The sequence below is a fragment of the Hibiscus syriacus genome, unplaced genomic scaffold, assembly GCF_006381635.1.
Source record: "Hibiscus syriacus cultivar Baekdansim isolate YM2019G1 unplaced genomic scaffold, ASM638163v2 tig00014064_pilon, whole genome shotgun sequence".
Classification (NCBI taxonomy): Eukaryota; Viridiplantae; Streptophyta; class Magnoliopsida; order Malvales; family Malvaceae; genus Hibiscus; species Hibiscus syriacus.
In genome coordinates, this window is record NW_024062313.1 from 543,266 (window position 1) to 605,420 (window position 62,155).

A 62,155-nucleotide genomic window follows, 5' to 3' on the forward strand; every position below is an offset into this window, starting at 1 on the left:
ACACGCTCTCTACCAGAAGCTAAAAACTCCACCTCTTCCGCATCTTTGGCTCTGCCCACCAGCACATCAAATATCTCATCCTGATGGGTTACAACTTGCCTACGCAGCTCGTATCTGAGTCCAAGGGCAAATTTACGACATCGATCTCTCTCCGTCGGTACCATACTGAATCCATACTTCAGCAATTTCAGGAACTCGATCTCATATTCAGAAACAGTCATGTCTCCCTGAGCCAGGTCTTGAAACTGTTGTCGTCTCTGAGCTAAGTAGCGCTCTCCCAGAAAACGGCTCCGAAAGCGATCCTTAAAGAAATTCCAGGTCAAACGATCGGTAGGAACACTACTGGTCACTGACTCCCACCAAGTGTAGGCATTGCCATCTAACATCGCCACAGCACCCTGATATCTCTTAATTGAGTCCAAACCCAACTGATCCATGCGTCTCTCTGTATCCTGGAGCCAATCCTCAGCTTCAGTAGGAGCTCCACCTATCTGTCCCCCAAAAGTTCTAACTCCATTGGCAATCAAAGTCTGCGAAATAGGAACCTCAGATACAACACCAGCAGCTCTGACTGCTCCCTGTATCAACTGCAGAAATTGTCTACCAAAAGTCTCATCCAAAGCAACTCCGGTAGATTCTGACTCAATATCTGTCGCTCCTATGATCGGTGTAGTCATGCCAATACCATCGGTAGGAGGCAGATTCGTTGGGGTCGTAGGAGCAGGATCACCTATCGGAGGTGGGGGATCTACTCGTATCTCATCGATCGGATCTGCAAATCTAGCCACTCGACCTCGTCCACGGCTAGTTCGACGACCACGTCTAGCACTCATTTTGATGGATCTCAAGTTTACTACAGAAGATAAAACTTAGGGTTAGATAAGCACTTGGAGTCTCAAACATAGTTAACATCTTAATAACTTTGTGACATGGCCTTAGTAACTCGTTTTGTAAAATATTTCAAAACCGTATTTTCAATGTGGACTCATACACAGTCCGAGGGTTAAAAACCAAAAGCTCTGATACCAATAAATGTAACCCCCTAGACCCGGCCTATGCGTTTCGACTAAGTCTAGTGGATCACATTATAATTATTAAAGACATTTTTCGCAACCGTTATTCCATCAATATAAAATCACATTATAAAAACATGAAATTATAAACAATTTATACTATCAAAAACCAACTCGTAAATATAGTACAAATAAATAATAATTTAATTTAAAACATGTCTTCAAATTCAAAATCACAATAAACCGAGCAGTAGTAGCAAAAGTGTTATCATTATAAAATCCGATATTTTAAAATAAGGTCCATGTCACCAAAATAAAGTAAACTTGCCAGATAAAAACATTACAATCTGATTTACTTCAAGAGATATGTTGATCCTCCAAGTGCTCGAACCAAGGTATCTACCCAACAGTATCTGAAAGGGGAAAACATTTTCAAAAGGTGAGCTAGGCTCAGTGTGTCCCAACATTTCCATAAAATCACAATAGGTACAAATCATAGTCCAGAAATCTCACAAATTCGTAACAGAGTTTAACTTTTTGAAAATCATAGTTTAAACCCTTTTCTGGTACACCATCAGTAGTTCCCAAAATTATTTTCCATATAGCTTACTTTATGCACATAGCAAAAAGAAAGCCGACTTAAGGATAGGCTCTGAAGCTTGTATCCTTAAGCCCAAGTCAATAAGTCCATATAGCTTACCCTAAGCACACAGCAAAGGAAAGCCGACCTAATGAAACATCTTGGGGCCCTCAAGAGTCACATTAGGCCCAATTAGCTTGATCAGAGCTATTCCATCGTATTTCAATTCCAAAATTCAATTGCACCGTGACATAAATTCCATAAATCCAAAAACATGGTAATCATATACCATTTCAAAACAAAAATTAGATAGCAGCCATATTCCATAAATTGTCACATTAAATTGGTGCATCCATAAAACAATAGCCAATGAATTCGGTGTACCACATATTAAAACCAATAAAACAGTTCAATAATAAGTAGGGAACACACCTCGACAATAGATTCAAATAACAAATCTACTGATTGCTGGTTTCACCACGCTCTGCTACAGTTTTCGAACGGGTAAATACTGGCACACGTGGTTTAACTGATCTAGAAGAGCTGGGTCGAGCTGTCGAACGATCCGGAGAGTCTCTTGTACCTTCAAACAATAATATTTATCAGTCTCAAATCCTATTTAATTGTTCAAAGCTAAACTTCTTAAGTATATACGCATTTTTCGGGTTTGACTATCAATTTGAGGTATTTCGAGTCTGAATTTGGCCAAACGGATTACGGAATCGGAATCAGGACGTCGAAAAACATAAAGTATGACTTTTTGAAAATTCAAATTCTTGGTCAAAGTCAAAGTCAACCACTTTGACCGTAGATTTGGAGACCTTCGGATTCGAATTTGACAAAACAGACCACGGAAACGGATTCGGCACGTTGAAAACTATCAGGATAGGTATACTCGGAAAAGATTAACGGTCGTTTAATGCTCGGTCAAAGCCATTTTAAGTTTTGGTCAAAGAAAGTCAACGGTCAACGGTCAACGGTCAACGGTCGGGTCGGGTCGGGTCAACGGTCGGGTCGGGTCGGGTCAACGGTCGGGTCGGGTCAGACCGGTCAAACCGAGTCAGACCGGTCAAACCGGTTCGAACCGGTTGAAACCGGTCAAACCGGTCAGAACCGGTTGAAAACCGGTTAAACCGGTTTCCAGCAGCCACTCGCCCTGCGGCGGCGCGTGTGGCGCGTGAGGCGTCCTCCGGGGCCCTAAAAATCCCGGAAAAATTTCTAAAAATTATTTTGAGCGATTTCAAGATACTTACAACGATCGGTTCAAATTTTTGAACGGCGGAGAGCTCGATTTCAAATCGGCCGAATCTTTGACTGCACCACCTCCTCACGCGCCGCCGTCTACGGCGGACAAGGTTGACACCGGTGAACTCGGAACGGCACAAGGAACACGATGGTGTGGGAGGTGTCGTAAACGGAGCAACGATCAGCGGTGAATTTAAGATTTCCTCGGCGATAGAGCTAACAAAACCGTCGCTACTTTGACTGGAAATTCCCGACGTTTGGCCGCGTTTCGCTTCAATTAATTTGAAGGGTTTGTTCCTCGCTCGATGATGAACACAACGGTGGGTTTAAAACGATGATCGGAATTTGGACGGCGTCGGAATCGGAGTTGGAAACTGCGTATGGGAAAGGAAAATTGGAAGCCTTTTGGTTCTGAAAATCAGAACCATATGCACGCTTATAATCAAAGCTGCCGACAGTTTTAGGGTAAATTCAAGGCTTGGTCCTTGGATTTTCTTCACTTCTAAAATGGCCTATAAACTCTCATAAATTTTGATTTAGTCACCAACAATTTACCAATTTTCACAATTAACCTCTAAAATTTCAATTAAATATTATTTTGAAAATCGGGTTGTTACAGCATAATTAAAGAAACGTAATAAAGAAAGATTCCAAGAGTGATAATAAAATTAAAGTGATTAATAAAGTATGCCCCTTGTTTAAGCAAGAATATATGTCAAAGCTTTATTGCTTTAGTGATAATGTACTTAAATATAGAGGAGAAAGCAAATTATTAAAAATTGGGTTGAAAGCAGCAATGATACTCTAATTACAGTTTAAGCGGCAAAAGTGCCCATCTAACGTTACAGGGAGTGTTTAATTCTCAAACTAACGTGATCATTCGATTAATTCACGGGTGTTTTCTACAGTAGATTTGGGATCTCTCGGCGTATTCAGGGTTGAACAATATTTTTTTGACGTCTTGCTTGGGATCTCCCGGCGTCTTCAAACGTCTTGTTTGGAATCTTCCGGTGTCTTGAGAGTGTTGGATTGTTTATGGGGATCTCTAGGCGTCTTTAAGTTATCAAGGAAAAAAATTGGCCTTTTTACACAAATATCACCTTAACAAAAATTAATTACTTGTTAGGCACTGTTTAAGAATATTTTACGAATCTAACAAATTTTTAAATACTTTCTATAAAATTTTTATAAATTTTATATAAGTTTACGCAGTATACAATTCACCTAAAATATTAGTGGCACACCACTTAATGATGTTTTCATTGTAGCCCATTCTCTCTTCTTTTTACAATAATATTTTAACACCAAAAAGTATCGGTCAAAAATAAACCGAAACTTTAGTATAATGTATGATAAAATATATAAATTTTTAGTTTTGTACAATTTAATAGTAAATTTCAATTTAATTTAATATTTATAAGTCATTAAATCGTTATTGCCGTGTTATTATTTTATGGGTGTCTAGAAAAAAAGAAAAAATATCTCAAAATTATATACAACTTAAATTAAAATTAAATAAAAAATAGTTAACATATATTTACATATAATATATCGAGAAGTGTATTTTACACAAATTTAATGAAAATGAAAGTGTCTTTTATCATGAATCTCGTACATTGTAAGATCGAAGTTTATAAATCTATCTAAAAGATATGTATGTCTTGTGTTATTTTTAAAATATTTTATAATTAAATAAATTTATAAAATATCAAAACTTATCATATTATTTAAAATGATATTCTTAAAATTTTGCTAGATCTGTAAAATATTCTTAAACAGTACCTAACAAGTAATTACTTTATGTTAAGGTGATATTTGTGTAAAAAAGTCAAATTTTTTTCTTGATTTCACTCAAAGACGCCTAGAGTTCCCATAAACAATCTAATATCCTCAAGACACTAGAAATCCCAAATAAGATGTCGGGAGATTCCAAGCAAGACCCAAAAAAATCTGATTTAATCTTAAAGACGCCGAAAGATCCAAAATCTACTGTAAAAAATACCCCATTTAAAAAATTAATCGAATGAACACATTAATTTAAAAATTAAACACTAACTATAACGTTATCTATGCACTTTTGCCCAGTTTAAGCATCTTATTTTGGTTAAGTTAAAATGACATGTTATAAGACCAATAGTCCTTTTACTCATTATTTATATCCAATCAAAGGGGTCCCAGGTACATCATATCCTTTTATAAGATTTGTACTTATTAAAAGAATAAAATTGTGATTACATCGTTTTATTTATGTAGATAGTGCATACCAAGTTTTAAATAGATTAAGGATATTTAACCATTTATTTTATATAAAAAAAATATGCAACTATTAAATAACTATTAAGAAATGTACTATTTTAGATCAATATGATAGACACGTCATATTGATAGAAAATTTTATATGCATAGCAAGAATTTTTTCAAATACTCTGGAGTGATTACAAATGTAATATTTGTTCAGAATCTTTCTTAACCATTGACAACACACACACCTTACAAATACAACTACTCGAATTCAAATACTTCCAAGAGAAAACAATCCCTGAAACCAAAAAAAATTATATTGTTACATTATAAAAATATTAACTATAAAAACTTATAAAAATACATTTAATATTTTATAAATGTAAGTGGATCCATTTCCTATAACAAATGGAAGCTCCAATTACAGCATCTTACCTAACCTGCGCTCATGGTTTTCAGAACCGGATCGGTTAGCGAACCGGTCATGTTATCGGTTCATTGGTTCAATCGGTTCAATCGGTCCGATCGGTCGAAAGAATCGGACAATGTCATAATTATTTAAAAAATTAAATAAAAATACCAAAAATATTTAATAAAAAATAATTTTTTATATCACAAGTCATATTCAAAGCAAGTCATAACATATATAAGTTAAAAACCATAAAATCAAGTGAAACAAAATGATTCAAATTAACTACAACATAATATTTAAGGTAAAACATATTAAAAAATAAATATAATTACATAACTATAATTAAAAAATAAATTTGGGGTTAAAAAATCATAACAAAATGATATTGTTTGGTTTACTTTTTTTTAAAAAACAATCCCACATGGCTAAGAAACATAGAAGATCATCCCAAAAGTCTAAAGAGTAAAAATATGAGAACAAAACAATCTCACATTGCTAAGAAACATAGAAGATCATCACAACTAACTTCTATAAATAATAGAGGTAATTTGGCATTCAAAATCATGGAGCCTTTTGGTGAGCATTGAGTGAACTATTCTTTCACTTCAATCAAGCTCGAATTTTAGGCTTCAATCGAGCTTCTAAATTTTTTTTGAGTTCAAGCCTTTTTGAGTTCAAGTTTCAATATTATATTTCAAGTTTGAGTTGGACTTGATAATTTTTAGCTTGTGAGTTTGAGTTGAGTTGAGTTTACTTTTAAAGTTTTTAAGTTCGAGTCGAGCTCAGCAATACTCGAGTTCAACTTGGCTCGTTTAACAAACGACGTTGTTTGATTTAATTTTTAAAAAAAATAAAATAAAATTCCCGATTTTTTCCGATTTTCAGCCGGTACGGTTCGAACAGTTCAACGGTTCTGGCCGGTTCACTAATAGCGGTTCAACCGGTTTAGATTGAACCGGACTAAGCAACGGTTCCCGGTTGAATCGATTGAACCGGCCGATCCGATCCGGTTTTCAAAACAGAGCCTGCGCTCAAATTTCTTTTCCAAGTTCTATTGGAAAATTTGAAAGCAAAGGAGATGGGGTAGGTTCATTTAGCACTTGCAAGAAAAGTTTAAATGAATACTTTCGTTTAAGATTTAATCTCATTTGGATATTTTAGAATGTTAGTTTTAATATACTGAGCCAAAAAATTATAAAAGAAATAAATCTAAAAATTATTAAAAAAAATAGTATGAGTTCATAACTTTGGCACTTATATGCAATTATTTTACCCTTTTATTTTGTATTTACTTAATTAAATTTTGCTTAGATATATATATAATTTAAATGTTGTATACTTAATTAGTTTTAATATACTTGTCAAATTACAAGAAAATCCATGAATTAGAGGTAAGATTTCTAGAGCCTACTAGTTAAATTGTTGATCAATTCAAGAAATTATAGTCTTAAATTGGATTTGTGTGCAGGGGGAAGGGTAAGATAATCCATCACATTCAAGCACATTTATTCAAATTTCTATGATATTAAAGGTTGAAGTATGAAAAATATGCATTCATTGTTTTTATGTTGATATTTGAAGCTTCTAAAGAAGTTGGAATATCTAGGGGAAAGGCCAAAGTGCAAAGCTGAATTCTTTGGAGGCTCAATTTCATCTTTTGTATAGTTTTGGACTTTTGGTGAGTGTAATTACCATGTGTTGTATATGTATTTATGTGTTTTAATGCTTGGGATTAACTCTCTCCTATGTGGAGGTTGTTAAGAAGCATGCAATAGAATGAATGATTTATAAACATATAAGCAGGGATGGATCGGGTGAGTGGAGGTAGCCGACTCCTTAATAATTTAAAATTATCATACATCTTAATTTTTTTTATATATTTTCTATCAAAAATTTGTTTTCCTCAACCTAAAATTTTAAAAGTTTATCTCTTTAATATAAAGTTTTATGTCTGTCTCTGCATACTATATATGCGAATATACCATAATTTTTAAATTTTAGGTTTAAACATGTCTATGTTATGATTCATACAATAATTACAAATTTTCTGACATAAATTGCCTTAATGGATATGATGACATGCATGAATTGTAAGTTCAGTTAATTTTATGTGCATTATGTGCCTACGGGGTTATATGTAAATAATTTGATGATGAAATGGATTATACATGATGATCACTAAACATGCTACATGTAAATATTAATATTGAAAATGGTTGACCTCGTAAATTAGTATAACTCGTTAGATATAATTGACTAATCATAAAATCTTATGCATGATCCAATTATTTTACATCTTCAAATTTTATACAGAAGCTTTTACCTTACCTCAAGGCTATATCGTCAATTGGTCATCATATCGTCGGGTGTTATATATAGATTATCAGGGACCTAAGCGATATTTATAAAAAGTTGTAATTTAATTTATTTAGTTAATAAATTTAAATTCGATTTGAATTTTAAAATTTTAAAACTTGAATAATTAAATTCTAACAATTGAATAATTTAAATGACTGGAATATTAAAAATTGAAATTGAGCCAAATCATTTTTATTTTTACTCTAATATGTTTACCTTTTTATAAATTTCCAGAAAAGAATTAAGAATTAAATGTCAACAACCTCTATAACATGTGATTAAAAAGTTCTCAATTGATATCTTATTTATATCATCTCTCTTAGATTGTGGGTTCAATATAGGAGCAAAATTTCTTTCTTCTCTCCCGATAGAAATTGTTAAAAAAATAATAAAATAATATTTTTACTCAAGTAATTGATAATTTTATTTTTTTAATAGTATGAGATGATTATAAGATAGTATTTATTTATAATCTTTCTTGATTATTCGAAAATGTATATACATCCGACATAAACAACTACTTAAACTCAAGATTTCAAAGAAGAAAAATAGTCCATTCAACAACCGAAACTACTCAATGAATTTATATGGAATTGATACTCAAAATGAAATATCTATATGGTATTATATCATAACGATAATCACCGGTAAACAAATAAACACGATCGAAAAGGGAAAAACACCAAGATTTATGTGGAAATCTCAAAAAAGAAAAACCACGTATAGAGGAGAAGAATTTTACTAATATAAAAGAACAAAATACAAGAGAATTTTGGTGAAAAAAAAAGAACTTGATATCTAACCCTGACCCTTAGTATCTATTTATAGGGATAGATACTTGATTACAAAGGAAAACTAAATAAAGTAGAAATCTACTTTAATAAAATTTTCTACTTTTAATCAAACTGAGTTTCCTACTTTCCCAATATTTATATAATAATTAATTTGTGCCAATTTGAATTCGAGTCAAACTTTAACAAATCTCCATCTTGACACAAATTATGAAAGTGCAAAGGTTTCGAGACAAAACACTCAAATTCGATGTGAAACCCAAACTCAACAAAAACAATTATTCACTTCAACGAACAAGCTCTCCACCTCTTCCACAAAACCCCTTAAAAGGGGTAATCTTCAGTAGTGGACACCGACCAAGTGCAAGAAATGCTCAAACTTGGTTGTAGGGAGTAGTTTGGTCATCATGTCCGCATGATTGTCTTGAGTGTTGATTTTACTCACAACAATGTCACCTCGAGCAATTACGTCACACACAAAGTAATAGCGAATATCAATATGCTTCGTCTGCTCATGAAACTTTTGATCTTTCGTTAAGAATATAGTACTCTAACTATCACACAACACCGTATTAATATGAAGGTCTTCACTAAGTTCACCAAATAATCCTTTCAACCAGATCACTTCCTTACAAGCTTCAGTGATCGCCATGTATTCGACTTCAGTAGTTGACAAGGCGACATTTTTCTGTAGAGTAGCTTTCCAACTTATGGCGCATCCTTCAACCGTAAAAATGTACCTTGTAAGTGATATTCTCTTATCAAGATATACCACAAAATCAGAATCTACGAACCATACGACTTCATCTATAGTTTGTCCGAACTGTAAGCAAACATCACTAGTACCGCGAAGATACCTGAAAATCCATTGGATAATTTTCTAATGTTTTTTTACCGGGATTTTCCATGTATCTACTCACTGAACTTACTGCGTACTCTAGGTCCAGACGCGTACAAACCATAACATACATCAGAGATCCCACTACGCTAGAATATAGAACACATGACATGTACTCTACCTTCGTATCTGATTTTGGTGAACAATCTGATGAAAGGCTAAAGTGAGTTGCCAGCGGAGAACTTACAGGCTTCGCACTTTGCATATTGAACCTGTGAAGAACCTTTTCTATGTACCCTTTTTGACTTAGACACAAACTTGTTTTTCTGTCTCTTCTAATCTCCATTCCGAGTATCTTCTTCGCAACCCATATCTTTCATCTTAAACTCCTTATTAAGTTGAGTTTTCACATGTCTAATATTTTTTTTATTGTTCGCAGCTATCAACATATCATTAACATAAAGAAACATGTATATAGGCGAACCATTGCGATTCTTTTTTAAATAAACACAACTGTCAAAATTGCTTCGATTAAAACAAAGAGAAATCATAAAAGTGTCAAACCTCTTATACAATTGTCTAGGTGACTGCTTAAGTCCATAAAGAGATTTCTTCAACAAACAAACATGGTCCTCATTTCCTGAGACCATGAAACCCTTCGGTTGTTGCATGTAAATGTCCTCTTCAATTTCACCGTGCAAGAATGTCGTTTTCACATCTAACTACTCAAGCTCAAGGTATCTCATAGTTACTACCCCAAGAAAAGCTCTAATCAAACTATGCTTTACCACCGGAGAAAACACATCATTGATGTAACACCCAACCCGTACCCGACCTGGATACGAGTCTAAGGTGTCACATTGACTTTTCAAACTTTGACTCTTGACGAAAAACCAAGGAAAATTTTAATCTTTCATTAAAATAAAAGTTGTTAATTTACACAAGTTGACCAAAATAATACAAAATCGATCAGAGCATTCATAACTAACACCTTTCTTACATGCCAACACATTATACACAACAAAATACATACTTTATCAGTTACTTCTGATCTGATCTTCTAGCAATGATGATGTCCTTGCCACTTCTATTTCTGCTCTTCTTATTTCTTGGTACTTACGTGTAAATCACTTACACGCTAAGTCACAGACTTAGTGAGGCATAACATGTATATATAGATATAACAATGAATTCATGAACATACATTCTTACAATTGAACATTGATCATGACATTTCAACTTGCATTCATATATTACTATATAACATATATGATTATTACATGCATATATGAAACTTATATTCTTATACCAGTTTCACTTTAATTTATCTTTAGATTGCCCATATACATTATTGAGAACATGAGGTACATGAGTACACTGAGGTTGTGCACAATATTGTCACCACAGCTCGAATAATTCCCACTAAGGGTGCTGAATATTTGTCCTGAATGACCACTATGTCCCGAAGGACCACTGATAATCCCTCGACTCTTGGCATGCCAATTATACATACAATTCTCATATTAAATAACATGGGCTTAAATATAAATATATTTCTCATATTTATATTTCTTTTATCACTGTCTATGTAAACACATAAGTCACTTTATATGCATATATATACGATCACTTCCATTATTTCACATACCTGGGTTAATTCTCTTATAATTGCATTCATTCATATAGTATCATGTTAAAGCAAAAATGAATTATACATGGAATCACTTCAACATTAATACATATATATGTATACATGTGCATGAATATGAAATCATAAGTTCAACTATAAGAGATAGACTCATCGCAAGTCTTATCTCGATACAATTCCATATAGGATATACACTCACCTTAGCCTGGCTTGCTTTGACTTGATCCTAAGTCTTTGATTGTTCCGGGACCGGATTACGCTCTAAATCTACAAAATAATGCATTGATACATATCAGTATTCTAATAACATATCCTAATCTTTCATTTCTTAAACTAAAGGAAAAGTAATTTCATTATTTATTTAAAGTATGTATCGGTACCCTCTATAGGGTATCGATACATCCCTCAACTGAGGTATCGGTACCCCCTAGGTATCGATACCCTAATTGTATTATATAAAATTTTACTTTGGAGGTATCGGTACCTATTGAATGGGTACTAATACTCCTACCCCATAAATCATATTTTCAGCACAAAAATTACTTCATTTCAACTCAATTACTTCATATACATTCCCCTTTCATTTTCTTAACTAACATACACATGCTTAGCTTCATTAATATTCATTTATCCCATCTTAAACCTCAATATCCGCTCCTCTTTATGAAATTCAAGAATCATACTCAAATTTCAACATGTTCTAAATTCAATTCTAGCACTTCTTATGTCTTAACTAGATTGATGACAAGTCAAATTTAACTTTCAATTCGAATTATGAACTCTATTCCAAAATTCCATTTATGAACTCCTAATCTTTAATCATTTCTACACCCTTAATCTTGTTATTGTAAAACAACTTAAGCTTTCCTTAAGCTTAATTCTCATCTAATGATCATAAGCCAACCTTAATTTCAACAAGGAATTGACTAACAAGAAATCTTACCTTTGGCTTTGTCTCTCATTCACGAAGAAGAAAGGAGAGGAAGAGAACTCAGGAACAACTTTTGCTTTCCTTTCCTCTTCCACGTGGGTTAATATTATCCCGGAGAATATGAGTCCATTGTCCGAGAGCATTTTGATGAAGCGATCACTGTTGATCACCTACGCTCAGCCATGGACATGGAATATAGAGAACTATAAATTTGGGAAACCCATCCAAATTTTTAATTATTTCCCTTGCAAATGACCATTTTATCCTTCTATTCCTTATTCTTTTCAATTTGATCCTACACCACATTTTTCATATAAGTCATTGAACTATTCAATTATTCTACTTTAATAACCAAATTCCATAACTTTACAGTTTAATCACTAACCCGATATTGAGGATGTTACAAATGAAATAAATACCAGGGATTTGGTTGAATCCCTTCACAACCAGCCTTGCCTTGTATTTGGGTGCTTCAACTCCCAGAATTCCTTCCTTATTTTTGTACAACCATTTACACTGAATGGCTCGCTTTTCGCTGGGATGTTTTACTAAATTCCAAGTGTTATTCTTGTGAAGTGACTCTATTTATTCTTGCATTGCGATCATCCATTTGTCTGATTCTTTACATTTAATAGCCTATGAATAAGATGAACGCTCTTGGTTCGTATCAATATCTTCCGAAACACTTAGGACATACGCAACTAGATTAACCTATGCGTACCTTTGCGGTCGCTTGATTTCTCTTCTAGGTCTATTATGACCAATAAACGATGATGAATCAAATTTGTGGAGGAGTTTTATTCTTTAATAGTGTGTTAGATACGAACCCTACTTCAAACTGAATCTCCACCTTCTTCTGTGTGATATCTGATTCCTGTGAATTCTTGGTAGTTTCATTAAGGGTTGATCCTCGCAACATAACAGATTCATCAAATATCACATCTCTGCTAATAACTATCTTTCTAAGTTCAGGAAACCATAACTATAACCTTTTACTCCCGATTTACATCCTAAAAATATGCATTTTATGGATCTAGGCTCCAATTTACCATTGTTTACAAGAGCATATGCAGGACAACAAAATATCTTCAAATCAGAATAATCTGCAGGGTTACCAGACCATACCTCTTGCGCAGTCTTTTTGTCAATGGCCATAGATGGAGACATATTAATCAGAAAACATGCTAGCAAAGCCGCTTCAACCCAAAATGAATTCGATAGACCATCATTAGAGAGCATGCAACGAACCCTTTCCATTATCATTCTATTCATCCGTTCAGCAACACCGTTTTGTTATGGTGTTTGACGGACTGTCAAGTATCTCACAATCCCTTATTTCCTGCATAACTCATTAAATTCTCCATAACAAAATTCTAAATCATTATCAGTACGAAGAAGTTTAACTTGCCTTCTGATCTGTTTCTCAATCATTGTCTTCCAATTATTGAATGTGGCCATCGCATCATTTTTCTGCTTCAAGAAGAACGACCAAACTTTTCTGCAATCTTACAAGATGCATTATTACCCATCAATACAATACCTACTGACACAGCTTCATAGGTTACAAACCAATCGCGGTTAGGACACATGTGATAGGTACACCCAGAATCAAGGATCCACTCCTCACTCGTCTTCGTATTGTCATCAGAAACCACTAGGGGTTCACATTCAACATCTTCTGCAACATCTACAACACCAGATTTCTTTGCGGACTGTTCTTCAACCTCTCTCTTTATCTTATTTTGTAACTTGTAACACTCTGTTTTAATATAACCTTTCTTTTTACAAAAGTGACAAGTTTTACCTCGGTTGGAAGATTTTGATTTGTCCCTTCCTTTACTACCAGAAGAATACTCGCTTTTTCTTCCACGGTCAGAGCTAGTCGGTCCATGCACCATAAGACCCTCTGCTTAGGGCTCAGAACTAGATACAAGATGCTTCATCTTGTCGAACTAGTGTAGGTTATGGTACACCTCTTCAATGAGAGTTTCGCTACTGTACATATCGTGTCTCTAAAATACGAGTAGGAAGAAGGCAACGAACATAGGAGGATCAATCCTATGTCTTATTGTTCATTCTTCACTTCTAAGGTCTGTAGATCAGATACATTTTCCTTGAATGCGGTCAGGTGTTCTTCAAGAGATGAATCTTCCACTAACGTAAGTGAATAAAGACGCTGATTTAGGTGCAACTTGATGGTCAATGATTTCTGCATGCAAAGTTGCTTCAATTTCGCTTACAAAGATGCAACTGTTTTTTTCTTTAAACACATCCTGTAAAATTTGATTTGATAAGTGTAAACGAATATGAGAAAGAGCTTTACGATCCTTACACTTTTCCTCATTCATCCATTGTGTTTCCGGCTTCTCATCAAATCCTTCTATTGCATTGTCGAGATCTAACTGTGCAAGAACATCCCGAATTTTTACATGCCATAGCGAGAACCTGTTATTTCAATCCAATAGAAGAATATCATACTTCATTGTTTCCATAATCTTGAACCCGAAACTATGATATCACTAGTTATTATATCGGAACGATGATTATCGGTAAATAAATAAACTCGGTTGAAAATAAAAAAAACAAATAACACCTAGATTTACGTGAAAATCTCAAAAGAGAAAAACCACGGGCAGAGGAGAAGAATTTTACTAATATGAAAGAAGAAAACACAATAGGATTTTGGTGAAAGAAAAAAAAACTTGATATCTAACCCCGACTCTTAGTATCTATTTATTAGGATAAATACTTGATTACAAAGAAAAAACTAAATAAAGTAGAAATATATTTTAATATAGTTTTCTACTTTTAATCAAACTGAGTTTACTATTTTTCAAATATTTATATATTAATTAATTTGTGTCAATTTGAATTCGAGTTAAACTCTAACAATGTATAATCAATTTTGGAGAAACAGAGGAAAGAAAAGACAGAGAAAGACAAAGGTGGTGTTTGTTTTTACTGTGTAAGGTCTTCAAAGCTCTTATGTATGCGCCGCGCAGACCACGCGCAGACATTGGGCTTCGCAGACCGTTTGTTTTTTAGAAGACAGAAGCTCTTCTAACGTCTGCACGAGGTCTTCTTGGTGCAGACATGATTTTATATATTCAAAGGTCTTCAAATATGTTCAAAGAAATTAAAATTATTTAAATCTATTTTAAAATTTATTTTAAAATATGGATTTATTTATTTTAAAATATATATTGATTTATTTTAAAAAAATTATTATTGCAGTTGTATGGATTATTTAAATTTCATTATTATAAAACTAAAATTATTTAAATTTCAGTATTGCAAAACTCTTTTAAGTTTAAAAAATCAGTTTATTTATATTTCAATTTATTTTAACAGTCTGCAGACGTTAAAAAATAAACAGTCTTCTTCTTGCAGACTGTAGACTTTTGGTCCACCTCTTCTACTGCAGATGTCTACAGATGTGATCCGCAAACTACATACATTTTACCTCTACAAAAACAAACACCACCAAAGGATTCGCCCTGACGCAACGTATGATGAAAGTAAAAAACCAATAAGCAGGATGTCCCTCCCCCTAAACCCCAATTCTTCCTTTCATTTTCTCTTCTCCTTAATTTCAGTTTTCCCACATTTTACTTTTCTTGTTTACCAAACACAATCCGCTTTTTCTTTCCTTTATGTTAAGTTTTATCTCATCATCATCTTCTTTGTTCCACTTACACCCTACATTTCCATTTTAATTCACATTTCCCCATTTTCCTCTGCATTCAGGTCTCTGCTTTTACATGGTCGGATTTTCTTCTTTGTTTCTTACTTTGATGGTCCATGCACTGTTAGAAACGACTATTTCACTCATTATCAGAAGTAAAAGAATATTGACGGCACTCTTAATATTTTTCAGTCCGTTCACAATATGGAAGTATCTAGCATGAACAGTATGAAACTATGCATGCAAATTCGATGGATGAATGTTTTACTCAAATGTTACATTTTTGAATTTATGCTTTGTTTTTACCTGTAATGTAAAGCAGATGTTTTGTCCAGTGACTGATGCATGGGAAAGAGAAAAATATTGAAAAAAATTGGTTTTTAATCAACAAAGTAATTTAAATGCAGGTGTTTTGAATTGAAAGCCTTGAATTATTAACACCAGAGGCTGGTGAAATAATGGACCAGAAAACATGGCTCTGGAGGAAAAAAGCTTCCGAGAAAATCATTCTTTCAACTGACAAAATAAACCTGTCAGTGGAAGACAATAAAGACGAGGTGAATTATTTTCAATAAACTTCCTAAATTTAATAATGTTCAGGATTTACAAAACTGGATAGACATGATATTAGGATGCCTGTTTTCTAGGGAAATTTTTACTTTGGAATAGTTTTATTATACTGAAGTTTTCCTGGTGATTTGTGGTTTATACGTTTTTTCCCCAGATACAGACACTTGTTGAGGATAGAAGAGCATTGGAGAATGAGCTGAAAATTTTAAATAACAAGCTTTCTTCTGCACTTTCTGAAAGTAGTTCCAAAGATGAACTTGTGAAGAAACATGAAAAGGTGGCAATGGAAGCTGTTGTTGGTATATTTTGTTATCCTTTTAAAATTTTTCTGTTTTAGCGGTCTGCATTTACTTAGCCACTGTTTAACCAACAAATTATATTAAGGCAAGGGAAAGGTAGAAGTGGAAGCAGTTCTTCTAAAGCAAGAACGCAATGAAGCTTTGCAGATGACGGTTGCTTGCGAAGAAAGGCTAACTCGTCTCGATGCAGCCCTCAAGGAATGCATGCAGCAACTACGGTTTGTTCAAGAAGAGCAGGAGCGGAGGATCCATGATGCTGTAACGAAGGCCTTAAATGAGTTCGAGAAGTCGCAGACGATTTTAGAGGCGCAATTGGCGGAGTCTAGTAAAAGGGTTACCAAATTGGTAGCTGAGCATGCTAATCTAAGTAAGGCTTTCTTGGCAAAGGAAAAACTGATTGATGATTTAAACAAGCAAAGGGCTCAAATGGAGACAGATCTTAATGTACTAATGACAAGAGTAGAGTCCACAGAGAAAGATAATTAATGCTTCTCTGAAATATGAGGTTCGAGTGCTTAAGAAGGAACTCGAGATCAGGAATGAAGAGAGAGAATTCAATCGTCAAACAGCTGAGGCATCACACAAGCAACAATTAGGAAGTGTGAAGAAAATTGCCAAGCTAGAATCGGAATGTCAAAGGCTGCGGCTCCTAGTCCGGAAACGACTGCCAGGTCCTGCAGCCTTGGCCAAGATGAAAAATGAAGTTGAAATGCTGGGAAAAGACTCTATTGAAATGAGTAAGAGAAAGTTAGATACTAGTCCCGGACCAGACTTCATAATCGACAGTTATTCAGACAGTCCGAGGAAGAGGATTAATATCCTAAATGAGCAGTTATGGGCTATGGAAGAAGAAAATAAAACTCTCAAAGAAGCCCTAAATAAGAAAACGAGTGAACTTCAATTGTCGAAAGTCATGTATGGACGCACAGCTTCAAAATTATCGGAGGTTGAGACACAGATTGAAGAATCATCCAAAAGTGAGACAAACAATGAAGCAACAAGGAATAATGCAATGCCACATGAGGTTTCTCTGGCATCAATGTCTGATGTTGGTAGCGATCCTAAAGCCAGCTCTGCAGAATCCTGGGCTTCAGCTCTAATTTCAGAACTGGAGCAATTCAGGAAGAGACAGTTAAGAGAGTCATTATTACGCAAAACTGTTGGATCTTCAGAAATAAATCTGATGGATGACTTTGTTGAAATGGAAAAACTAGCTTTAGTTTCTGTTGATCAACCCTCTGTAAATTCTCATATTTCTTCGACTGAAGCTAATAGGACCCTTGGACCTTTGCAAACTGGTTCAAGTGTAAATAAGTGTAAATTCATTGGAGGTAATGTGTATGGAGATAGCCCCGGTTACTGACAGTCAGTCCGACCATAGCTTGTCAAACAATGAAACAAAGTCCCAAAGCCCCTCACTTAGCAACAGTACTGATTGGGTTCGGGATATACTTAAGGTGATCTTGGAGAAAAGCCATGCAACACAAAGAAACCCTGACGATATACTTGAGGATATTAGAAAAGCTTTGTTCTGCATGAACTATCCAAACACTGGTGAAATTTTTTATGAAAGGGATGGTTTAGACCATCCGAGTGTCTCAGGTCCCTCTTCTATTAGTGGCTACATCTCATGGAAACCTTCAAATGGTTCTTTACAGATGAATTTGTCTAATCGGGATGCTGTTGTTAACATCTGCTCGGAAGATAAGAGCAACCAGCAGTTTCATCCTGATTTGAGTAAATCAATTTGCAGGATAATCGAGCTTATTGAAGGGATCATCATATCATCGGCAGACAATAATATCCCGGAGTTTTTATTCAAGGAGAAGAATTCATCACACAAGCACTCAGAAACACCATGGGGCTACACAGTTCATGTTTACCAGTGGAAAACTTCTGAATTTGGTGCTGTTTTACAACAATTTCTGCGTGCTTGTCATGAGCTGTTGAATGAGAAGACAGGCCTAAAAATATTTATTCAAGAATTAACTTCTTCCCTGGACTGGATCATTAGTAATTGCTTTTCCCTTCAACATGTTTCAAGCATAAGAGATGCGATTTAGAAGCATTTCGACTGGGATGCACCGCGAGGTGAAACGGAAGCAGAAGTTGGAATAGTCAGTCAGTTTCCAGAGGAAGATAAATTACACTTCACCGTTCTGAATGGCAACAATGACTTCTTTCAAAAGGAGCATAACGTGAAAGAAGAAAATAAAAAACAAAGAGACGAGTTGACTAACATGGAAGCTGAAACGAAACACCTGGAAGATAAGCTCCAATCAACCACAAATAGGAGTGACTCCCTGTCGAATCAACTTGAGGAATCTGAAAAATCCATTGCAAACATGCAGGCAGAGTTGGATACTTTGAGGGGAATGGATGAAATGGTTGAAAGTCGAGTTCAAAAGCTACAGTTCATAAACAAAAACCTCAATAATCAGCTTTCATTTACCAAAGTTATACAAAATGAGGCTTGTGAGAAGTTTCATTCTCAAGACCTGGATTCTGAGGGGGGAAATTACCGCCATGAAGAACTAGAGGTCACATGTCTTGACAGGTAATATCAACTTTTGTCTTCTAAACCTAATATCATGATCGATTTTGATTAAAGCGTCGAGAGTTTTATGCAGCTGATGTTTTGTTTTCTTCAGTGTGACAGAAAAGGAAATCCCAAACTCTGAAATCAAGAAGCTAGAGAATCAGTTTCGAACTGTAAGTCCATGTCATGCATATGAGCATAACATAATTTTGTTCGACATTATTACTAGGGCGGTTTTGATATGTAACATGCAAACTTTTCTGGACTCTTGATCAACCTACCAGGACTTGGAGATTGCAGCTGCTTCATAAAAGTTGGCTGAGTTCCAAGAGACTATTTTAAACTTGGGAAAGCAGTTGAAGGCGTTGGCATCTCCAAAGGAAGCAGTCCCTTTTGACAAGGTTGTCCCCGCTCCAACTGAGACCATCACTCCAACTTCAACCGCAATCTCAACTTCATCAAGGAAGACGTTGACGAGCCAAAGATCATCTCTACTAGATCAAATGATAGCTGAAGATAATGACAAACCAAATGATCTTGTGTCTCCTAAGACCAAAGAAAAAATCGATCCCGATTCATTATTCCTTTATAACAGGACGATACCATATCTAGACAGCATCGTTGTTTCAAATGGAGATAAACACCAGGATGACAATGCTGAAGTGAAATCTTTACCAATTGTTCCTAGCAAAAAACAAGGTGGGAGTTTATGGAAAAAGCTCGTGGAGAAAAACAAAAAGTAAGAGCAAGAAAACATCTCTGCCATTTGCTGCATAGACGTAAATACAAAAGTGGTGATCAGGAAGATCTAAGGCTTTTGTCACGGTTTTTTTTATTTTTTATTTCTCTCTTGTGTGGTAATGAATAAAATTCTGGCTTTTCTACGGTTGCTTGAATGAATACCTTGTTTGTAGTCTTTATAAGTATAATATATGCTTGACACTTTCAACAAAGCCAAGAATTTCGGGAAGAGAGTATAATATTCTGGATTTGTTAACAGTTTGGAATCTTCATTTTTGTTTATTGACTAACAAGGACGGTATAAATTCTCAGTTGTAGATTAAGATCAACCGTTGCAAAACATGCTCACAGTCATGAGGTCAATCAAACCCTGATTCCATCAATGATTTTTATGAAATAAAAAATACCAAGAAAATCGAAGATCCAAATATTGCAGACAAAATTCCCATGCCTCAGCAATCAGTCTTTGTATTGCACAAATCTAGCCATATCATGGAGCCCAGCCTCCTTGTAACAATCAGCAATTTGCTCCAGAGAATTATCCCAAGTCTCTTCCACAGAAGTTAAATCCAACAAAAAGGCAGCTTCATCCAGTGCGATCTGCAGATTTTGTTTACGGTATGGATCATACACAAAAGTAAGAGAATTGGTGAGAAGAAAAACGAAACAATAGCCAACGTAAACCTCTAACATCGATATTAAGCTTAATAAATATTGTATGTATTAACTACAAACCTGGAAAGGTGGCTTTCCTCTGTTTAGATCTTCTATCCTACTCTCTTCTGTCAACTTTTTATTTCTATATTCAATTTGCTCATCCTCCCATTCTGCTACACGCGCAACTTCCTGGAGACATAGCAACTTTTTAATATGATAAGTTCTATTTATATTTTTGAAACGGAAAGAAAGATGAAAGATCATGAAAATGAATATCTGCAGTTCCCCTACATGATACTTGCAACCTAAAGTCCACCATGGGGATTTTAAGGCCCCCCTCGCAGTATCTTTAGCTTCTAGATTACGCCCAACCCTAAAATGCCAATGAAGAACTTTAGCATAACATGTGAGTTAAAAATATCAGAAAAAACACGAGTATATGGAATTTTAACTACTTCTGTAAAAGTTGTGCATTGAAAACAAAAGGCCTTGCGAATCCTGGAAAATGCTCTTTCCCAGTATAGAATTCTCCAGTCACCAAGGCTGAAACCTTTTACATGCAGGTACATAAAAAAGCAACAATGTTAATTTGCATGCAGAAATTAACAGTGTTCTAATAGCTAGAGCAGTCGAGTAGGCTTACATGGTCTACTTTCTCAAAGTACCTCATCACTATCTTTCTAGGACATCGGGAAATAAACCAACCTAAAATGGTCATCATCATTACAATATGGAGCATATAGCTGAAATCTGACTAAAGCGCAACAGAAAATAATATATAGTTTTGATACCTTTCTTAAAAGATAGACATCAATATCAGTAATCCCCGATTTAGAAAAGTCACCCCTTTTATAAAACTTATCCCCAGCATCGGATGCAGCATGAAATAACTCATCACGGAATTGGCAGCTATTGGCATCTTCGTTAACCAGGATTCTGTGTATAAACTGGTCTACCGATTTGAGAGAGAGTGAAATAAATACAATGTATGGGAGATATGCCGGCATGGCGAAGAACTGATATTAAATATATCAAATATAATGAAATTCCAGCCATGGACACTAGCAGGGGAAATGGTTACATTGGCTAAGTCATGTTGAGGGCACAACTTACATTCTTGGCCAAAAGCCAAACCCCATGTTTACAGACCTCCACCACAGGCATTTCCATCCTGAGGAAAGAGAAAAATCTCAATCAGGCTGAAGAGAATTAATAACTAATAAAAGGTCAGGCATTTGAAGTTTCTCACCCAATGGGAGCTGTTGGCCACCTGAGCAATGCAGTTATAGTACCTATTACCAACAAAATCATGCAACGGCATCAATTTAAGCATTTCTTATTAATAGCCAAGTCCAATATAGATCACACTATATCAGTACCCGAGCTGTTTTTCCATAGTGGAATTGCTAGCGGCATCAACCCTTGCTTTGCTCTAGGAGAAAGAATTGATTCACCTGTTGTGATGCTTAGAGTTTTCAATCACTATAAACTATCAAAGCCAATATTCTATTCCAAGAATTCCAAAATCAAAACTTTCACCTTGATAAGTAGACAATTTAAATAACCCAAGTGGGACAAATAAAAACATGAACTTGAATTTTAGTTACCTAAATAAATCTTATTTCTTGAGTAATAACTAACAAATTAAACTCTTTTAGCACCATTATACTATCCTTATAAAAAACCCGAATCCAATATCATAAAAAAAGCAAATTTTACCTCTTGCATTGAGTATTCCTAAAAGCTGACACAGATGCTCAGGTGGTTGAGTTGCAGTCACTTCTTTGATGAAACTAATGTGTTCTGCAATTTCCATAGTATATTTTCTTTACTTGCTGACTAAAACGTTCAAAAGCCAAGCAGTAAATGGAAAAGTGAAGGGGGAAAATAAAACAGAAATAACCACGTGGAAATGAAGAAGAAGAAGAGCATATGAATCTTGCGCAACTTACTTGGGCTAGAAGCAGTGAACTGTCACGTTGTGATGAAAACGCCATGAGCTGCGACTGCGAGACGACCGGACAGTAGGGGTGTAAAAAGCTGACATGACCTATAAAACTGACTGAAATCGACTTGAGTTAAAACTGTTTTTGACCTTCGTTGTGGCGATCTGAAATCGACTCGAGTCGGAACTGATGTTGACATGAACCCGAGTTGGACCTGAAAATTGTGGATCTGAACTCGACCTGTACCCGACCTGAGAACGACCTGAACTCGAATTGAACCGAAAATATGATACTCGAACCTGAACTGCATCAGACTTATATGAACCCGAACTCGAGATTGACCTGGTAAATAACTGGTATTACCCAACCTGTTTTCAACCTGACCTGTTATGAACATGACTTGTAATTGACTCAACCTGTAAATGATCTGACATATTATTAAAGTGATCTGATATTGTCCTGACTTATAAGTAATATGTTACAATTAATATAATTACGTTATTTTAAATTTATAATAAACTTATGATAATTAAATTAATATTATTACTTTTTGAAATTTAGTTTTTATATTAATTATAATTTGTATATTATAAATTTGATTTTTATATTAATTCCAATTCTTTATATTATTTATAATTCTTATATTATAAATTTTATTTATAATCACTAAATTAAATTTAAATAATGTCTTATTGAACATTATTTTATTAAATTATATAAATTGAGTTAAAATATTCATAAATCTAATTTACTTTTAATGTGAAAATTGATTAATAATTTAAATATAACTTAACTTGAAATTTTAAAATAAAAATATATTAGTTGAAATTATGAACTTATTAAAGATTTGAAACTTGAATAACATTATAAATACTAAAACAAAAAATTTATAAATGACCTTTACGAGTCAAACTTGAATAGGCTTTACGAGCACTAGTGTGTGAATTGCATCATTTCAACATTAGGATTCCTAGTTTCTCATACAACGTATATTCCTTCTTTACTTGCAAACCTGGGGGACATCTCTTATTTTTCCATGAAACTGACACAACTAAATTAACTAAATCGCGCAACATCAATTTTGGTTTAAAAAATGATGTAAGCCCTTTCCCCTCCCCCCTCCCCCCTCTCATTGTAACCCCTTAAATACAACACCATTTAGCATTGCAGACACTAATAGAAAAATCAAACAACCATTACCCCTCCAAAATGAAGAACACCAATGACTCCGAAAAATGAGAATGCTGGAGAGAAAAAAAGCAGGTTGTTACTCCGATTTCAACTATCTCATCAATCTCTTGCTTGGTGAACATCCCACTACCAGCAAGAAGATCCAAGAAAAGAGACCCAATGGCACCATCGACGTTGAGTACGAGGTTGTTAGCCTTGGAAAGCGTATATGTTTCAACTTGGACGGCATATTCCATGTACTTAACAGATGGGAAATGCGTGCGAGCAAACCGTTGGAGGAGCTCCACTCTCTTAATCCTTTTAACACGAAGCAAAGCAAATATTTGCAACCATTAGACATGTAATAGGATATTCAGGAAATAACAGAAAACCAGATATCATGGTTACTGCATTTTCAATGGTTTAAAAATATATTGACCATTAAAAACCATTTGTACATGTGGCCAATTCCTGGCACAATAATACCCTTCTTTTTCATGCCTTCAACAAACTTATAAGGTGTAAGACACTGTAAAAATGAAGCACAGAGATAGTTGAAATAATATATGTTGGAGCACGAACTTTCCCACTCTTAATTGCAGTGTTAAGATCTTCAGGGATTTGTGGAGGCTTGACTTCCTTCACGGGTGTAATCTTCCATTGTTCAACCTAAAGACACAAGTACGTCAATATAACTAAAGCATAGAACGGACTTCAGCCAAGATAGAAAACTTACCAGTTTCTCAAACGTTTCCTTGATCGCAGCTTCAAAAGCTTCATATGAAGTGGGAACTACAACTCCAACATCCATTAGTGCTTGATTCTTCGCCTGTGAAGACTCCATCTCACCACCACTCTTAGCTCCCTGAATTAGTAATAAGATAAAAGGTTATGCCTCCACCGCATCGCAGAGCCTTCATCGGATCCCAATTCAAAAGTCATCCACGACTCTCCTTGATTTTGAATTTGTTTGGATTTATTGATTATGTGAACTTCTATATTTGGTGTGATTTCTTCATTATTGCATCATTTACATAATTTTAGCAATATGACCAATTTTGCCATGTCACATTAATTATGACTATTGATTATGGAACTAATGGCTAACGTTTCTCTTGCTTGTGATCTTAGCAGTTTAAAATATATAATCAATTGGCTAAATGATTTCAAAACCTTGTTTAAATTCTCTAAAATGTCTTTTTGATTTAACAAAAAGGGGGAGAAGTGTTAAATGTGTTTTAAATGATAAATGGGAGAAGTGTTAGAGTAAGGGGGAGTAATTTCAAAACTTGATTTCAAAATCTTAAAATTACTAAAATGTTTTGTTATATCAAAAAGGGGAGATTGTTGAAAATATTTTGATATTTCGATATAACAAATTAAGATAAATGAATTTTAAGATTTTCCAAATGATTTTCTAAGTATATTCGATATAACTATTCGAATATCAAAACATTGCTCCAAATCTTTCAAAAATCATTTTTAATCCTTACTCAAGTGTAAAATTAAGTTTTAATCTTAAAACAACTTCAAAATAATTTTACAAAGTATTTCGAACCATTTCAAAGCAAAAAATTCCAGATTGCTCAGAGGGAACCGATTCCCCCCTGAATGGTTTGGCTCCGAGAATTCCAGTATGCTCGGAGGGAGCCGATTCCCCCCTTGTATAACGGTCGAAATATTTGAATTTTACACTTAGGGAACCGATTCCCCATAGGGGGTACCGATTCCCCACACGCTCCAAGTTGTTTTATTAATTGTTTTCACACTAAAACGGCTATATGATCTTCACTAATCATCCCCAACGTTCAGAAGTGATTCAAGGTGTATTTAAACAAGTTCTGAAGCCTTTGATCAATAAGAAATCATAGAGAAACAAGAGAGAAAGCATCAAACACCAAGTTTGTGCAAATCAAGCCAATTTTCCTTTCAATATTCATTTTCCTTTCAAAGAACACCATTTGTGCTCATTTGTAATTATTTGTGAGTGTTCTTTTCTTGTTATAGAATTGTGCAAACATCTTACCTTGTGAGGTTTTTCTTGTAAGTTTGCAAATTTGTGTATTTCTCTTTGAAAAAGAGTGTGCTCAAGAATTTGGGGTATAATTCTTGAGGGAGCTATAAGGTTACTCTTTGTCCTCAAAAGAAAGAACAAATTAGTGAATTTGTTGGAAAATCCTTAGTGTGGATAGCTAAGGTAGTGGACGTAGACTTTTGTTGATAAAGTCGAACCACTCTAAATCGCTGTGCAATTACTTTCAATTTTCTGCAAAAGCTTCCACCAAAATTTTAATTGCCAATTCACCCCCCTCTTGGCCATATTCGTCAATCGAATAACTCAACAAAACTATATAATGTATAGTTTAGGGTTTAGGGTTTATGGTTTAATATTTTTATATATAGTTCATATGTAAATTATACTATATAGTATATATAGTTTTTATATATATAATATATAGTGTATAAATATAAACTATAGTTTATATATATAGTATATACTATATAAATAGTGTATATAGTTCACCAATGAACTATATATATAGTTCATATGTAAACTATATAGTTTATATATATAGTTCATATGTAAACTATAGTTCATATGTAAATATCAACCTTAGTATATAAACTATAGTTCATATATAAATATCAACCTTAGTATATATATTTATATATATAGTTCCTATGTAAACTACAGTTCATATATATAATATATAAATATAAACTATAGTTTATATAAATCGTATAAAATATAGTATATAAATATAAATTATAGTATGTAGTTTATATAAATATAAATATAAATATAAACCCTAAACCATATATACTATATATATATATATAAACTATATAATTTATATTAATAAACTATATAATTTATACAAAATATATTATTTATAATTATACATAATATATAAATATAAATTGTATAGTTTATATATAATTCATATATAATTTATATATAAACTATGTAGTTTCTATATAATTCAATAGTTCATATATAAACTATATAGTATTATAGTTTATACATGGAATATATAGTTTATACTTTATACATAATATATATATAAACTATATAGTTTATATATATAATACATATACTTTATATATAAACTATATAGTTTATATATATATATTAGTTGTTTTATTTTTTTCTCAACTTATTTCTTATTTCTATTTATTAATTGGCCCATAACTTTTTAAATAAGTATAATTTAGTACTTTTTTGTATTAATTTCAACATCACAATTTAAAATTATTTCGATTTGATCCCTCGTCAATGTGTGTTGTATAATTTATTTAAATTTTTATTTGTAATTTCATATTTGTTCAATTTAGTCCTCCAAATTTTATTTGCATATGAAATTGATCCATTATTATTACTTAATTCTATTTTTTAATTGGCCCATAACTTTTTAAATGGGTATAATTTAGTACTTTTTTATATTAATTTCAACCTCACAATTTAAAATTATTTCGATTTGATCCCTCATCAATGTGTGTTGTTTAATTTATTTAAATTTTTATTTGTAATTTCATACTTGTTCAATTTAATTTTTAAATTTGTATTTTTCATAAAATTGAACCATGATTATTTATATTCTCAGTAATTTACTCTAAATCATATACAATTACAAATTGCAATTCAACGTTCACGAAAGACGAAAATAATTAATCCAAAAATAAAAATTAACTCGATTTGAACTCAATCCGTATTTGATAGAGATCAGACCTGAATTTTATCTGCCAATGATGTGACCCGATCTGAACGAGATCCGCCTGAAGTCTATCCGAACATGAATTAACCTGCTTTTTAACTGCTTCGGACCTGAACTGTTTTGCCCTGAACTGGCAACGATCCGAACTGAAAATGACCTGACATGAACCCGATCTGGATCTGGTGTCAAATTTACCTGACTTGACATGTATCCGATTTTACCCGATCTGCCAGGATCCGACTGAAACCTGAACGATTACCCTGTTTTTCAACCCTACCGGAAAGTGTTAAAATTCAAAGTTACTTTCGGTGGATGCATCGAAAAGTTGAAAAACAATTCCAACTTTTGGAAATTGTCTAAAAGGTTGGTTTGATTTTGTTGAAAAAAATGGTAAAATCATTTTTAGTCATTATAATTTAGGGTATTTACAAATTAGTCCTTAAGCTTCAACTATAAATACCCTAGCTCATTTAGCTTCAAACTATCCCAAAGCATTCTGGCTTTCTTCCAATACTAGAGAGAATTTAGAGAGTTTCTTAAGAGTTGTTCTCTCCTTTTTATCAAGAGATAATTATTATTGTTTTCTCCTTGGTAGATCGAGAGAAGTTGTAATTCATATTTTCTCATAGTGAAATTCTTCTACCGTTGCAAGTGGTTTTTACCCTATATTATTTAACGGTTTTCCACGTAAATTTTATGTCTCTTTTATCTTTATTTTTATTTTCTCAAATTATCAATTGTGATTTTGCTCTATTCGATAGCCATCTTCCGCAACAATTGGTATCAGAGCCAGATTTGATTGTGTAATATATGCTTATTGTCTTTGTGGTTTCCACCAAAAGGTAAATCCTCCAACACAAGAAAGTAAGAAGGCATTACCCATTCTTTGAAGGTTCCAGAAAACTATTCACGATAGTGAAATAGTGGGAACTATCCGAAACAGAAGCTATGGCAACGAAATTTGATATTGAAAAATTCAATGGGAGAAATTTCTCATTGTGAAAATTGAAGATGGAGGTCATCTTGAAAAAAGACGGTTGTCTAGCAGCTATCAGTGAAAGGCTGGTAGATTTCACAGATGACAACAAATAGATCGAAATGGACGTGAATGTTATGGCAAACTTTCATCTAGCATTAGCAAATGAAGTATTGTCAAGCATCGAGGAGAAGAAGACAGCTAAGGAGATATGATATCATCTCACCAAACTGTATGAGGCCACATCGCTGCACAATAAAATTTTCCTTAAGAGAAAATTATACACTCTCCATATGCCAGAATCTACTTTAGTGACAGAGCACTTAAATACACTGAACACTTTATTTTCTCAACTTACATCTTTAAGTTGTAAAATAGGAGAACAAGAACGTGCTGAACTTCTACTTCAAAGCCTACTGGATTCGTATGATCAACTTATCATCAACTTGACAAACATTAATGTCACAAGTCTGGTCTTCGATGATGTTGCAGTTGCTATTCTACAAGAAGAAAATCGACGCAAGAAAAAGGAAAACAGACGAGTAAATCTGCAACAAGCAGAAGCATTGACAACGATGAGAGGGAGATCAACAGAACGTGACCAAAGCAGCAGTCACAAATATGGTAGATCGAAGTCGAGGAGCAAGAAGAATTTAAAGTGTTACAACTGTGGAAAGAAGGGTCACTTGAAGAAGGATTGTTGAAGTCTAAATAAAAACTCCAATCCATAAGGCAATACCGCAAACACTTCAAATGATGGAGATGCTCTATGTTGTGAAGCATCAATCACCGTGGAAGGAAGAAAACGATTTGCATATATATGTCTCATTGATTCGGGAGCAACATATCACATGACCTCAAGAAGAGAATGGTTCCATCATTATGAACCTGTTTCAGGAGGATCTGTGTATAGTTGCAATGATCATGTCTTAGATATCGTTGGCGTGGGAACCATCAAATTGAAGATGTATAATGAAACAATTAAAGTTATTTGAGATGTGCGGCACATGAAAGGCCTAAAGAAAAATTTATTATCCTACGGATTATTGGATAATAATGCAAGCAAGATTGAAACACAGAAATGAATCATGAAGGTGTTCCGTGGAGCGCTTGTGGTATTGAAAAGTGAAAAGATAACTGCAAACTTGTACATGCTGAAGGGAGAGACTTTGCTAGAAGCAGAAGCCTCTGTTGCCTCATGTAGTTCAGATTCTGCAATGCTATGGCATCAGAAACTTTGACATATGTCAGAACAATGAATGAAAGTCCTTGTGGAGCAAAAGCTACTTCCAGGCTTAACAAAGATATCACTTACTTTGTGTTAGCATTACATAACCAGTAAGCAGCACATGTTGAAATTCAACACATCAAATTCTAGAGGCAAAAGTGTTCTAGAATTGGTTCACTCTGACGTATGGCAAGTTACATCCCTAGGCGGAGCAAAATATTTTTGTCTCATTTATTGATGATTACTCCAGGAGATGTTGGGTGTACCCTATTAAGAAGAAGTCATATGTGTTTTCAACTTTCAAAAACTTTAAAGCGCGGGTGGAACTTGATTCTGAAAATAAGATCAAGTGTTTCATAACAGATAATGGAGGAGAATATACAAGTGAAGAATTTGATGACTTTTGCAGGAAAGAATGCATCAAAAGACAGTTCACAGTGGCGAACACTCCTCAACAAAATAGAGTGGCAGAGCGGATAAACAGAACCTTGTTAGAAAGAACAAGAGCAATGTTGAGGGATGCAGGCCTAGAAAAATCATTTTGGGCAGAAGCAGTCAATACCGCCTGTTATTTGGTGAATCGAGCTCCATCAACTGCAATAGAACTGAAGACACCAATGGAGATGTGGACTGGTAAACCAGCTGATTATTCAAACCTCTATGTATTTGGAAGTATTGTATACTCGATGTACAATTCTCAAGAAATTTCAAAGCTGGATCCAAAATCCAGGAAATGCAAATTCTTGGGGTATGTTGATGGTGTAAAGGGGTATCACTTGTGGGATCCCACTGTCCGCAAAGTGATCATCAGCAAGGATGTTATCTTTGTAGAAGATAAACTACAAAGAAAAGAAGACGATGATAGCGCTAAAAATTCAGAGACTACACAGATATATGTGGAAAAGGAGGTAGAACAAGGAGATTCTTCTGAAGCAGAACCAGAGAGTTCTGAAGCTCCAACAACTCGTCAATCAGATTGTGTGAGAAGACGTCCCAATTGGCACTCAGATTATGTTATAAAAGGAAAAATTGCATATTGTCTTTTAACAGAAAACGGTGAGCCATCAACATACTAGAAGGCAATAAACAATTCAGATGCTTAACTGTGGATGATGGCGATGCAAGAAGAAATTGAATCCCTTCATAAAAATAATACATGGGACCTTGTGCCACTACCGCAAGGAATGAAACCAATTGAAAACAAATGGGTCTTCAAAATCAAGCAAAATGGTGATGATCAAGTGGAGAGGTATCGTGCAAGACTGGTGGTCAAAGGAAATGCTCAAAAATAAGGTATTGATTTCAATGAAATCTTTTCTCCTGTGGTTCAACTAACAACAGTTTGAAAAATTGATCCTTAATATTTAAAAAATTTATCGTCTCTTAATGTTTAAAAAATTGATCCTTAATATTTGAACTTTAAAATTTGTGAACGATGGTTAATCATATATTAATATAATGAACACAAAAATAATGGAGTCAAACCTGATATATTGAAGTTGGCAGTTGCACAATCAGAAAATATATATCAGTATTGAAGCAATTGTTCTCTCTAAATGTTATGGATTCGAACAGTGATATTTGTAGGTATATATATTATCAATTAATTAAGAAATTTTTGAATAAATAATACATTATAGTCACACAGACTATTCAATATATATATATACACACACCTTTCTCTTAAACTTAACTTTCAAATAAATTATGTCATTTTGATTTTTATCTCCTTCCTAATAATGTTTGTTCTAAGCTTCAACCACGGTGGAGCGCCGCCACAGTTGGATATCCTCTATCCATGGAATCACATGGTTCGCTTGTGATTTTATAACATCCTAAATTTAGGGTTCATTTTTCTTTAAGTTTAATCTAATCTGATTAATCCTAAATTTAGATGATTTAAACATTACCGAAATGATTATTCATATTTTTTGAAATCATTTACTCAAATTCAATTAGCATATTCATCTAAATAAAAATAAAATCATATGCAATAACAATAAGTTTACCAGATGAATAACTTCCTAAATACATCCCAATGCAATATCAAGAATATCAAAATAGAGTTATGACTCAAGTATATAAAAGGTCAATAATATATTAATTCTACAAAATCTAAGACGTACTACGATAGCCCGATCGATTAGAATATCTAAATTCGACAATAAACTCATCGATCTCCACCTATGAACATGCAGACGAAAACATATTCTGAACACTGAGTTAACAAATTTAGTGTCACATAAATAACTCTACTTTATTACATGCATTCATCATATGAATATGCGAACAAGTAAAGTTATGAAGCAATTATTAATGACAAACACAAGTAAGTACTATGATGTAGTCTGGGTCATCATAGCATCATAAGACTCATACACTTGTAACCTATGATACAAGTATTTTGCATGAAATCTGAGTCACATTTACATTAGGAACGTACATCAAACTAACTTACACCATCCAATTTTGTAATGTAGTCGCTGATAAATGAAAAAAATAATTCAACAATTATTTATTTTTCCATAACACTTAAAACCATGAACACAAACATACTAGAGTCCACTTTTCTTAGTTGAAAACTTTTTCCTTGACACTAGCGTTTGGTTTTCTTTGACATATAATTTCTTCTCTTGTATTACACCTGCTATTTATTCTGGTTTCCTGTGTTAGAAAACTGAAAACAACTTCAATAATTTATCCAAAATGAATAATTTTGCTCCTCCTAAGCACGTATATCAAGACTCCTTTATTAAGGCCAACTTCAACACAAATTTTGGCATACTTACTTGTTGAGAAGTCAATAGGAGGAGGATCCAGTTTCATGGTTTTCCCAGGGATTGTCGAAAACAAGAACAAGTTCTTCAACACATGCATGGCTACTTGGGAGAAATTGAAGGAAGTTTGATATTGGGATCGCTGTTACTCCTATATAACAAAACAAGACAACTAAAAATCAATCAAGACAAAATAACAAGTAGTAATCTTGCCCAGTCCCAAAAGGTGAAGGAAGTCAATGACGATAGAAGCCAAATACAAAACATCTTTCTTTTGATTCTCATGGGAGGTTAAAATAAAAAGGGGTGAAAGATTATATTTCTTTTAAAATATAGTACAAACTATGTTGATATTTTTTAGTGAATGTTTTTGTATCATTAATTTTAAAATTTTAAAGACGATTTGTGATGTTTTTGTCAATTTTCTATTGAATTGGTATACTGAATCAACTGACGTAATCAAGAGTAAATATGATTATTATTTATTAGGTTTTATGATACTTTTAATTTTCCTCTTGGAGTCATATGTTAGAACTAAGATTAATAATACTTTGATAATAACCAAAGTTCTAGTCTCCTTCACTTGACTTTGCCAAGAACAACAATTATCCACCCTAATTTTAATGATGTCCCATTAATAGTTTTTTTTTTTTGTTAGTTCCTTCCGTTTATTTTCATATGAAATCCAAATTCACATTTTAAATGTTGATTTATTAAATGTTTGTAACTGCATAAATCAATCATATAAATCCAGCATTTAATTTCGCGGTAAAAGGAATTTTTCATTGGTGGAAACCATTGATCAATAAATGATAAATACTCTAAAATAATGATACTTTTGTCTTAATATGAAACATTTTAGGGTCAAGATACTCAAAAACAAAGGATAAATGTTAAAGTAATTATTTAATCAAATGTCACATGTATTTTTGTCCTAAACTAAAATGTTAGGGTCAAAAAATTCCAAAAATTAAAATGATTATTTAATCAAACGTTAAAGTAATTTTTGACATTATACAAATATAATAATGTAGGAGGTCCATGTATTATTAGCAAAAAGAAGTAATTAAATTATGAGATTAATAAAGTTCATTTATGCATAATTACGTTCCTGAAACTTTCACATTAACATGAAACTGAGAAAGTAAAAGTTACAAAAAGGAGATTTTAGAAAGCCATAAATGTTAATCAAGAACAAGTAAAAGAAGCAACCCAGATTTGAATTTCAATTTTGATATTCGAGTATTCTCTAGGGAAATTGGAGGGAATATAATGGCAGACACCCGCTTCATTTCGTGGAGTATGATCCAGGCAGGGAAGGCGAGCGAAGAAAGTGAGAGGATAGAGCTAACACCATGGGATCTAAAACACCTATTAGTAAGCTACATCGAGGAAGGATTGTTCTTCCATAAGCCCAAACCCAAGGCAGATGAAGCAGAACACGCCTTAATCCACCACTTGAAAACCTCACTTTCACGTACGCTCGACTTCTTTCCCCCACTTGCTGGTCGCCTTGCCACCATTGAACATGAAACCACTTCTTTCTTCATTGACTGCAACAATGCCGGAGCCTTGTTTGTCCATGCTGTAGCTGAGCAACTACGCATATCCGATCCCGTCTATGTTCCTGAAATCGTCGACACCTTTTTCCAATTCGATGGAGTTAAGAACATTGAGGGCATTTCAAAACCATTGCTTGCTGTGCAAGTAACTGAGCTTGCTGATGGCATTTCCATTGCTTGCACTATCAATCACTCTGTTGCGGATGGTTGTTCGTTTTGGCATTTCTTTAATTATTGGTCAGAATTTTCTCGTGGTTTTGATTATTTATCAAAGCTTCCCATATTTAAGAGACCAGTTATTGATGATATAAATTACCCTATTCGGATTCGTTTAAAAAAGGAGCAAATTCAAGAACATTCCTTTCAAGCGGGTAATTTGAAATCAAGAGTGTTTAATTTTACAAAACAGAGAATTGTGGGAATAAAAGGGAAAGTTAATGCTGAGATTAACACCAACAAGATTTCGTCTCTTCAAGCACTCCTGTCTCTGTTTTGGAAATCCATCGTTCGAAATAGGCAGGCTGATCCGAAGCGAGAGACCATGATTTTCTTAATGTTTGGTGTTAGGAAAAGAATGCAGCAGGTAGCAGAAGAGTATTTTGGAAATGCAATTGAAGGTGCAATGGTGAGTTTGAAAGCAGGAGAGCTGATGGAGAAAGGGTTTGAAAATGCTGCATGGGAAATCAACCAGATTGTTGCGAATCAAAGTGAGAAAAACTTGAGAAACTCATTCAAGTCATGGGTAAATAAACCTTTGCTGTTCCAAGCAGGGAAAATGATGAACAATGCTTTGTTAACTGCCGTAAATGTCTGATTAGATCGGTTAGTAATTGATTTTCTCCAATAGGACCTTGTTTTTGGAATCCGATCAAATTGCCCGAGTTTCAAGTTATCCTTACTGATAACTACAAAATGCCTCTGAAAAATACTTGGATCCTCTAGTGTGTTCCATATGTATTACATGACGGTTTTATACGTTTTAAAATGAGTTTTAACACAAGTATTGATTTTATTGGATTATGAATCATAACAACATGATATATGATTTACGACTATGATTTTTATCGAGAAATATGAATTGTTTCTGATTTATGGAATCACTGAAACTATTGGTTTATGAACTATGGTTTTATGTTTCTTTGATTTTACTCGAATTATTTTATTGAGATATTATATGGGTAGATTGGAGGTACAGCTCTGATCAAGCTGGAAATTTCTTATGGACCTAAGGTGATCCTTGGGTAGGCTCTCATGCCCCAAGGCACTCCATGGGTTAATCATTTGACTACTTATGGTGTACAGGTGAAAATTGGTTATACAATTTATTTTATTATCTCGGTTATGATATATAACTGGATCACGATCCATGTATTACGATTTACGAACAAAACTGATTTCTACTGGATTTTTATATGGATAGGAATCTGGAGTATGGAGGCACAGCCCTGATCCGGCTGTAAGTCCTTACGGACCTAAGGATATCTTGGGTAAGCCCAAGATATATCCTTAGGTTGGTTCCATTTGCTGTGTGCATGAAGTAACCCTACGGATCTAAGGATGCCATTGGGTAGGCCCAAGGCATATCCTTAGATTGGTTCCTTTTGCTGTGTGCTTAAGGTAACCCTACGGATCTAAGGATGTCCTTGGGTAGACCCAAGGCCCCAAGGTATATCCTTAGGTTGGCTCCCCTTTTGCTGTGTGCTGAGGGCAAACCCTATGGATGCAGTTCTTGGAAACTGCATAATAGAGTTTGGTTGGGGGTTCAACTATGGTTTTAAAAGATTTATATCTTTTCACTGGTTTTGATTGGAACACACTAGACATCCTATTCGATCTCCTGAAAATGTCATACTTTGAATACTTCTTATGAACTGTGATCTTCATGGCTTTAACTCGATGAACTACTAATGGAACCCCAGATTATTCCGCAACTAGTGTACGTCTGATTTAAAAAGGAAATTATATGGCTTTTCATTTATCTGCATGTCATGTAGCAACATCTGGTAGTTCTGTATTACTGAGCTTTTCGAAACTCACTCTATTACTCACCATTGCAGGTTAAAAGAATTGTATCAGTGTAGCTATCGACATCAGTAAGGAAATTCTTCCGGCCTTGCTTGCAGAGTATGGTACATGTGATTAGGGGGCATGTAATTGTATTTTGTTCTATATACGAGTCTGAAAATCTATTTTTATTTCGAATGCTGATAAATTTTATTTTGTATTCATAAATGATTTTATGAGTTTACATGTTTTAAGAAAAGTTTTAAATTTTCTTTTGTTTTTACTGTGAGTCGTTCCGATGGCCTTAATGTGACACTCCATATCGGATCGAGCTATTCATATCGGTCTGAGGGGTTACAACAAACGAGCTCAACACTAGCTACAACCACATATGATGGAGGTGGTAAAGAAAAAAATCATGAAATTTCTTGACACAAGATAGTTAAGAGGTAATTAAGTCTAGCTAAAGACGTTAAAGAAAAACGGCAATCCATTTGATTTTTTATATCATGTTTTAGGTGAGAGTAGGAAGGATTAGACAATTAGACAATCAAGAAAAGATGTTTTATTTTCATTTTTATATCATATGTTGAGTGCAGCAATGAAATCTTCATCATTTTCCATGGCCTGTGAGGTCTCAGGCGACAGGAAAACTCTAATCTCAATATCTCCTTCAACTTCAACTCCCGTGGATACGGTCAACAGCCCATCTATCTTGAGCTCTGCCCCAAATGTTACTGCAATCGGTCTACCCCATCCAAAATCATTCCCATATATATCGAAACTTGGTGAATTTGCAGTTAACAAAGCATTGTTCATCATTTTCCCTGCTTGGAACAGCAAAGGTTTATTTACCCATGACTTGAATGAGTTCCTCAAGTTTTTCTCACTTTGATTCGCAACAATCTGGTTGATTTCCCATGCAGCATTTTCAAACCCCTTCTCCATCAGCTCTCTTGCTTTCAAACTCACCATTGCACCTTCAATTGCATTTCCAAAATACTCCTCTGGTACTTGCTGCATTCTTTTCCTAACACCAATTACTAAGAATATCATGGTCTCTTGGCTCTTGCTTTGGATCAGTCTGCCTATTTCGAACGATGGATTGCCAAATTAGAGACAAGAGTGCTTGAAGAGACGAAATCTTGTTGGCGTTCATCTCATCATTAAGTTTTCCTTTCATTCTCACGATTCTCTGTTTTGTAAAATGAAAAACTCTTAATTTCAAATTACCTGCTTGAAAGGAATGTTCTTGAATTTGCTCCTTTTTTAAAGGAATCCGAATAGGGTAATTTATATCATCAATAACTGGTCTCTTAAATATGGGAAGCTTTGATAAATAATCAAAACCACGAGAAATTTCTGACCAATAATTAAAGAAATGCCAAAATGAACAACCATCCGCAACAGAGTGATTGATAGTGCAAGCAATGGAAATGCCATCAGCAAGCTCAGTTACTTGCACAGCAAGCTCAGTTACTTGCACAGCATGTAACAACCCGAAAATTTCAAATAATATTAATTTGGGATTTGAAGATTTAATTGTGTAATTGGTGAAAATTTGGGGACTAAATTGAAAGATTTTAAAACTTGAAGCTTGTTTTAGAGTTAAAGGAAATTCAGGGACCAAGCCCTGAATTTACCCAAAAAAGTTAGGTATTTGGTTTATATATATGATTTATGCGTGAATTGGGTTCTGAAAATCAGAACCCAATTCCTCCCAAATTTCCATTTCCTTGCCTCAACTTCCGACCCCGATTCCGACGCCGTCTGAATTCCGATCGTTGTTTTGAAAGCACCATCGTGTTCGTTATCGAGTCAGGAACAATCCCCTCAATTTAATTGAAGCCAAACGCTGCCAAACGTCGTGAATTTCAAGTCAAAGCATCGACGTTTTTTTAGCTCAATCGCCTTGAAAATCCTAAATTCATCGCCGATCGTTGCTCCGTTTACGACACCTCCCGCACCATCGTGTTCCTTGTGCCGTTCCGAGTTCGCCGGTGTCATCCTCGATCTCCGTCGACGGCGGCGCGTGGGGAGGTGAAGCGGTCAAAGTTTCCGATTTGATGAAATCGAGCTCTCCGCCGTTCAAAAATTTGAACCGATCTTAGTAAGTATCTCGAAATCACTGAAAATAATTTTTAGAAATTTTTCCGGAATTTTTAGAGTCCCGGAAGACGTCCCACGCGCCTACACGCGCCGCCGGTGGGCGAGTGAATGTTTGAAAAAAACCGGTTTGACCGGTTTTCTTAAGGGTTTGACCGGTTTGACCGGTCACGACCCGACCCGATAGTTGACCCGACCCGACCCGTTGACCCGACCCGTTGACCCGACCCGACCGTTGACCGTTGACCGGTGCTATTTTGGTAAATAATTCGGTTTTGGTGCTATTCTGGTAAATAATTCAGTTTTGGTGCTATTCTGGTAAATAATTAGAAAAAGGGTGCTATTTGTGTAAAATGTTCAACAGATTGTTGACCTCCTTTGACCAGAACTTTGACCGGCTTTGACCGGCTATTAAACGATCGTTAATCTTTTCCGAAAACACCTATCCTGACAGTTTTCGACGTCCCGAATCCGTTTTTGGGGTCTGTTTCACCAAATTCGAACTCAGAAGTCTCCAAATCGTCAGTCAAACCCGTTGACTTTGATTTTGACCGAGAATTCGAAATTTCGGAAGGTCATACTTTATGTTTTTCGACGTCCTGAGTTTGATTCCGAAGTCCGTTTTGCCAAATTCTGACCCGAAATTCCCGAATCGAGCTTGTGAACCTAAAAAGGCTTAGTATTTTAGTATTTTGATATATGGTTAAGAAATTGATTAAGTAAGATATTTTATGAAGGTACTCGTGTTTCACCTGAGCAAGGATCAGTCAGGTCCGGTGTTGTCCGTTCGTCAGATCAGTCCGAACCGCGTATTACAAGAACTGCCCGTAGGTTTCCGTATATTATTTAAGTAAAGATTAAGATTATTTTTTTTATTAGAATTCCAATAAGGATTTTTCCAATTCGTAGGATCTAGCGCTGCAGCAGAGCGTGATCGACAAATCCAGTAGTAGGCTTCCCTATCCGATTTCTCAGACTGTTACAGGTGTGTTTCCTAACAGTATTATATTACTGATTTAAATGATTTATCTGAATACCGAATACTTGATATCTGATTTACTGTATATTCTGATATAATTTCTGAATTAAGGTATTTCATACCGACTTCTGAGATCTGCTTATCTGATATCTGAATTATTGATTTGAATTCTGATTTTCGTATTTCTGCATATGGTTTTTAAGCATGAAATATTTGTTATGTTTTAAGTGATTAATCATTGTTTTCATTTGAATACATTCATTGTCATTTGGGTGGGTATTGTTGAAGGAAGATTATCTGCAGACTTCTCGGCTTTGTGCTCAGGGTCTAAATGGCATGTGCGGTTGGGTGTATGGTTCTGGGGAACCTACACAATTATGATGTGAACGGATGGGGGTAGTGTTCATGTTTTAAAAACATGTTGCATAAACCGATTTCATTGAAAGATTTTATCCGTATGTTTTTATTATACTGTATGGAGCACACTGAGCTTTTTAGTTCATTCTGTAGTTTTTAACCTTTTTCAGATAGTAGAAGACCGTAAGCTAGCAGATTTGGCATCAGGGAAGATCAACTACTTAATTTGTACGAACGTATATCTCTATATGTTTTTCAGTTGTGTTTGGTGACATGTATTTGCTATCGTTTTGGACTTATTTGTATTACTAATATCTTGTTTTGTATTATAAATAATGTAATATAAGTGTTTTAAATATAAAGAAATCTCTGAATGGGACATGTGCCCGCTTAGGTTTGGGTCTAACGTTTAGGCCGGGTCTAGGGGTTACATTTGGTGGTATCAGAGCTTTCGGTTTTAAACACTCGGACTGTATATGGGTCCTAAATTTTGAAAAAAAAAAAAAACGTGTCACCATATTTTATAATTTAAAGTTTTCTCGAGATCCCTGATGCTAATCTGACATATGTTTCGAATTCTTTCTGTAGAGCCTTATAGATCCAATAATGAATGCTGCTAGAGGTCGTAGGACAGGACGTGGACGTGGTAGAGGGCGAGTCGCTCGACCTTCTGTTACGATAGACGATCCATTGTCACCACTTGATTCTCCTGTTCCACAAGTAGATCCGACTCTTTCTCAAGATGATCAGTTTACTCCTGTGAGAGACCCTCCTGTCACTGAAAATGAGGATTCTGAGATGAATGAAGACGCCATTAATAGAGCTATCTTCCGCATGTTTCAGAGAGCTGCTAGAGCCCCTAGTAACATGACTGCAGTGGAGATTTCAAATTCTTTGGTCGCTGCTGGTGTAATTCCATTCGAGGGTATTACTGGTGGACCTCCGACAGACGCTGAGTATTGGCTGGAGGACACAGAGAGGATTATGGATGAGATGGACCTCAGACCTGAGCAGAAGTTGAAGGGGGCCCTAACTATGTTAAAGAAAGAAAGCTTCAGATGGTGGCAATCCATTTCTGGTAGTATTCCAAGAAACCAGTTAACATGGGATCTTTTCAAAGAACGTTTCCGGAGTCGTTACGTCGGAGAGAGATATCTACAGGAACGACGCCAGGAGTTTCAGAATCTGGAGCAGGGTAATATGACTGTTATGGACTACGAGGTTGAGTTCATCCGATTGAGTCGCTATGCCCCTGGACTTGTTAACACTGAGGCAGATCGATGCTTGAGGTTTGAGAATGGACTCAGGTATGAGATCAGGAGTCGAGTTGCTACCCATCGGGAGAGGAATTTTGACGCCTTGGTCGAGATAGCCAAGACTGCTGAAGAAATAGAGCTATTGGGTATGGAGCACAAGAGAGATACTGATCGAGCCCAGAATCGATTCAGGAGGCCTTCTGGTTTTGTTAATTCTTCTGCACATCCTAGCAAGAGAGGCAGGGGTGATTTCTTTCAGAGAGGCGGTGCGAGTGTCAGACCTGTTGCATCTGGTGCTTCAACTTTTCAGTCTACTAGACATGGTGGATCTTCTGGGTTGCAACCTTTGCAGACATGTGATTACTGTGGGAAACATCATCTTGGGGAATGCAGAAGAAAATTTGGCACCTGTTTTAGATGTGGTTCTGGTGACCATATTATAAGGGATTGTCCAGTGCCAGTTTCTACAGTTCAGACACCAGCTCGTACTCCCGCTCGATCTCAGAGTACTGTTCAGACTCCTGTAGGTGGTCGTACTCAGGAGAGAGCACCTGGATCGGCTAATAGAGGCCGAGCATCTCAAAATAGGGGTCCAGTCAGATCTGAGGCCAGACAGCCTGCATTGGTTTATACTGCCAGACTTCGACAAGATCGTGATGGGCCTAATGTGACTGCAGGTACTGTTACTATTCATTCAGTTCCATACTTTGCATTGTTTGATAGTGGCTCTACAAATTCCTATGTATCGCATTCCGTTTCTGAGGGTCTAAATATTCCTGTTGAGTATACTGAGCATTCAGTGATAGTTCAAAGTCCCTTAGGCAAATCCATCGTGTTGCATCGTATTTTTAGAAAGTGCCCTGTAGAGATCAACGGGGAGATTTTTCTGGCTAACCTGATGGAGTTACCCTTTGAAGAGTTCGATTTGATTCTCGGCGTAGATTGGTTGAACAAACATCGAGTAAATATTGATTTTGAGACTAAGAGAGTTGTTCTGAAGACCCCAGATAATCGAAAGATTGTAATGATCGGGGAACGACGTGGATTTCTGACGAATGTTGTGTCTTACTTGGTAGCGGAGAAGATGATCAGGAAGGGTTCCGAGGCGTTTCTTGCTTATATTCTGGACACTAGGAGATCTCAATCAGATATTGAAGGCATCCGAATTGTCAAGGAATTTTCTGATGTTTTTCCCGAGGAGTTGCCTGGATTACCTCCAGATAGAGAAGTCGAGTTTGAGATTGAAGTCTATTCTGGTTCCAACCCGGTTTCAATGGCTCCTTATCGTATGGCCCCAAAGGAGCTTAAGGAACTGAAAGTCCAACTCCAGGAGTTGTTGGACAGGGGATTTATCCGACCCAGTGTATCACCGTGGGGAGCCCCAGTTCTCTTTGTTAAGAAGAAAGATGGGACATTGAGACTCTGTATTGATTATAGAAAACTGAACAAGCTCACGGTTAAAAACAAATATCCTCTGCCCAGAATCGATGATCTTTTTGACCAATTCCGAGGGGCTTCTATCTTTTCAAAGATAGACTTGAGATCTAGTTATTACCAACTCAAAGTGAAAGATGTGGATATTCCGAAGACTGCTTTCCGTACTCGGTATGGGCACTATGAGTTTTTGGTGATGTCCTTCGGGTTAACTAACGCCCCTGCTGCCTTTATGGATTTGATGCATAGGGTGTTTCGACCTTATTTGGACCAGTTTGTAGTTGTATTCATTGATGACATACTGGTGTATTCTAGAAGTGAAGCAGAACATGAGGAGCATTTAAGGATTGTTCTTCAAACTCTAAGGGAGAATAAACTATACGCTAAGTTGAGCAAGTGTGAATTCTGGCTCAGCGAAGTGACTTTTCTTGGACATATTGTCTCTGCTGATGGCATTCAGGTGGATCCGAGCAAAGTGGAGGCTATTCTGAACTGTAAGCAACCTAGGAACGTCTCTGAGATCCGTAGTTTCTTGGGGTTAGCTGGTTACTACCGTCGTTTCGTTGAGGGGTTCTCCCTTATTGCAGCTCCTCTGACGAAACTATTAAGGAAAGATGTTCCATTTGTCTGGTCTGAGGACCAACAAGCTAGCTTTGAGAAATTGAAGATTGTTCTAACTCAAGCCCCAGTGTTGATTCAGCCTGAATCTGGGAAGGATTTTTCTGTCTACAGTGATGCTTCTCATTCTGGATTAGGATGTGTTTTGATGCAAGATAGGAAGGTTGTCGCTTATGCATCACGTCAGTTAAGGCCGCATGAGCGTAACTATCCTACTCACGATCTGGAATTAGCTGCTGTGGTTTTCGCTTTAAAGATCTGGAGACACTACCTCTACGGAGAAAAATGTTATATATATACTGATCATAAGAGTCTGAAGTATCTGCTTACTCAGAAAGAATTGAATTTGAGACAGCGTCGCTGGTTGGAGCTTTTAAAGGATTATGATTTCGAGATAGAATATCATCCAGGGAAGGCTAATGTAGTGGCAGACGCCTTGAGCCGTAAGGCGATATCAGATCTCAGAGCCTTATTTGCTAACTTGAGCTTATTTGATGATAATAGCATGTTAGCAGAGTTACAGGTTAAACCTACTTTGACCGAGGAGATTAAGGCCAAACAACTCCTTGACAGCTCGTTGTTTCCCATTATTGAACAAGTTAAGCAGGGATCGAGTTCGGAGTATACTTTGGATCAGGATGGTATTTTGTGTTTTCACAATCGTCATTGCGTCCCTAAAGATGATGAGTTGAGACGGGTTATTCTTCAGGAAGCTCATAGTAGTCCATATGCTATGCATCCTGGCGGGGACAAAATGTACAATAATCTCAAAGAGCGCTACTTTTGGACTGGTATGAAGAAAAATATTTCAGATTTTGTGGCGAGGTGTTTGACTTGTCAGCAGGTTAAGGCAGAGCATCAGCATCCATCTGGATTGTTACAGTCAATTAAGATTCCTGAGTGGAAATGGGAGCGTATTACGATGGACTTCGTTACTGGTCTTCCTCTAACTCCTTCCAAAAAGGATTCTATATGGGTGATTGTTGATCGACTCACCAAGTCAGCGCACTTTATCCCTATTCGGGTTAATTATTCTCTGGATAAACTGGCTAAGTTGTACATTTCTGAGATCGTTAGACTTCATGGTGTCCCGTTGTCTATCATATCTGATCGAGATCCGAGATTCACTTCCAGGTTCTGGAAAGCTTTGCACGAGGCTCTGGGTACTCGTTTGAATTTCAGTACAGCTTTTCATCCTCAAACCGATGGACAGTCTGAGCGATTGATTCAGGTGTTGGAGGATATGTTACGTGGTTGTGTGATTGATTTTCGTGGTAGCTGGGAAGATTTCTTGCCATTAGCTGAGTTCGCTTACGATAATAGTTATCAGGCGAGTATTCGCATGGCACCGTATGAGGCTCTGTATGGACGTAGATGTCGTACTCCTATATGTTGGACTGAATTACATGATAGGAAGACTTTGGGTCCAGACTTGGTTCGAGAGACTGAAGATACTGTCAGATTGATCCGTGATCGCTTAAGAGAGGCATTTGATAGGCAGAAGTCATACGCAGATAAGCGACGTAAGGATATCGAGTTTGAGGTTGGAGATCAGGTTTTTCTCAAGGTATCTCCATGGAAGAAGGTATTGATATTTGGACGTAAGGGTAAATTGAGTCCGAGATTTATTGGGCCGTATTGTATTCTGAAGAAAGTTGGACCTGTTGCTTATCAGCTTGAGTTGCCTCCCCAGCTCAGTCGTATTCATGATGTTTTTCATGTGTCTATGTTAAGGCGATACCGTCCAGATCCAGATCACATCATTCAGGTTGATGAGGTAGAGCTGAGACCTGATTTGTCATATGAGGAGGAGCCTGTTCATGTTTTAGAGAGGGATGAGCGAGTTCTTCGGAATAGGCGTATTCCAATGGTCAAAGTTCTGTGGAGTAACCGTAGCCCCTCAGAAGCTACTTGGGAGACATTGGAGTCAATGGAGGTTCAATTTCCTCATCTGTTTTCATAAGGTAAATTTCGAGGACGAAATTTCTTGTAGAGGGGGAGAATTGTAACAACCCGAAAATTTCAAATAATATTAATTTGGGATTTGAAGATTTAATTGTGTAATTGGTGAAAATTTGGGGACTAAATTGAAAGATTTTAAAACTTGAAGCTTGTTTTAGAGTTAAAGGAAATTCAGGGACCAAGCCCTGAATTTACCCAAAAAAGTTAGGTATTTGGTTTATATATATGATTTATGCGTGAATTGGGTTCTGAAAATCAGAACCCAATTCCTCCCAAATTTCCATTTCCTTGCCTCAACTTCCGACCCCGATTCCGACGCCGTCTGAATTCCGATCGTTGTTTTGAAAGCACCATCGTGTTCGTTATCGAGTCAGGAACAATCCCCTCAATTTAATTGAAGCCAAACGCTGCCAAACGTCGTGAATTTCAAGTCAAAGCATCGACGTTTTTTTAGCTCAATCGCCTTGAAAATCCTAAATTCATCGCCGATCGTTGCTCCGTTTACGACACCTCCCGCACCATCGTGTTCCTTGTGCCGTTCCGAGTTCGCCGGTGTCATCCTCGATCTCCGTCGACGGCGGCGCGTGGGGAGGTGAAGCGGTCAAAGTTTCCGATTTGATGAAATCGAGCTCTCCGCCGTTCAAAAATTTGAACCGATCTTAGTAAGTATCTCGAAATCACTGAAAATAATTTTTAGAAATTTTTCCGGAATTTTTAGAGTCCCGGAAGACGTCCCACGCGCCTACACGCGCCGCCGGTGGGCGAGTGAATGTTTGAAAAAAACCGGTTTGACCGGTTTTCTTAAGGGTTTGACCGGTTTGACCGGTCACGACCCGACCCGATAGTTGACCCGACCCGACCCGTTGACCCGACCCGTTGACCCGACCCGACCGTTGACCGTTGACCGGTGCTATTTTGGTAAATAATTCGGTTTTGGTGCTATTCTGGTAAATAATTCAGTTTTGGTGCTATTCTGGTAAATAATTAGAAAAAGGGTGCTATTTGTGTAAAATGTTCAACAGATTGTTGACCTCCTTTGACCAGAACTTTGACCGGCGTTGACCGGCTATTAAACGATCGTTAATCTTTTCCGAAAACACCTATCCTGACAGTTTTCGACGTCCCGAATCCGTTTTTGGGGTCTGTTTCACCAAATTCGAACTCAGAAGTCTCCAAATCGTCAGTCAAACCCGTTGACTTTGATTTTGACCGAGAATTCGAAATTTCGGAAGGTCATACTTTATGTTTTTCGACGTCCTGAGTTTGATTCCGAAGTCCGTTTTGCCAAATTCTGACCCGAAATTCCCGAATCGAGCTTGTGAACCTAAAAAGGCTTAGTATTTTAGTATTTTGATATATGGTTAAGAAATTGATTAAGTAAGATATTTTATGAAGGTACTCGTGTTTCACCTGAGCAAGGATCAGTCAGGTCCGGTGTTGTCCGTTCGTCAGATCAGTCCGAACCGCGTATTACAAGAACTGCCCGTAGGTTTCCGTATATTATTTAAGTAAAGATTAAGATTATTTTTTTTATTAGAATTCCAATAAGGATTTTTCCAATTCGTAGGATCTAGCGCTGCAGCAGAGCGTGATCGACAAATCCAGTAGTAGGCTTCCCTATCCGATTTCTCAGACTGTTACAGGTGTGTTTCCTAACAGTATTATATTACTGATTTAAATGATTTATCTGAATACCGAATACTTGATATCTGATTTACTGTATATTCTGATATAATTTCTGAATTAAGGTATTTCATACCGACTTCTGAGATCTGCTTATCTGATATCTGAATTATTGATTTGAATTCTGATTTTCGTATTTCTGCATATGGTTTTAAGCATGAAATATTTGTTATGTTTTAAGTGATTAATCATTGTTTTCATTTGAATACATTCATTGTCATTTGGGTGGGTATTGTTGAAGGAAGATTATCTGCAGACTTCTCAGCTTTGTGCTCAGGGTCTAAATGGCATGTGCGGTTGGGTGTATGGTTCTGGGGAACCTACACAATTATGATGTGAACGGATGGGGGTAGTGTTCATGTTTTAAAAACATGTTGCATAAACCGATTTCATTGAAAGATTTTATCCGTATGTTTTTATTATATACTGTATGGAGCACACTGAGCTTTTTAGTTCATTCTGTAGTTTTTAACCTTTTTCAGATAGTAGAAGACCGTAAGCTAGCAGATTTGGCATCAGGGAAGATCAACTACTTAATTTGTACGAACGTATATCTCTATATGTTTTTCAGTTGTGTTTGGTGACATGTATTTGCTATCGTTTTGGACTTATTTGTATTACTAATATCTTGTTTTGTATTATAAATAATGTAATATAAGTGTTTTAAATATAAAGAAATCTCTGAATGGGACATGTGCCCGCTTAGGTTTGGGTCTAACGTTTAGGCCGGGTCTAGGGGGTTACACAGCAAGCTCAGTTTTGAAGTGGCTTCAATGTTCTTAACCCCATCGAATTGGAAAAAGGCGTCGACGATTTCAGGAACATAGACGGGTTCCAAGAGATCGGATATGTGTAGTTGCTCAGCTACAGCATGGACAAACAAGGCTCCGGCATTGTTGCAGTCAATGAAGAAAGAAGCGGTTTCATCTTCATGTTCAAGGGTGGCAAGGCGACCAGCAAGTGGAGGAAAGAAGTCGAGCGTATGTGAAAGGTTTGCAAGTGGTGGATTAAGGCGTTTTCTGGTTCATCTCCATTGGGTTTGGGGTTATGGAAGAGCAATCCTTCCTGGATGTAGCTTACTAATAGATGTTTCAGATCCCATGGTGTTAGCTCTATCCTCTCAGTTTCTTTGCTGGGGTTCCCTGCCTTGATCATACTAGACGAAATGAAGCAGATGCCTGCCATTATATTCCCTGCAAGCTTCACAATTTTCCTAGAGAAAACTCGAATATGAAAACTGAAATTAAAATCTGGGTTGGTTCTTATAGTTGATCTTGATCAACATTTATGGCTTTCTAAAATCTATTTGTTTGTAAGTTTTCCTTTCTCGGTTTCATGTTAGTGTGAAGGTTTCAGGAACGTCATTATGCATAAATGAACTTTATCAACCTCATCATTTAATTCAACCAAGCTATACAACCGACGTATTTCTAATCAAATTAATATTTAACTTAATTTTATGTCAAAAAAATATATAACTTAATTTATAATTAAAATTAGAATTAGAATTATTGTATCATTAATAGAAACCTCCAGAACACTGTGCTTGCAAGCACACTATCACCCAAGACACTTGTTACAGTCATACCTAAATCACTAGGCTCGATTGGAATCCTCAAACGATCCACCAAATCACATAAAATATAGGAATGCGACGACCCCAATTTTATTCAAGTGATTGTATTTTGTTTGTAATATATAATCATTCTTCTGTATCAAATAATCATAGTAATGATTAAAAAACTAAAACTGGAAATAAAAAAGTTGATGAGGCTGCTTTTAGAGTGTTCACCTATTTTACCAACTTGTACTCTGAATTTATTCAAAAAGCGAACAGATGATAATGCTGTAGCGGCTTCGGCTGCAAAGTCCAAACTACTAACCAAATTAATCTATACATTCTTTCCTCTCATTCCCCTAAACAGGTTATTAGTTTAGCACAACCCTGACCAACACTTGTTCCTTTTCAGTAATTAATTAATTTCCTCTTCCTAAATGTCCCAACAGTAATGTCACCTTAAATTACTTAAATTCTGACAACTAAAACTTCACATTAGGAGATACAAAAACTCAACTTTGGAAGTTTTCAAGTTCACAATGAAAATGTAGCCAAACGATTATCAATTAATGTGTACATTAAGAGTCATAAATTTGCCACACCAAATTTGGGCCATGGATGTTTATTAAAAAGAACAACACTGCTCTTTAGAACATTTTCCCGATACCATCTTTCCTTGGAATAGATTCACCGACATCCATTCGCTGCCAGTTCCCGACTAACAGAGCCATTTGATCAACCTTATCAAACAACCTAAGGAGTCCACCTGTGTGTATGAAGAGGACCTTTCTCCCTTCCCACTTTTATGGATTCTCTGCCATATCTTTCATCATCCCATATGCAGCTTTCCCACTAACCACAACAAGAAAACCAAACGTGTTCAAAGAAAACCTTCTTTTCCAAAATAGAACATATAATTCTACGTCTAATAAATTCCTAGGTTTCTATTGCACCATGCTAATTGTCGAACAAATATCTCAAGGAAAGATTAGTTTGATTAAGTCATCCAATCATCATGAAATATACTGCACGGATATAGCCTTCCAATTTAAACTTTTTAGTTGCCCTCTGCATTACAAGGCATGTGTCCAAAAGCATAAAACCTGAATATCATAGCCCCATGGGAATATATACCAACTAAAATAACTAGTATGAGTTTTCATTTTTCTTTCTTCTTTAAAAAAATTAAAAAGAAATCATTCAAAGGGAACAAAATTTGAATTGCTAACATGTAGAAGATAACGTTTATACCTGTATACAGGGTCAAGAACAACACCCGTTGCAGCAGCAACTTCCATCACAAATTTGAGCTCTTCAGACGTATTCATTGCATATCCTAGTCCTTTAGCCTGTAAAGAGAATTTTTACATATTCCGTTCAATAAACTACAGGAAGATCATGGCATCTGCATATTATAAGATAAGCTTTGGCTACAAGAATTTCTCTCCATCTGATGCATATAATGAAGTAGGGGGAAAGGGTGGGGGAAATCAAATACGCATAGCCTACAAGTTTTGCATATAAACAGTATTCCATCAACTCAAAATTTCAACTGTAGAAAATTATGCTATTTATACGAGTTTACTATCGAGATTTAGGACCTGAAACAAATTAGACGTCTCAAGCCTATTCTAGAAACTTGACATTTCTGCAGCAAAAAATAATAGCAAACAAAACGTAATAAGTCTACACTGTTACAACATGTATGAAACATAGAGCAATGTAGGGAAACTATGAAAAGCTGAGTGATGAACAAAACAAATTATAAGGCATTAAAACTTTCTCCAACATAGGTTACCATGAGGACTTGTAAGAGATCACCAAAATAAAATGAAAATTTTCACATCGTCAGAGTGTGCATATTTAAAAGAGAAAAAAATACAGTAAAAAATCCAATGAATCAAGCTAAATCTCACATTTATGATACTGAAAATATCACGGGCATTCACACCTGCTTGAAGTCCATCAATCAAGTCTTGAACAAAGTCATAGAAGTAATCAGGATCGTCACAAACGCAGAAAGCATGAACCTAAATTGTCAGTAAAAAATAATATACATTAATTTGTTTATGGAGAAATGTAAGTGTTAATATATGGATAAGAATACACACTTTTGCCTTCAGTGCTCCAAGCCATGATCCCAATGAAAGACCAGCAATTGTACCGCCACTAAAAATCAATAAAAGAATTGTCACTCAGCACTGCTTTTGTCTACGATCTGGAGCCAAACATAAAATGTAAAGACCAGCAATTGTACCGCCACTAAAATCAATAAAAGAGTTGTCACTCAACATTGCTTGTCTACGATCTGGAGCCAAGCCCAAATGACAGCCAAACATAAAACGTAAATTAATTAAAGATCACAAGTCTAATCAATTTTAATGCATTAACAACCACATCTCTCCAAAATGGGCTCACTAACAAAATTTCCTATAACACTAAATGAAAAGGAGTACCGTATGAAAAGGAAGAAACAAAAGCTAAAATCACCACAGCAAGAACAAACTTTAATAAATCAAAACTAAATGTACCCAAAAACATAATTCAAAATAGCTTTAAGTAGGGTACAGTTACACTCTCATTGTTTTAATGCATTAGTAATATCCAGTTATCAAACTCACAAATACCATAAACATAAATTAACTAAAATCAAAGTTAATGAGGCAACATAGTTTCATGCTATAACACTTTCACCAAGTCTTTTTCTTTTTTGAACTAAGGTATCCACCGCTGATAGCGGGGACTAATCCCCTCACTGCGGGTGCTCTCACTAAGTGGTAAATGACTGGCCATGAAATGTACTCCATTTCCATGGGTGGGGATCGAACCCTCAAACTCATGGTTAAGGGGAAAATTAAATCTAAAAGGCCGTTTATTGACAATGAAAGATAAAATGCCATACTAGGGGCAAAATATAATACTTGAGTGGAATAGAACCTGCCACATGCAACAACAATATCATCAAATTTTACTCCATTGCTTGTTATCTGAAGTTGCTCCTCAATTTCCCTCATTGCCTCAATATAGCCCCTAAAGATAGCAAAAATAGTTATATAGTTGGATTGGATTTAAAAAAGTAATAAATACTTCAAAAGCTTAGAAACCATTGACAAGGAGAAATTTAAGATCAAAGGAACTTATAGTACAATCTCCTTGAAAAATAAAACGTTGAATGATTAAGGCCCTACAATCAACTCCTTGAATAAAGGATCATAAGTTCTTTCAATTGAATGATCCATATATTCATCCATAAAAACAAATTACTATTACAACAACAGGAAGGCATCTTATCAATTTAATTCAATTTTCAATGCTCATGCATACACTTATATTTTCTGTTTGCAACATATGAACCTTAGCCCAAAGTCCAATGGGTGCTATTTTAAATTAGTTTGAGTTATTAGGTATATCAAGCGGTTTTTAGTGTATATTTATAAAATCATGTTCCTAAGTCATTGTTTTAGAGAACATAGTCCATGTAAAACAAGTTACTATAATTAAAGAGAGGGGGGGAGGAAAATTCCAAACACCAAAAACAAAATCTTTCTCTCATGTTATGCGCTTATCACCACGAAATTCACATGGACTCTAAATAGGGGCTAAAGAAAAAATAGTTTGTAAGAGAACAGATAATGATTTTGTGTAGCTTCCAAGTAAAATAATTCAAGTGCAAAAGACATGCAACAGAAAAGGAGTATAAACTATGACGGATGCTCACCAAGTTCCCAAGGAGTTTGATCCGCCAACAGGAATCACATAAGGCCTTCTGCCTTCCTTTATCAATTGTTCTTTCAAAACATTAGTAAGGGCCTGACAAGTAAAATTTCATATACATTGAATTAGAAGACAGCATAATGCATTAGCATATAAGAATTATCAACTCAATCACGTAGCCAATGGACCCTATAATCTAGAAGCAGGATCATTGGTAGCATGTAACTCAAAATAATACTCAAGAAATCGCCAACAAACTATTACTTGAGCCGTCTGATAAAAGCGAAGCCAAAATCAAAATATATCTAACATTAAATTAAAACCAGGAAAGAGTCTCATATCATAATAGACGCATTGGAGGGCCTGAATCATATCATGAGAAAGTCAGAAACTAACAACACTCACTATTTTTGCATATTCTTCTTTTGAAATAAGATGAATATGAGCGCCCACAAAACGCTCCACCAGCAGATTGCCTGTCAATCCAGGATCCTTACCAACAAGAAGCTGCAACAGCCAACTGGTTAAACAACAGAATATATGATAACAAATAAAACAAATACATAAAATATACAAGGAAGGTAAGAGTAGAACCTTGGAGGTACGGAGTATAAGATAAGAGTCGAGATTTAAATACTTAGCGGCAACGGCAGTGGTTGCTTTGGATGCCACCTATTGTAATGATGCAATCAGCACCCTGTGTCACTGCTTCCGCCAATAAGAACTCCAACTTCCTGACTTTGTTACCGCTCAATTGCATGCCTAAAAGGTCGCCACGCTGCATGATCTAAAACCGTCAGTACTAAACAAAAAACAAATTTCAAATCAAAAAGGAAAAAGGAAAAAGGAAAAAGAAAAAAGAAAAATTTACCTTCAGCAAAACCTCTGTGTTTTGGGGCAAATTAGGCAGATTCCACTTATGAATCGGAGTAGGGAGATGAAAAATATAAATAAGATTTGGGTGTTTTGCAAAACAAAAGAAAACATGCAGGTGCTTACATGAGCGAGAGAGAAGGCATGGAAAGGAATCCTTTGGATTTAATTAGTAGCTCTGTAGTTCGAGGAAGGTCGATCAACGGTGGACATTGTGAGGTAATTTAGACGGGTTTGAGATGGGATGCCCAAGAAGGAGGAGAGTAGGGCTTCTTGCTGAGGAAATCATCAAAGCTTAGGGCCTTAGCTTTGGAGGTGGAATCGTTGGTTTCCATTGCCTGATACTGAGACTGAGAGCAGTGGACTCTGCTGCGTGTGGGTACTATTGGTTTGGATTTTCCAAAGACCGCAAATAGAATGGTTGAAAGCAGGCAGATGCAAGGGCGAAGGGATTGCACTTAGTCTAGCTGAAGTTGAAGCTGACCGCATTGAATTCTATCATCCAAAAACCATCGATGGCTAATAGAATATTACATTACAAAACTGCCTGAAAATGTGTACCTAATTGTGGTACGATAAATGGACTAGAATTTGGTAGGTTTGGGCTGGGATCTTAGAGTATTTGAAAGATAAAACCCAAACCTAACAATGAACTTGCACAATGCGAAGCACCAATATATAAATTGGGCCTACAAGTTTAAGTCTCAACTCTTGACATTTCTTTTGGAAAAGAAACGATTAATTTTTTTTCTCATTATTTTATATACTAGTTATGGAAAAATTTATTTAATAAATATATTTATTTGAATATATATTTAAATAATTTTAAATGTAACTTCTTAATTTGAACTTAAAGTCGAATCTCGGAGGTCACACCAACGAGAGCTCATATAATCATAATCTTTAGATCGATCAAAGTCAATAGGTTGAGTCAATCAAAGTTAATGAATCGAGTTGATAAAAGGTCAACGGGTGAGGATGGTGGTGGGTCCTACTGAATTTGGGTCGAATTCGATCCAAGGTTAATGGTTTGTCATCTGATAGTATCAATGATCAAAGCTTACTTTTTTAAACATAGTAGAGAAATAACTTAATCAAATATTAGTGATCAGTTTTTTACTTTTTAAATTTAACTAAAAATTTTCAAAAATTCAGGTCCAATGATTTTTTATTTTCCATGTGTGCGCTGACATGGATCTTAGAAAATATTATGGAAAGTAAAAAAAAAGAGTCTCAGCAACATCGTGGATAAATATTTAACAATAAAAATATAATTAAAATAGAAAAGAAACAACATATCGATAATAAATTATGTAATTTATCTTAAACTTAAACGTATATATTTTATAAAAATTTGATTAAACGGAACATATATATAAATAAGGAGTTAATTTCAGTTTTTTATTTTTACGAAATATAAAATAACGAATTATGTATTTATTTTTTCATTAAAAAAATAAGTATCTACCGTTGATGTTAACCAGAGAGATAGATTAAGTATAAAATGGATAAACAAGGATTAATGATTTAATGTATGTGTGTGACGTTTGATGATAGAGATCTATAAACTCGGGTTGTCCCGCATGTAGGGTAGACTCACGAGGGTTGGATACGGGATCTATAGGGCGAATAACGTCGCGACACGCAAGTGGACAAGGAAAAAGAAGGCTGATTGAAGATATTGAAAAATATTTATATTCAAACAGCGTTGTTGTGGTCTAAGGTGACGTTTGGTCGGACTAGACAATGATAGAGACGTATTGTGAGAGTGCTTTCAAGCATTCAATTTCTTATTAATAATCCACCTTTAAGATTCAACCAAATTCTATGTGATAAAAAGTATTACATACATGTAGTCGTTGTAAACACTTTACCCAAAGCCCATCTCCACGGACATTGTTTCAAGTAAAGCTTTTGACAGCTCCTTTTTCAGCCAACAAAGTACTTGGTTAACACCAACTCTGCTGCAAATAATAATTGATAAATTTGACAGGACCAGGCAGGTTAGCAACCAAATGGCAAAGCCTAACCAGCTTTCCAACTTGTGCAAGACATCAGGAATTGGAAATGGAGACCCTCTTTGTCGAACTGGTGAAACTTATGCCAACAAACAGTGAAGATATAGATATAATGAAAGACAGCTTTGGTTGGTTTAATCCATGATTTTGGTGTTCATGTCCCAAGTTTGTGTCAGTGACTATGGAGGAGCACATTGGGATTAGCCGATTAAGCTCTGTAAAAGCCTGCAAAGCTTGTGACCACTCAACCCTACCGAATTCCAATGAATCAGATGCTGCAACCAAAACCCTGCCAACAGCATTTCACCAAACCACCTAACATTCGGAGATATACAAATTAACCAAACTAGAATCACATATTGTGTTGCTCAAACATTTTAAAATCAAATATAATTATTTTCTTACAAAAAGTAGCACTGTATTAATAGGGGAAGTTATATATTGCGATAAAATCGGTAAAAATATTACCTAAAATATTATTATTTCTACTTAAAACATTAATGTTTTTTTATCATTTTTGGTAAAGAGTTCAACAATAAAAAAAATTGTAGAAAAAAAAATAAAAAATAGTAGAAATAATAACGTTTTTGGTAATTTTTTATCAATTTTATGATTTAAATAATAACAAAACCGATAACAACTTTTTTTAATTGTATATTAAAACTAACGCACGTGATCATTTTCTATTAATATGATCCAACATTATAATGACACAAGACATGAGATAACAAAAGCAGTGCCTCAATAAGGAGAAACGAAATAAATGTCCATCATTTGGGACTACACTTGTATCATCTTTCAATCTAAATTAATACAAAATCTGGCTATCTTTGCTATTAAAGACCAACACATATTAGAACTCATTTGGTGATTTTAATGATAAAATGAATATTATTTATTTTAAAACCCCTAAATTTAAATAATTATTTTTATAAGATGTGTATTATTAATAACTAAAAAGAACAAAAAAATAATAGTTTATAATCATTATAAACTATTAAAAAATATCTGTCTAACCATAAAAAATAAGAAAAAATCTGAAAAATGATAATAGGAGGATTAATTATTTGGTCAATAAGTATTTAAAACATAAATCCATGACTTAATGTCGCCGCACGTGATCTCATGACAGCTAGTGCGAGTTTACCTGACACTGTTTTAAAATTTCCTTTGTCTCACTTTGGTGGATCACTTTTGTAGTTTGACCGCCCAATCATTCGCCGTTAAAAAACCACTATTCATGCTTGTCATCTTGTATTATACTTCATATAGTTTAAAAAATTATTATTTTTTATATTATTTGAATAATATATTTTTATTTATAGAATATATGAATTATCGATGATTAAGAAAAAATATAAATAGATACAATCTTATAATCACTTTAATCTATTAAAAATATCTTTATTAAATATAATTATTATCTATACTATATTAAGATTTTTAAATTGTAAAGTTTAAAAAATTATTATTTTTTATATTATTTGAATAATATATTTTTATTTATAGAATATATGAATTATCGATGATTAAGAAAAAATATAAATAGATACAATCTTATAATCACTTTAATCTATTAAAAATATCTTTATTAAATATAATTATTATCTATACTATATTAAGATTTTTAAATTGTAAATGAATTGTTATTTTTTCTTGAGGTTTCGGATTCGAGCACCATGATATTATAGGTGTAAGTGTTAAATGGCAAATAGTTAAGAGTTATCTTTAAACATATATTATCTTATATTTACCCATATTAATAAAAAAATATTATAATATAATGATATAAAAATATAATTATTATCTTAATAATTAAACATAAATATAATTGCAAATAATTTTAATTTTTTAACATATTCCATCTAACAAAATATAGTAACATTTTAATTTTTTAGGTTATATTTAATTACATCCCACACTTTTTCTCTTTTACAAAATAGCCCACATTGTATATACCTCTCCCAGTTTATGCAAGCTTTTACGTTGTACAAACCAAAAGCCAAAGCATAAAAAGAAGTAATCGAATCAGATGAATGAGGAGAAGAGAAAAATCATTTTAAACTGAAAAAAGAAAGACTAGAAATGGGGGATAAAATTAACCTTAACATGTTTCATTATAAGAATAACAATGATAATTACTATAATTACATCAATGGGACGTGCTTATCTTCTTCTTCAGATGATATATCCAATCTTCTTCATCAGTTTCTACTTCATTCTTCTTCTTCCTCGTCTTCCTCTGTGATGACCCACTTTGGGGGTCCAGCAGATAATCCACGGCGGTTTTCACCGTCATCAGCACCGCCGGCTGGTGGAGATTGGGTTTTGGTTGGAGCTCATGGTAACCATGATACCGATGAGTACGACTGTGAAAGTGAGGTAAGTGTCTGGTCTTGTAAGTCTTTTTCTTCTTCTTCTTGTTCTTCTACTTTTTCTTGTTATCTATATTTTGTTGGTGAGAAAATGACGAGGGAAAGGGATGAAATTTGAGCCATTTTGTTAAGATGGTTAAGATTCTAGCTTAAAGTGAGCCGATTTGCATGTACTAAATTTGATTACATTAGGCAAAGAGTACGGATTATTCCAAGATTCCATTTTTGAATGTTAAAACAGTTTCTTTTAACAATTCAAATCAAGCAAAGACTGGGTTTTTCTCATTATTTAGCTTGAAAATTGTCAAAAGCAGGAGGGTCTTGAAGCATTGGTGGATGAGGCATCGCCAAAGCCTGCTCCATCTCGTAGTTCCTCGAAAAGAAGCAGAGCTGCGGAGGTTCACAATTTGTCTGAAAAGGTTTATTTTGTTTCAAATCTATGTAATAATGGGGAACCATTTGTTTGATTTTTGTTCATGGATTTCTGATTTATGGAGTTTGAGGCAGAGGAGGAGAAGTAGGATTAATGAGAAAATGAAAGCATTGCAAAACCTGATTCCAAATTCTAACAAGGTATTTTTCTTTTACAAATATTGTTGCACTTGGATCATATATTTAGGGATTGAATCTTCCATACATGGCAGACGGACAAGGCTTCGATGCTAGATGAAGCTATCGAGTACTTGAAGCAGCTCCAGCTTCAAGTTCAGGTATATATGCCAATCTGCAGCTCTAGCTTAGTTCACAACAAGTTTGGTTTCTGATTTATACATGTTGTCATTTATCAGATGCTATCCATGAGAAATGGATTAAGCTTGCATCCTATGTGTTTGCCTGGAGTTTTGCAACCGCTCCAGTTTTCCCAAACAAGAATGAACTTGGGTGAAGAAAGTGGGTCTCTTTCCATGAATGTGTCGGGGACGGTACCGGGGAATCAAGAAACCTCGGTGCAGATGGTTTTCGATCTACCCAACCTATGCAATTCTTCAAACCCTGCATCAGTACCAAACATGATTACTTCTGAAACTTCATTCGAGTTGGAATCGATCCAGGCTCAGTTAGGGCCATTTCAGCTCCTCTCGTCGTCTCAGGTAAGTCAAATGCGCAAAAAAGCATGAAAAATTTAGGGGAATGATCCTTACCTGTCATCTTATTTTAAAGGGATTGTGTAGGATATTTGCAGGGAAGACCTTGTGCATCATCATCAACAACTGAAGACCAACACATCAGGTAGGCACAAAATGCTCACATTCATCAACTAAGTTGAAATAGCATAACTTGTTTGTGGTAAACAGAATTTGGTTTAGCTGCTACAACAACTGCAGTTTCGCTTCCCTTCGATACACAAGAATCGGATTTAAAGGAAAGCGATTCTCTTGATGCTAGCATGATGACAAGAGACGAATCTAATAGTGTGCTGTTAAAGAATATGGACCATGACCTTATACTTTCTCCACACCTGACCAGGTAAATCCACTTTCCTCATTAAGTTCTGCCGATATCCGATATGGTTCCGTTATTTAATTCCATCCTTGAATGTATATTTGAACAGCATGCAGGGTGGAAGAAGTGAAACCAGTGATTAACTCAAGGCAGTGTGAAATTTGTGGTTAAACTATGTTAACTTTTTCGGATTTACATAGCAACAATTACTGTCAGGTTTTGTAATTCTAACAAAACCTCCATAGGTACATCCAGCAGTGGATGAGTAGAACTGCAACATTAGCCTCTGATGTTTGGGATAATTGAATTAAAACTTTTCTTTAATTTATTGGGTAAATTTAGCAGTTAACTTTCAATTTCCTGATGATTTTCTTGTTCAATCATCTGTAATTTACATGAAAATCTCCAACTGATTGTTATTCACAGTTGTTGCTTTCTTGAACCAAATCGGGTATTTCACGCTTCAATAATATATCATCATAAGAAGTCATTTCTTCACAAGATGTATATTATTTCATAGTCACTATTTATAAACATTGGTTTCTGTGGCAGCTTCATTTTAACTTTTATAGTCTTTGAAGGGGAGTAAAACTAGATTCTATTTTAAAAATTATTATTTTTTAAATTAAGTCATTTGATTTTATTTTTTTTTGAAGTTTGGTTAAAACTTTTTTAGTTAGTTAATTTGAGTTTAATAGAAACTATTTTTTTGTTTGGGCTAAAATTTAATTAGTTCTTCACATTTTAATGGGTCGAGTGTGATTAAAAAATAGTTGAGTCTTAATTATTAATGGATTTGAGCTTAAAATATGTAGTTAATATATTGAATATTTTTGGTTAATTAATTAATTTCGAACCGAAATAACCGTTAACCGAATATTGACAAAAAAAAACTGTTTTGCAATCAAACTAATTTGGGTTCTTGACCGTTTAACCAAACTAATAAACTAATTCAGTCAGTCTATTAATTTGGTTAAAACCATCAAGTGAACACCCTTTGTTTAATTTCATATATTTTGAGTGGGTTTCGTAGAATGAGTGAAATATGAACATTTTAGTATTAATCTTATCGTGAAAGGCAACCAATGACTGGTTATTGGCGACGATAAAAAAAAGTATAATGCCAAAAAGTGAATTGTTTAAAAGTTTTGTAACAAACAGATACATCTTTAAAATTCGATACTTAAAATAAAATCATTTTGGTCATCAATAGCTACACAAAAATGATGTAGTTTTGTCTACATCATCACATTGTTTGGATTTTAAAAGTTCAGTGACATAATTGAAATTAAAATTAAAGTTTAATATTATAATTAAAGAAATTAAAAATGGAGTGACAAATCACTTAAAATTCAATGGTAAGTAGTGTAGTTTACTCAAAACTTATAATGAGGAGACCAACCATAAGACATTTGCGCTAATTTTTGGATGACTTAGAAATTTCAATTCATAGTGAAAAATCAGCGGCATTCAATTCACAGTGCATAATCTTATAAAATATATCTTGTCTGAAGCATATTGTTTAAATATAATCCAATGAAGTATCCTTTGTGTTGTCAATTTTCAGTAGCCGAGCTCAAAGCTGCTACTAACAACTTCCAACCAGACTCATTATTCCTTCCTTGACAAAGGGACCATCCATGATCGAACCGTAGTTGCTATCAGACGCACCTACAGCAGTTGAAGATTAAAGCTGCTTTGCCAGTTCCATGTGTCTGTTGTAGAAGAAGCAAAACAATTCTTTATAAAAATCAACTTATCACAAAAACAACCTTGAATGTACTGCGTAGCAGTCTCCATTCTACTTCAAAGACTAATGAGCAGGAGGTGAAAATGACAATCATTGACCATAGACCATTATCCAAACTATTAAGTAGTGTTCAAATAGGATCCAGTAGCAATCGGCAGTGCACCACATTGGTAGCTGTAGAAACTAAACACAAACTGCTTATCGAATTACCAAAACATCATATGACTAATCTGTCATCTTCCCAGGAACTGAAAATAATGATGTTAGTGTTACCATAAAAGAAGGAACAAAAGTGTATTCGAACCCTCCCCCGCCCGAGGGACGCGTCCAGCAAAAAAGCATTGCCTCTGGCAAAGTGAAGCAGCCTACCAGCAGAATTATAAAGCATTACTATAAAAAAATGTGATAGAGGAGCTCCATGTATGGATGAACGCAAATACAGGTAATTTGTGATCACCTCGCTACTTGTAGAAATCATTTAATCGAGACTAGGCAATATTAACAATTTTGTTGGGTCTTTCATCAGAATATGTCTTCCACTAGAAGAATAATGCAATTGCATTGTCGGTTAAAAGGCCTTTTTCGATTCTCCAGCAATCTTCTTCAATCTTATTAACAACCACAAACATCGTTTTATAATGGTCGTAGAGGACGCAATGCTTTGATGGTATATATGGTTTCGACACTGGTAATGTTAATAGTCCGACAATAAACAATTGGTTTTACACCAATTAATCAAAGTTTTGGAAATAATTCTCTGCACCAGTGATGGCAAATCCTTCTGCTGCTCCATCAAATGCTTTTATTGAAGTCATCAGTCATGCAAACGATGCTTGGTATCTAGATTCTGGAGTGGTAATAATCTTGTTTCTCTGTTTCTTCAAGATTATTAAATAAACATTCAAACCAACAATGATTTAAGAATTTCTGTATTACAAGATAATACAATGAAGGGGAGAAAAAAAAAACATAATGTCAAAAAACATTTTTTAGCGTTTCACTAAATGATTATTTTGACCTCTACATTTTTAGTGCTTTAACTTTCAATGTTTCATTTTGGGATATAAAAATCTCTCCGTGGATTAAAACCGTTAACATACGCTTAATATGGAGATAACAAATACATGTAGAGAGAGATGTTGACATGGTATGTCTACATCAAAAAAAGTGATGATGTTTTTAAATACATCAAAAAAAAGTAATATAATTATAAATTAATTTTATATTAAATTATTTACAGCCGATGACTAGTACCATATTTTAATTGGTTCATTTTAAACACACTAGTGAAAAATTTTGCTTTTAGTGGGACTTGATCCCAACTTGCATATAATTGAGAAGGAATTTGGGCTGCCTGGTTTTGGAAAGACGAGCATTACTTACTAGTAATGATTTGAATGAGGAAACTCTGGACGCACTAAACAAGCAGATAATGAAACTAAATTTTATTTGAATAGTTTATTTGACTCCCTATCAGGATGGCAACGCCTCCTCGATTCACTCATGTGCACATCGACTCTAAAAATATGATCGCAACCGCTATTTAAATCCTTGCTCGTGAGGGATCAAACCTTTATGGAATAGGAACCTATTTGGTCACTTGCAATGCTCAAGCAGCTTTAGGCTGTGTTTTCAAGCTTGTTGAGATCAATAAACAACGACGCATCAAGCTTTGACCTGGTGGTTTGAGCACCAAAATTTCTTCATTATAAGACATATTTCCTCTTTCATTTTGTTTGAATTTTAAAAGCTAGATGTCTATACCATGCAAAAAACGGTTTTACAGATTATATGGAACTCTTAAAACCGCTGGTTCATTTTGATTTCAATTTACATAAACTTGGATTGTTCTATTGTACTCTGCAACTAACCGATAGCGGTATACACGACACCAACATATAGAGGCCTAAAGCTCAGAATATCCATCTTCAAATTAATCAGTATCTAAACATTAATTGTGCAGCTGCTACTTTTTTTTTTTTTTTTTTTTGCTAGAAAGCAGTGTCTTTAGTCTCTGTTGAAAACACTATTCCCTGTTCACTTTTTTTAGTAACATGCTGTTGAAAATAGACAGGCTCGTCAGCAACTTGTGTAATATTTTC

The 62,155-nt window shown here is 35.1% G+C and overlaps 3 protein-coding genes and 4 pseudogenes across 3 annotated transcripts; 3 read left to right on the forward strand and 4 right to left on the reverse strand.

Annotated features, from left to right (window-relative positions):
- The first annotated feature begins 16,140 nt into the window (after positions 1–16,140).
- On the forward strand, positions 16,141–20,044 carry LOC120206874 (annotated as a pseudogene).
- Positions 20,043–22,567, reverse strand: LOC120206875 (annotated as a pseudogene).
- A 1,552-nt stretch (positions 22,568–24,119) lies between these two features.
- LOC120206817 (ATP-citrate synthase beta chain protein 2-like) lies at positions 24,120–24,618 on the reverse strand. The gene is made up of 2 exons (XM_039206395.1): positions 24,401–24,618; positions 24,120–24,333 (listed from the first exon to the last, which is right to left on the reverse strand). The coding sequence occupies exons 1-2, from the start codon at positions 24,506–24,508 to the stop codon at positions 24,160–24,162; spliced, it is 282 nt and encodes a 93-aa protein (XP_039062326.1). The 5' UTR covers positions 24,509–24,618; the 3' UTR covers positions 24,120–24,159.
- A 9,015-nt stretch (positions 24,619–33,633) lies between these two features.
- On the forward strand, positions 33,634–34,737 carry LOC120206805 (uncharacterized acetyltransferase At3g50280-like). The gene has a single exon (XM_039206387.1). It carries the CDS (start codon positions 33,634–33,636, stop codon positions 34,735–34,737), a length of 1,104 nt encoding a protein of 367 aa, XP_039062318.1.
- Positions 34,738–36,509: 1,772 nt separating this feature from the next.
- Positions 36,510–47,507, reverse strand: LOC120206819 (annotated as a pseudogene).
- Positions 47,508–48,442: 935 nt separating this feature from the next.
- Positions 48,443–52,932, reverse strand: LOC120206877 (annotated as a pseudogene).
- A 3,544-nt stretch (positions 52,933–56,476) lies between these two features.
- On the forward strand, positions 56,477–58,591 carry LOC120206876 (transcription factor SPATULA-like). The gene is made up of 8 exons (XM_039206449.1): positions 56,477–56,867; positions 57,175–57,279; positions 57,368–57,433; positions 57,505–57,570; positions 57,649–57,951; positions 58,033–58,090; positions 58,156–58,327; positions 58,413–58,591. Exons 1-8 carry the CDS (start codon positions 56,571–56,573, stop codon positions 58,444–58,446), a joined length of 1,101 nt encoding a protein of 366 aa, XP_039062380.1. The 5' UTR covers positions 56,477–56,570; the 3' UTR covers positions 58,447–58,591.
- Positions 58,592–62,155: the final 3,564 nt, after the last annotated feature.

What these genes read in the sequence shown, in the direction of transcription:
- LOC120206876 (XM_039206449.1), top strand. Translation starts at nt 56,571, where the DNA reads ATGGGGGATAAAATTAACCTTAACATGTTTCATTATAAGAATAACAAT. An exon ending in AGCTCCAGCTTCAAGTTCAG is followed by an intron (nt 57,571 to 57,648) that starts GTATATATGCCA and finishes GTCATTTATCAG; the next exon opens with ATGCTATCCATGAGAAATGG. An exon ending in ACTGAAGACCAACACATCAG is followed by an intron (nt 58,091 to 58,155) that starts GTAGGCACAAAA and finishes TGTGGTAAACAG; the next exon opens with AATTTGGTTTAGCTGCTACA.
- LOC120206817 (XM_039206395.1), bottom strand. Translation starts at nt 24,508, where the DNA reads ATGGAGTCTTCACAGGCGAAGAATCAAGCACTAATGGATGTTGGAGTT. An exon ending in AGGAAACGTTTGAGAAACTG is followed by an intron (nt 24,334 to 24,400) that starts GTAAGTTTTCTA and finishes TTGTGTCTTTAG; the next exon opens with GTTGAACAATGGAAGATTAC.
- LOC120206805 (XM_039206387.1), top strand. Translation starts at nt 33,634, where the DNA reads ATGGCAGACACCCGCTTCATTTCGTGGAGTATGATCCAGGCAGGGAAG.